The sequence below is a fragment of the Nicotiana tomentosiformis genome, chromosome 11, assembly GCF_000390325.3.
Source record: "Nicotiana tomentosiformis chromosome 11, ASM39032v3, whole genome shotgun sequence".
NCBI classification, from domain to species: Eukaryota; Viridiplantae; Streptophyta; class Magnoliopsida; order Solanales; family Solanaceae; genus Nicotiana; species Nicotiana tomentosiformis.
In genome coordinates, this window is record NC_090822.1 from 7,830,612 (window position 1) to 7,898,320 (window position 67,709).

Sequence of the window (67,709 nt, forward strand, 5' to 3'; positions counted from 1 at the left end):
GTTGCTGTTGGAAGTTGAAGAACGCTAGTCGCTGCTGTTGAAGAAGTCCAGAGCAGTGTTTAATCCAAAAAACTTGCTTTTAATAAAATAGGATTGGGTATTTTAATATAGAGAAGCGGACGCTTCATCTCTTCGCTTCGCTTTACCCGCTTCTCGCTTTTTTACAGAGAAGCGGTCGCTTTTACTGACCTGAGTCGCTTCACCTTGCTGAAGCGCTGCCTTTCACGCTTCGTCTCGCTTCTCGCTTAAAGCGATGAAGCAGGCGCTTTTTTAAACACTGCTTAAGCAACAAGACGAGTCTTAAGTCGATCAACCTGGTCATCTGGACCAACTTTGACTGCATACACCCAACGACAACCAACTGTAGATTTACCTTAAGAAGAGGAACAAGCTCTCAAGTACCACTCATATGTAAAGCAAACATCTCGTCAATCATAGCCTGTCGCCATCCTGGATGAGATTTACCTTAGGGATGGGAAATAGAGGACAAAGATGATACAAACGCATAATGGGGTGATGACAGACGGTAATAACTAAAACCGACATAATGGAGATTAGGATTAAGTGTGGATCGTATACCTTTCGAAGTGCAATTAGTGGACTAGGAGGAGATAAGTCCGCAGTAGCATCAAGGTCGTGTGTAGGACGTGAATCAGCTGCGCTTGATGCTGGGGGCGGACGACGATAATAAATCAAGAGTGGTGTTCCTGTGGGTGGAGATCTAGGAGGATCATCACTGGATTCCTCAATGGTTGGTATGGGTACGGCTTATGTGGTTGAGGATGAGGAGGAGCTATAGGTGGTGGAACTGGAGCTAAAGTTGGAGTTGTAGGTGATGGAGTCGTGGAGGAAGGTGAAGGGGAAATGGTGTCTGAATCTCCAAAAGATAGAACTGGTAGCACCTCAGAAATGTCTAAGTGATCACCTAGGCCTGTGAAGTATTGTTGAGTTTCAAAGAAGGTAACATCAACACACATAAGGCACCGCTGGAGGTCAGGTGAGTAGCATCGATACTCCTTTTGCATTCTTGAGTAACCTAAAAATACACACTTCAAGAGTACGCGAAGCTAACTTATCTTTTCCTGGAGTAAAGTTATGAACAAAACATGTGCTCCAAAAGACACGAGGTGGAAAAGAGCACAAGGGTGAGTGAGGAAACAACATAGAGAATGGAACTTGATTCTGGATAGCTAAGGATGTCATACCATTAATAAGAGAACAAGACGTGAGAACTGCATCCCCTAAAAAACGCAACGGAACATGAGATTGTATGAGTTGGGTATGAGCAGTCTCAATGAGGTGCATATTCTTCTTTTCCGTTACCCCATTTTGTTGAGATGTGTATGGACAAGATGTTTGATGAATGATCCTATGATTCGGAGATCTGTTTCTTTCTCAGTTTGTAACCATCCTCCACAATGATCTCCAATTTATTTGAAGACCTTCTGGGACCCAAATTGTAGAGGGATACTTACCAATCTGATCCAAAATGGTTGATTGCAGGTGACCACCATTGAAGGTGAAACTTGTGAAGTTTCCAGCTCCATTTCCCTCTTAGGACATGCTCTGCAATTATCTTCAATGAGAATCTAAGAGAAAACAGCCTTGACCCATCTCATAGATGTTGAGACTTGAGAGCATTTGCAAACAGTTGCTGCTGGCCCATCGACGAATCTCTGAGAGAGTAGGATTTTCAGAGATCCCGGCTGGAAAGTCACCCACCAGACTCCTAGAAAGAAGATCGTTTTAAATAGCATTGATTACTCCAGAAATGCGAATGATGCCTTCTTTCTCCTGCATAGTGGCTGCATTCATTTCTCTTGTTGTCCATTTATTTCTTCTGACTGATTCTGCATAAGGAAGTCCTGCCTCTGTAATCCTAGGAGCAGTTGTAACTGCCTTCTTGGCTTTGATATTGATGAAATTTGATATTTTGAATGCAATATCGAACCACCCAGTATTAGATGCTAGTTCAGGGGTAATAATGACTGATCTCGTCTTGCCTTGCGTGCTTATAATACTTATACAACGACCCTGTTTGTTGTAGTTTCTCGAGCAGAAGAACTGAGAAAAGTGGTCCTGGAACTTTCATCTTCTCACTGAGTTTCCCTTCACTTTCAAAGCCTCCTTGAGAGTGTAGCATAACCACACCATTGCCTTTTGACTGAAAAATTGTCCTTCTGATCATGTCACGACCTTGTTATGTCCATTTGTACCGTATCTCTGCTCTTGATTCACTTCTGGGTATGTCATAAGATTTGAAACCTACAGCAAAGTTGATTACATTGTCTTCCATCATCTCGGTTGGTTAATATCTTTTAAGAAAAGTATTATCAGCTGTATTTCCAGCTAGGACCGTCCGGAAAAACTCTCTGAAATTAGAAGAAAAGGCTAGGAGGTGTCAACCTCGGGAAAAGTGCATGGGGGCATTTTGAAAGAGTGAACTCTTGAATTTTAAAAGATAGTCCCTATTTGTTGGTGCTTGTTGTGTTTTTTCTTTGATTGTAAGTGTTTAATTCCGTTTCTCAAGATTCTTTACTATCCAATTTTCTGTCTCTTTATTATCCTTGTATACTTATTTATCTTTCAAACCCATTCATTTTTCCATTTCAAAAATTTATCTCTCTTTAACTTATATACTGCTGTTGGTACAAAATAGTTCTCTGCACAAATAGCAATTACCTTTTGTTAATGAATACTGATTGAGTTATTATTGATATTTCTTTTTATTTCATGCAGCTAAACCTCTCGTCTGCCATGCTGTGAAGAACAATTTTGTTTGCAGAAGGATGAAACAGCTGATGGTTACATCTTAGTCTTGGCTCTCCATGGGCTTCATCAGACAAGGAGATTCTTCATGGTATTTGTATCTATTTAATGATCTTTGCTTGCTTTTCTTGATCTTCTCATCTCAGAATGCTTATGCACATTGAAGAAATCATATACACTAGTTCTTGGTTTCTCGCTTCTTAATTATGCAGCTAAGCAAAACAAAAAATTATGAATCTAACCATCTGAAAGGCAAAAATCATATGCTTAGTTTTTAGTGCAACTTGACTTCCGCCAATTTGTTAGAGGCTGAAGACATAGTTGACTTTCTTAGTTTTCTACACGATCTGCAATGATACCAAATCTATTGTATGTGGTCTGTTACTTACATCAATAACATTACCGGTCAAAAAAGAAAGCCAAACTCTATATTCATCTCTTGAAATGCCTCAAGGATTTCCAAAGCAGAGGGACGTTCTTCTTTTGCTCTTATACTGACACACTTTGCCCCTATAGTAAGTAGTCTCCTTGCTATTTCTCCTTCGCATCCAGCAGCTCTCATGTGTTGCTTGACGAATATTGTGAGATCCTTACCTTGGTGGAGATATGCATCTATTCGTGTACCGAATCGGTAGCCATTCTCCGGTACCTCAACTGCGTTTGTGAGGAGCTGGAATAGGATGACCCCATAGGCAAAGACATCACGTCCAGGGCTTGCATCTAGAGAAAGTGAATGGACATGATAATTTAGTATTTCCATGACACAACCATGAACCAACACATTGCGAAAAAAATAAGCATTAATTGGATTATGATAATAATCTTTTTAGTGATTACAGTTGGATATCTGATAATCATCTTTCTACTGATTATACAAGTCTTGCTATAGTTTTGAATGTACAAGAATTCTTGGGTTGGTAATTATATATAGGTTTATCTAATAGTGAATGGTAGTGGGAAATTTTTCGATTCTGGCTAATTAGAGGCTTGGAGAGAACTTTTTAAACTGAAGATGTGACAAATCTTTCTCATTCAATCTATAAGATAAACGCATCTTGCAAAATGACTGGAAACTGTTCAGCGAAAAGATATTATGCATGAGGGGCATACAAATCATTGTCTAGAGATGAAGAAATCACAAATGTATTCATTGAATTGAAATTTGTGTTCTTAGAGATTATTTATTGTATAGGGTTTTATAATATATGGCAAAGTATGCCCTTAAACATATAATATCTCATTCATCCCACATTCTCTCTCTTCCACCTTCATAGAAATTAGACTATGAAAGTATGCCCTTAAACATATAATATCTCATTCATCCCACATTCTCTCTCTTCCACCTTAATAGAAATTAGACTATGGATCCCAACCGCAACCCCCAATTTCTATGAGATCCTATATAATGTTGTCCACCATATTAAATAGAAACAGCTCTATCCGTACAAGTGGACTCCGTTGCATCAAGACACACCACCTTTTTGGACAAAGTTATGTTGCAATATACCACTCATGACCATCTCTCATTCACTATTCAGAACCCTATGATAACATATAATTGTTGTGAACATTAAGCGTGTGGTTGTACCACAAATTTAAAGGCTATATGAAAAAATGTTGTTTAGCTCATACCATCACTGGAGTCATTATAAAGGGGTGTGCCGCACATGCCTCCTATGTTGTCTCCTGAATAGCTTAATAATCCGAAATCACATAAGATTGGATTATCACTCTGCGCAAGTATGAAAAAAATAGAAACAATCATTTTAATAACATTGAATATCTATCTATCTATATATATAACTTGCATAAGAATAATCTAGGAAATTCGTTACCCCGTCTAATAAAATGTTTGGGGGTTTAAGATCACACAAACAGCTGCCTCTGGTTTTGTGCACCAAATGTAGTATATAGGCAAGGCCTCGTAGAACTTTTCTAACCTGAGCCCAACTCAAATCTGAAGCAAAGAAAATAAAAATATGTAAGTTAAAATGCAATGAGAAGGTTTAGACAACATATGAACTACAGAAAGAGGTACCTTCTATTCTAGTACTTAAATCTCCACCAGGGATCCACTTTGTAACTAGGAAATAAACCTCTTTATTGGAATCGAGCAGTCCATAACCTTGACCTATGAGCTTAATCATATTATCGTATGGCATGAGTTGCAAAATACTTGCATCAGTCTGCACAAGCAAATTTTCAGTTGGATTGATAACTTCAGTCACTGAAAGATACAAAACAAACTACTGAAAGATTCAGAACAAACTATTGTATTACCTCAAGATGAATAAATTGACCTTTAGAAACTTTGAATGCATATTCACCGGGCCGTAGTCCCCAAACATTTCCAAGCAATAAAGGGACTCTGTAAACATCACCGTATGATCCAGAAGCTTGAGGTCCTTGAGGTCCTGATTCCCTCAAAACTGCGGCTAACAGGCTTGGATTCTCTAGGAGTTTTGTAGTATAGTTTTGGACTGTTCAAACTCTTAGAGCTGTCAGTATGACTATAAACGCATTGGGTGCACTTATTAACTTGATTAAAGGTTGGAACTTTTAGATGCATTCTAATTTTTTAACAAGGCAGTCAAGTTGATTGGAAAGGAACTTCAAGTGCCATGGCATTTAGCAGGACTAATAGAAGCACTAGACAGATGTGAAGGGGCAAAGTTTGCACTCCGTTTCTACGAAGCAAAGCAAGTCGAATATATCTGGTGGTCCTGTCCATCGGGGACAACAGAAACCCAAGCTATGACATTCTTTGACTTTAAGCTTTACCTTTCCTTTAGAAGATCCTTAGAAGATGGACAACAGTAGCTATGACATTCTCCTTTTTTGTATGTTTTATTCTTTTTGGTAGAGCTTATTACGTTATAGGAGTACTTTGCTACTCATAATGTAACAGGTTGTGAAAGGGAGCACCTAAAGAAAAAGGCAACCTGAAGCATTAAGCTCACGCTATGCGCAAGGTTCGAGGAAAGGACACCACAAGTCAGTTGTACGTTGTTTTACCTTGCATTTCTATAAGAGGTTGTTTCTTCGGATTAAACCAATGACCTCTTTGTCACGAGGTGGCAACTCTTACCATTGCATCAATGAGCATTCAATGGGCTATATCTTTTTCAAGAATATGTGGGTATGTTCTCCTTGCTTTACGCGAAACAATAACTAGGTGAAAGAACGTAATGTTTTTTCATGCTTTTCCGTACTTCCATTCCTTACGTTGTTACTACTTAAGCTTAATTGTCTAGTTTTCGACTAAATCTTAAACGCAGCATGGGTTCATCACTTTTTCACTGCATAAGTGATACTCAAAACCAGTGTTTTAAAAAGCGACGAAGCGATCGCTTTAAGCGAGAAGCGACGCGAAGCGATGGCTGCTCGCTTTTCCATGTCTGAGGCGACTCGACCACATGAAGCCCTCGCTTCAGTCGAAAAAGCGCGAAGCGACCTTGAAGCGAGAAGAGCAAAATCGCTCACTTCTATTCAGAGGGGTCAGTTTTTTTTTAAAAAAAAAGTTGGGTATGTTTTTTTATTATACAAAACAGACCCCTAAGATCAAAGTGAAGATCATTTCTATCTTCTTCCCAAATCAATTGTTGTTGAGTGCTGATAGGGTTCAAGTCGCCAGAGACCTCCAATCCTCCTGGTAATTTTTCTTCTTTTTTTCTTCTTTCTTCTTCTCCTTTTTTTCTTTCTTCTTCTTGTTCCCGTCAAGGCGTCTGCTCACAGCTAGGACATGCGCGATTTGTTTTTCCTTTTATTCTTCTTATTTAGTATTTTAGCCTTTATTTATTAATTTGTATGTGTATTTCAATTTATAAAGTTAATTATTTTATATATATATATATATATATATTATTTTATATATATATTATATTTTCAGTTTATTTGATTAGTATTTTAGCCTTTATTTATTAATTTTTATGTGTATTTCAATTTATAAAGTTAATTATGTGGTACCTACTTTAAAGTTTTTAAATTGAACTTTTTGATTATTTATATTGTGTCTTTGCAAGGTTTACCTTATGTTTAAATTGAACTTTTTGATTATTTATATTGTGTCTTTGCAAGGTTTATATTATGTTTTTTAAGAATTGTGCTTCACTTCAATAAAGCGTGCGCTTCGCTTTTGAAGCGAGGCGAGCCCCTGTCGCTTTTTTGCGCTTCTCGCTCTCAAAAACACTGCTCAAAACCACATACTCCCGCTGTCTCATTTTGTGTAACGCGTTTTCATTTTTAGTCTGTCCTAGAAAGTTTGATACCTTTCTCATTCCTAAATCTATTTTATATTAGCATCCCCTTTTTTACCTTTAGGGTCTGTTTGGAAAGCCACCAGGTAATTGGTGTAATTACTAGGGTAGTAATTACACAGGCTAGTAACTACTAGTAATTACATAGTATTGTAATTACGACGATCTGTTTGTTTGTTATAATGTAATTACAGTGTTACAAGTGTATTCTTTGGTTGCAGAAGTGTAATTACACAGTTAGATTAAATTATAAATATAAAGTTAATTATCAAAAATTAAAAGTTAAGATTTAACAAATATATGCCTTTATAAATGATATTAGATTTGATAATTACACAGGCTAGTAACTACTAGTAATTACATAGTATTGTAATTACGACGACCTGTTTGTTTGTTATAATGTAATTACAGTGTTACAAGTGTATTCTTTGGTTGCAGAAGTGTAATTACACAGTTAGATTAAATTATAAATATAAAGTTAATTATCAAAAATTAAAAGTTAAGATTTAACAAATGCAGAAGGGTAGTTACACAGTTAGATTAAATTATAAATATAAAGTTAATTATCAAAAATTAAAAGTTAAGATTTAACAAATATATGCCTTTATAAATGATATTAGATTTGGCATTTAAGATACATATTGTTTCTTGAAAATATATTAATTACTAGTCATATATTTGTAACTAATATTGTAATAATATATATATATTTCAAATTAATAATATTTTACTGTAATTAATTATAAAAACTAAAAGTACAAAAGATTAATATTTATAAATATAATGTCATAACATTACTCAAATGTTTTACGAAAAAATAATTTATCATTCTAACTGAAAAATGAACAATTTGAATTAATAAGTCAATACTACTAAAGCAAATAAAATGGAACCGAATATATAACATAAATTCAAAATCCAAAAAAAATAAATTAACATGATACTCTTATGTAACATTACAACATAACATAAAATAAATTTTAAGATAATTCAAGTAAATATAATCCAAAAGAAAAGGAGAACATAAGTCTATAACCTCATTCAACAATGAGATTCTACTTTAATAATATCACTCCTTATATGCCAAGTTTATTAATGACTCTTGTTTCTAATAATAGGAGGTGTAGTTTCAAAACTAGAATAATAGCACAATTATGCTAAAGGAAGAAAATAAAGGAAAATAAAAAATATGAGCAACTACATGGAATCACAAAAATATAAAGGTTGAAAAATGAGAATATTATTAAATATGAAAAAGTAATCTATCATTTTAACATAGTTAAGTTTGCATATGACCTCATCAAATAATAAAGTTCAATTTTAATGACATCACTCATTATAAGTCAAGTTTGTGGATGACTTATTCTTTCTAAGATTACGATGTATAATTTTTTAGAAAAATTAGAATATAATATAGCTAAGTGTAGCAAAAAAAATAAAGAAAAATAGTTAAGAAAGAAATAAAATTTGAGAAATTATGTAGAAACACGTGAAGTAAAGGTTGAGAAATGAGAAATAAGAAAATAAAAGATAAATAATGTAAAAAGAATAATATTTGAAAAAACGAATTTTAAAAAGTTAAATAAAAAATAATAAAAAGAAAAAAAAATAGAAATAAAAAGTAAATTAAAAAGAAAATAAAAGAAATTCAACAAATAACACCATGTAATTACAAGTAATTTTCGGTCCTTCCCCACACTTGAGAATTGGAGAGTTTAATTGCATCCTCTCAATTACACCTAATCACATGCTGACCAAGTAATTACTTGATCAGACAAACATTCCAAAACTGTGTAATTACATCCAACTATATTCAAATCCAATTACAAGGTGACTTTGCAAACAAGCCCTTAATGGCATGATTTGTTGGACCCACTTAATATCGAAGTTCATTATTCTATTAGGATGATGAATGAAAAGACATGTGATACTTTCACCACCATTCATTTAGAAGGATAATGTTGGTACTTTGTTTATATTTGGCTTCCATGTCAAAAGTCTTTTAATTTCTTAAACTTCGTGCCCTGTCAAGCGCCTTTACGTAAAATGGAATGGAGGGAGTAGTTGCTATTGGATCGCAGGAAGTTGAAATATGTTACTTACCCGAGGTTCGTTTCTTGATGAACCATGAATATATAATATCGGCATGAGCCCAAAGTGCGATGGATCTATTCAATATGCTACGGATTCTCGAGGTATAGAGCTGCAATGGATGTTCCTGTTGGTGCAAAGAATAAAATCGTGTTACTAGTTATGTGCAAGATAGGGAAGTATACAACAGAATTATATACACACCTAGAATTATATACACACCTGTCTACTCTCAAAGCATTTCATTATTAATATTGCAGTTGCAGCGTGTTGGACATCTAATATCGACAAAGAGGTCATGCTCAATGCCCTAGCAAAAAGGAGAAAAGAAAAGCAACAATAAACAAAAAAAAAGTTGCATTTAAACAAATCAAGTTATTTTTTATCTTTAACTTTGAACATAATAAGAATGTACTTACACAGTCTTGTCGTCTAACTGACCCCTCCTACCAAAGACCACCACAAGAAAAAAGAAGTCAAAATTAGTAATAGAAAAAAGGAGACTCTAAGCTAAATCAAAGTAACTGTTGGTTAGACTAACAAATTATCCAAGAAATAGGTGTTTTCTCCTAGCTCCTCGGACAAGGTCTGACAAGCATCCCTCATTGTTGCCTCCAACTGTATCATAAAGTAGTGAATATAGTTGATTCACTGTGTTTTTTTTAATGATGTTGATCTATAAAATATATTCAATTTAAGAAGTGACAATTGAAAGGACAAACTTACGTGTTTCTCTAGTATTTCATCATTGTCAATACGTACTGTTGCTTTAATGTCAGCTAGAGATTCTGAAATCCACTCCGTGTTTGGGTGGCATAAAGAACTATATCCATACATATACGCATTCTTCAAATTAGTTAGAGGTACCATCATCTTTTGCTTCTTTTCTTGCACCTGGTTAAGTATAAGTTGTTGGTGCGCCTCTGTTGCCTTGGGCTCCAATGAAAAAGGTGTATGGCTACTAAAGTCATCCAGATTATAGTAGACATCTTGTCCCATATGAAATCGTGGAATTGCGAAAGACATGTTATAAAAAAAATATCTTTAACATGATTGACTACTTATAGTTTTCTTTTTCGTATGTTTACGGAAATAGAATGACTGATTATCAATTATGTAAAAAGGAGAATTATCATGCAGTACTAAATTTACCTTCATTGTCATTGAAGTGTGTATTAAACTGAAAATCTGGAAAAACCATCTTCACAACATTAAGATACATTAACCAACCCATCGATGTAGGGCAAAGGGTGGGCATGTCTAATGCACCTATGCTGGCCCTGTTCAATGACGCGGCTCCTCTAATGTAAAGTGACCTGTGTTGCAACCAAGATGATGTTAGTGCTAAGTTTTGTGCTTGTCATCCTCTTAGATTACAGCCTACAGTCCTTTCATATCTCCTTGTAAAATGTTTTTTCAATCACAAGCACTTGTTTGCTAGCACGTTCTTGCAAAATGCATTGGTTTTTGGGGAATTTAGTCTAAATTTGTCAAGTTAAACTTAGTGCATTTGTAGATGTGCAGACAAGCATAGTGATGAAGAAATCGATATGTGATCTTCATATCCACTCGAGTTCTTTGTATTTTCTCAATATCTGCACTGTTGTCTTATTTGCATCCTGTACTGTTACTTATGATTTACACCACTAACTTATTCATTTTCTTGCAAACCTTAAAAGACATCATTTGTTTGGGACAAAATAGACAGTGCATAATTTTTGAAAAAAAAGGTGAAAGGGAAGGAAAAAGAAGAGTCGGAGGTGGGGTAAGAAGCATGAGAACTAGTTATGCATCGTCTCAGTAATTCACCAGATAATCCTGATAATCAGCTAGTATGAGACACTTGCAGCTATACTTGTCACGTAACTGAATACTTTTGTAGGTTTTTCTACTCTTTAGTTTGGTTTCTACTCCTAACACGTGATAAATATGTCAGATCAGAATCATACATGCGCGTTTGATTGATATGACTGAATATGATGATTTCTTTTGAAGCTAATGGAGAAATTGAATGATTTGTTAGATAGATCGGTTTTAATGTGGTATTTCTATAAACATTTTGGTCTGTGGTACATTAGTTGGTTCTAACTAATCTTATCTGCAGATTTCTCTGTGTGACTTTCCTCTTAGTGTGCTTTCCTTTTCTATAGCAGTTGATGAGCACACACTGAAAAATACAGAGCTAAAGGCAGGATAAAAGTTGTTTAAGAAGGGTACTAAAGGAGGATGTGTTTCTTCTCACCAGCTACAACTGCACAGAACTCTACCTAAGACCTTTCAGTGTCCTCATGGGACAAACATAAGTTTGTTATTTGTTATTTCTGACCATTTGCAAATGACGAATTCAATAATTATAGTATGATTTTGGCCTTTTTAGGGGAATTTTCACAATACAGTTTATGACTTGTTATCATTTTCTAAAGGAATCATAAACCCATGTACCTTTGGACTTGCTGAGGCTGAGGGGGAGGCTGAGGCGGAGGCTGCTGTCCAGCCGGAGGCCGCGGTGATGGTGGCGGTGGTGGCAGTGGGGGCGGTGGAGGCGGGAGCCGTGGTTGCAACTCATGTTCTTTTCCTTTCTTCTGCATGGAAAATGAGGTTAAAAGACTTTGAAATTACCGAGTTCTTTTTAAAGGATGAATACATGGATTTCAATGCAGGTATTTTAATGCATGGATTGATAATCAATATTTTTAAGCGGACGTTGGGTTCATTGCATTAAAAATGAAATAATCAGTGCATAATATAAAGTTTAAAATTTACTGTTCTTTTTAATGTAAAAAAAGAAAAAATATGGAAGATGGATCAAGGTTATATTGGTCTTTTAGGTGTTTTATTCTATGTTGAATTCAGCATAAAATGCTACATTCAAATTGGATTCCAGTAATCAGATAACCCTTAAATGTTCTTTAGGGATTACAATGTGGGGATATTTCTTATTGGATGGAGTATTATATTTCTTAATATATTCCGATTTGTTGTAGAGTGTTTTTCTGACTTAATTAAGCATTTTAATATCTGGGACGTATTAAAATTACAGAGAAGATTAACACAGACATGCATGAACGAAGAAATGATCAGAATTCCATTTATTAAGTCTTACAAATCACTGAAACTTATACAAAATAATCATATTGTAAATAGAATGGATCTGCTATGTTCAGAAGTAGTGCTACCATTGCTGTGAATTACTATTGCGCCCACTAACTTCAAATGGGAATGCCTTTTGTCAATTTTCGTGCAATCTTCAAAATTCCACTTGAACATGGAACCATAAATAGAGAAAAATAAGCATAAAGTAATTTCAGTTTAACGAACGAAAAAGGAAAAAGCTAAGACTGTATTACCGTCAACGTTGCTCCGGTAAGGGTTTAAGAATTCAGACAACTGTGGGTTTAGACTTTAGAGAAATTGCTTTTAGCAGCTACTTTGGGTTGAAGTGTAATGGGCTTTAGAGCCATAGAAAGGTCCAAACCCAATATAATACGGAACTTTTTAAAATAAAATAAGGGAAGTGCTTGAAATAATTAGGAAATGATTAAGGTTAACTTGATATATGTAGAAATAAAATTAAAAAAAACAATAATTTTTTCTGTTCGAGCCAGCTGGTACGTTCCTCGACTAATTTTATGAGATATCTGCTACCTTCTACTAGCAACAAGTATCAGTTAACTCTGTCTACGACTTTGACAAATGAAAAAAAATCACCTATTATTTTTGTCTCCAATAGAATTTGAACCTGAGACTTTTTGGTTCTCAAGTCTTAACCCGCTTCATTATCATTAGGCCACACCTTCTATGGAAAAGAAGAAGAAGAAGAAGAAGTTGAGAATTGTACATCCTAACATTAATCTATGAATTGTTTTCTCAAAACCTCTATTCCATCTCACCCCATCCCTTCTTCATTAATTATTTCTCTTCGTGTTTATCCCTCCAATAACTAAATTCACTCCATTTCTCACTGTTTGGTTTTTTGGATTAAATGGATAAATTAATCAACATTGTAAAATTTAAATTAAAGATTTAAAAAACCATTATACTGCAAGCATGAGTGGAATATTACAATGTATATATAAGATCAAAATATTATGTATGTATATACATTAGATATTTAATCCCCTTGCCTTTTTTTGTGTTTTTCTATTTTTATTTTTATTTTTTGAATTAGTTAGATGAAAAACTGACCCCACCACTCACTATAAACATGTGTAATGCAAAGACATAGAATGTCTTTGATATCTTCAAAGCCAGGGAGATTTTCAAGTAGGGCAGCCTGGTGCACTATGTTCACGTTATGTGCGAATCTCGGGGAAGGGCATGACCACATGAATTGAACCCTACATTTCTGTAAAAGAATATTTCCACGGTTCAAACCCGTAACATCTTGCTCACATGGCAATAACTTTAGAGAATTTTAGAAAGTGAGTTGGAAAAAACTTATATGCAACAACCTTATACAATATCCAGGAAGTCTATTTTAGAGCAAATCTATTCTCTAAACTGGCCATGTATGTTAGGAAACTTAATTTCTATCCTGTATAGCTGTGTTGTCCAATGGCGGTTCAACCTTATACCAAGAAGTGTTAATTGACACCCCTTTGTCGAAAAAATATTGTGTAGTTAGGTAATTTTTTTTTTGGCTCGTGACATAAATTATTTATATTTGGTAGTCTAAAAAGTATATAAAATTTGTATAATTTTTATATATAACATACATAATCTATATATATATATACAAAAAAAAAATATATTTTTCGGCTATTATTTTGAGAGTGGCTATACATAGTCATTTTCCCTTGTGTGTTTAATTTTTTATACTTTAACACCTTTTAGGGGTTGTTTGGTTTGAATACGACTTATGCCGGGATAAGTTATGCTGAGATAAGTTATGCTTGATTAGTTATCTTGGTATTGTTGTTTATCCATTGTTTGGTATGTTGTATTAAAAATGACAATTGCATAATTTCTAAGAAGAATGTATAAGTTATCCCGGCACTAATTATCCCACCCTCTATAAGGTATAAGTTAATTATCTCGGTACTAATTTTAATCCCGGAATAACTTATACCAGGTTTGCTAACCAAAAAAAATATTAGGGTGATATATATTAAATTTTTATACTAGCATTATACCTTCTTATACCTTATACCTCGATGTCGCTAGTGTTGTCTAAGATGGTGAGATGCTAGAAAGTGTTTTTAGGTGCAGAGGGGTTAGGGCATCATGCCCAGCCTAGTTCGTTCTTTCTCTTTCTTGTTCTCTTGAGCTATACATATTAAAAAATTTGGTAAATAAACTTTTTATTAACACACAAAAAAAAAAAAAAAAAAAAAAGGTAACTGGAAAAAAGATTGAAACTTCAAAGCGACATGATCTTTATGCGCTTGTATTTGAGGTACGAGAATCTATTTTCAATTAATTTGGATACAAGATCTATCTCCGCAAACAATTATGTATGGCTTAGTCCGTTAAATTTGAACAAGTAAACACCTTTTTCCCTTTCAACTTGTATTTTGTTCCACAATTTTATATAAACTAGTCTTTGATGCCTGCACTTTTATTTCGATTAGAGTATTATCTTATGTTTGTATTATTTCTCTTTAACACTTTTAATTCAAAAAAAACGTGAACTCAAATTCAGACGTTAGGAAAACTATTCATATTATCTATTTATAAGTAAGTCAAATGGTTACTTTATTTATTTATAAAAAAAAGTTTCTTTACTTTTATATGAAAAAGTCTACTTTTGTATTAGAAGTATTAAATATTATTATTTTAAAGTACCTATAAACCTATTATTTTTATAAAAATAGGGGTCCCAAATTTGGGAGCCTAAGGAACAAACCTTATTAGGTAAAACTTGCACGGGGCGCCCTATTTGGTCGCCCCCATTTAACTTATACCCATATTTTTAAAATTCTTTAACCTATACCCTAATTTTGACAATTTCAGACGCCCCCTCTTCTTCCCCGTGACCTATGCGCTCCTTTCTTCCTCCTCTTATTTTCATCTTCTTGTTTTCTCTCTCAAACACATAAGACTTTGTATAAGTATTATTGATTGGATCTATAAAGTTTTTATTAAATCTTATCAACTACTATATCTTCCCCTGATCCATCCTTCTTAAACATACAACAGCAACTGACCACTACATGTCCTCTCTTCCAAGTTACATGCCACAAGAATGACACATGCATGTGAACTTTATTATACACAATAGTGACTCTCGCGATCTCTTGGAATTCGCTTACCCTATGCTTTATGATATCATCTCCAGGAAAAACGACAGAAAAGGGCTACAGAACTGAAAAATAAAAGATAGGAAAAATAACTTCAGAACATTATAAAAAAAATCAGTTAAAACATCAGCACAATTTGGCTTAAGTTATATTTTAAAGCCATTTAACTTCAAAGAAAGGCAGAACACAACTTCAGCTCTAAGACTGCTTAAGTTTAGCAAATATAAAACAAAAATTTCAGCTCCTAGAATGTTGAAGTTCAGCAAATACAAAATAAAACTTCAGTCATAGAATGCTGAAGTTCAGCAATTACAAAACAAAACTTCAGCTCCTAGAATGCTGAAGTTCAGTAATTACAAAATAAAATTTCAGCTCCTAAAATGCTGAAGTTCAGCAATTACAAAACAAAAACTTCAGTTAAAACATGATGTAGTTTTATTGAACTGAAATTTTCCATTGCACTATGAACTGAAGTTTGCGTGATTGCCTTTGCAAGTGAGGCCAAACTTCAGGCAAAAATATCTGAAGTTTTGCTTTGATAAGGCTACACTTCAGGCAAAACATTCTGAAGTTCAAACTTTAGATATAAATTTTTGCTACTTCAAGCACGTATGTTTGAAGTTACCTGAAAAGTGGGTACGCTTGCAATTCTTTTTGCAAAGTGGGTATAAGTTATAATGTGACCCAAAAACTGGGTATAGATGCAAATTCCCCCTTCGTTTACTCCCTTATTAGGTAGAACATTAGAGTCGTCCTTGCATCCATCCTGCTCCAATACTTAGAGGCAGATTCGGTATTTAAACGCTATGGGTTCAATTTTTAAAAATTTTAGCATTGAACTCATTATATATTTAAAGTTATGGGTTCATATCTACTATTTTTCTAATTTTAATAAATTTTTAATCTGCGTCGAAAGTTATGAGATTAATTGAACCCGTCGGTGGAACACTACATCCACCTCTGCCAATACTATGTGTGAGATATATCCTCGCCAATCTCCCCATTTCCTTGGGTTACCGACCCAAGGTATTGAAACTTCCTCTCTTGGGGTTGAGTTGTGTATCAAGCCTCATATCCCTGTCCACTTCATGAACTGCATCACTGAACTTGCACTCCAATATTATCTCGTCTCATAAAACTTGCATGATATGTTAAGTAATTAAACACTTTTGGAATATTTTATTATATTTTAACTTATGTTTTGAAGGTCTTCTTTGGTTCTTTGTCATAAACTAGTATCTATGAACGTGTGTTGCACGTTAATAATGACACGTGATGATTTAAATATTTATTTATATGAAGGAATAAAAAAATTAATTAATGAGAGAAATTTTATGTATAATAATACAACAATCATTGAAATGCCAAAAAATATTATTACATTAGCATAATACATGAATTTAAAATAAAAGGGCATCATCAAAACTTATACGAATGATCAATTTTGTCATGTTAGTTAGATAATTATGTATTATAGTTTAAAAGTATTTAATATGATGGTATCCTAATGAACACTTCTTTGTGGATAATATTTTTTTGTGTATGTTTCCTCCTAATGCTTTGGTTGCTCCGCCCTAACCGAAACTCTTGTTGTCGATCTTGATATCCCTCTTGAAAGTGCAACATACACTTGTTCGTGCAAGAAAATATATTGCAGTAAAAATAGTTCAATATTTAGGATGTTTGTCCTTGTGCTTTATTTGTTATATTTGCAAAACATGAATATACTAAAAATTATTTTCACACAAATATAAAAGGATATTCCTTAGTTTTTGAAGACGAAAGTTGAATTCAATGATAAAAATATAAGCCAAACCAGAGCATTCTTCTCAAGAAAAGAAAGCGGACAGGGTGACTGAATTTCACTCTTTATCATTCCTTACTACTCCTCAATTCCCATCAAGTGTTATCTTATTTCCCAAGCCACTTCTCAATCCTCCTTTTTTGATTGATTGAAAGTAGCAAGGAAAGACAAGCAAAAACTTTGTTGGCTCAAGAAGCAACTGAGAAGAGAGAAAGAGTAGTAAAGGAAATACAAGTAGCAGTCTCAGGTCAAAGGAATCAAGGAAGATATCTGCTGCTCTGTAGCTGCCTTCCTCGCTTCGTCTTCGGCTTTCAGAGTTGTGAACTAACCTCTTCCTTTTACAGCCAGACAACTAGCAGATAAGCTGGGCATCTAAAGAACATAAGATCCGAGCTGCCGCCAGGCATAAAATACTTAGAAGCACATTGACCAATATCATAATTTTTGCATGTATGACATTATTGTCAAAACTTCTATATACCATAAGTCAAGGGCGAATCCACCTTTTGTTAAGGGTAGTCAGTTGACCACCCTTCGTCGAAATATTATAAAAAATTATACTGTGTATATAAGTAAAATATTGATTTTAAATATATAAAGCAGATATTGAACACCTTTTGTCAGGAATAATTTTTTACTTCTTTTAAATTTGAACACCCTTGAAAATATCTCTGGCTTCGCCACTACCATCTGTGTGCTATTACATAAGCTATTCGGCGTATTTAAGTTTTTCGGTAGCATGACGAGCATATTTGTTTCAAAATTAACCTATATGCAATGGAAGATCAATTTTAACTTAGTCTGTTATATATACAGTGACATTAACATATGTAAGAAATAATAAACTTGACAATAAACATGTATGGCAGAAGGCCATTTGGTATTAAAGTATTTAAGTATTCTTCTTCGTAGTAATTATTGGTATCATTTTGTAACGATCCGGCCGGTCGTTTTGAGTATTATAACCTCGTTTCGCCCTTTACTGCTCAAGTTATTCTTTACAGTTATTTTATGACTTACCGGGTTAGTTGGTTCGGGCCCGGGAGGATTTCGAAGTGAAATGAGACACTTAGTCTCATAATTGAAGAGATAAGAAGCTCTCTCTAGGCTACAGTTTAGTGAGATGTAAATTGAGATCTTGTAAATTAATTCATGGCTAATTATGGGAAGTACAATGACCACTTTCATTATATTGTCCATAATAGTTGCAATAAAGACTATAAAGAAGTGTATTACGACATGTCTAATAAATGAGAGTTGATTGGTCAAACTAGACCTTACATAGGTGACTAAAAAGTGTCCAAAATATTGGTTAATATAGTGGTAAGTGGACAACCACGTTTAAAACTCTTAAAGTGAGATTTTGAGCTTCAATTTGAGAGGTGCATAAGAGAAGTATATTTATAACAATTAGTGGGTAAAGTTCCACTTGTGTGAAGCCAGTCACAACTGCTATGGGAGTTCATATGGTTTCACCAAGGATATTAATTACTTGGTTCCTCCTTAAAAGACAAGGAATTAAGTGGTCTGTTGTCCATTCATCTAAATAGCTTCAAAAAGATTTGGTCAGCTGCTCAAAAACTCATTGTGCAGCAAGTAAGGGGAAAACAAATTGCATTTGGTGGAAGGCACGGCCACTACTATAGATGAACTACCAAGAAAATGCTAGAATCTTCAAGAACACTGTAAAGAGGAAAACTTGAGGTAAGTCACTTGTGATCATTTCAACTCCATAATATTGAATTATCACCGAATAATCTGACTAGATTATATGTTTTTGAGGTGTAAATCGGGGGTTTGAACTTAGGGATTTGAAAATAAGATTTAAGGTTTTGGGAGTCGAGTTGACATCGGATTTTGGTAAAATTAGTATGGTTAGACTCGTGGTTGAATGGATATCTAGATTTTATAACTTTTGTCGCGTTCCGAGATGTGGGCCCCACATGCGAATTTTGAGCTAAAATTCGGATTTTTATGGGAAAATTGTATTTTTATATGGAATTAATTTCAATAAATTTTATTGACTGAAAAACATTATTTGTGGCTAGATTCGAGGAGTTTGGAGGCCAATTCACGAGGCAAGGGCTTAGCGGAATAAAAATTTCACGGTTTGAGATAAGTAATAATTTTAAATCTGGTCCTGAGGGTATGAAACCCGAGAATTTGGTATCATGTGATTACTTTGGAGGTGACGCACATGCTAGGTGACGGGCGTGTGGGCGTGCACCGAGGATATTGTGACTTGATCCGCCCCGTGAGACTGTAAATTTGAATAACTTGTTGTTAGCTATGTGCTCTCTATGTGTTGTGGAAATATGACTAGAAATCATGTTTAGGCTATATGTTGGTACTGTTGGGACCCACAGAGGTCGTGTACATGTTGAACTATTTGCTTAATTGTTGTTTGTACTCAATCATAGTTTACTTGATTATTTTATCTCAGTCTCTATTGTTCATTATTGATGCATCATATCATTATTGTTTGGGCTGATTTTCACGATTTATGAGTGGCCGAGAGACTGGAGAGATTTATGACTGAGCAAGGTCCAGGGATTGATTGTGAGATATATTATTACAGCACGTGAGTTATCCGTGCGGATCCTTAAATTATACTATAGCACGTGAGTTGGCCGTGCACCACGTGAGTTGGCCGTGTGGATCTTTATATTATACTATAGCATGTGAGTTGGCCGTGCAGATCCAGATATTTATATTATGGCACGTGAGTTGTCCGTGCGGCACGTGAGTTGGCCGTGCAGATTATAGCGCTTGGGCTGTAGGAGCCCTTCCGGATTCTGTACATCCCCAGTGAGCGCGGGTACCCAGTGAGCGCGGGTATCCATTGAGTGTGAATGTTGAGGGCTGAGAGCCGAGTGGTTGAGCCGTTGTGATGAGTTGAGTGACTGTTGCCTGAGAGGATGTACTTGCTTTGCATTTATTAGTGCACTTGGTTGCTATCTGTCATTTTTGTGAAATATCTGAAAGATTTTATATCCGGATTACATGAACTTGAACTGTATAAAATTGATTTGACTTAAACTACCGGATTTGAAAGCATATCTATTCTTTTCTGGAATTACTGAAAGTGAACTATAACTGTGTAGCTCGTCATTATCTTCAGTTCCCTAGTTATTATTCTTACTTGCTGAGTTGGTTGTACTCATACTACACCCTGCACTTCATGTGCAGATCCAGGTGTTCCCGAACATAGCGGGTGTTGATGCTTTCGCGCAATTGATTTTTAGGAAATTTTGAGGTAGCTGCCGTGTTCCGCAGACCTTGTCTCTCCTTCCCTATCTCCTTATTACTGTATTTTGGTCTTAGACTATTATAGACCCTACTTTTCTAGACTTGTATTCATATTAGATGCTCATGTACTCAATGACACCAAGTTTTGGGGAGTGTTCGTATTAGTATTTGTGGGATTTTGTATTGTATTTAATTATGGTATTTTCAAACTTAAGAAAAATGGTGGTTTCTCGAGATTATCGGCTTGCCTAGTATCAAGATAGGCGCCATCCCGACAGGTTGGGATTTTGGGTCGTGACAAGTTGTTATCAGAGCCTAGGTTACATAGGTCTCACGAGTCATGAGCAGGTTTAGTAGAGTCTTGCGGATCGGTACAGAGACATCTGTATTTATCTTTGAGAGGTTGCATAACCCTTAGGAAAATTTCACTTTCTTGTATTCTGTCGTGCAAATTTGTTGATTCCAGAAACTAAATTTTTGTTATTCTATTCTCTCAAAGATGGTGAGAACATTTACTATCGGATCGGACGGTCAGCCACCAGTGACACCAGTTAGGGTCGTGAGAGGCCCGGGCCATGGTAGAGGCAGGGGTTGAGGTAGAGGTAGAGGTCGAGGTGTAGCTCGTACCCCAGTTGGTCCAGCACATGTAGTACCACTAGTTTCTCCAGCTTAGGCACCATCTGTGCCCATTGAGATTCCAGGCCTTCATGAGACTTTGGCCCAGATATTGGCAGCTTGCACTGGTCTTGCTAAGGTGGTTTTGGCTCAGGACGCACCTGCCACTTCTCAGGTCGGGGGATGTACTCATACCCCCGTTGCCCATACTACAGACCAGGTAGTACAGGGACTTCAGATACCGGGGAAACTACCAGCCCAGCCGGTTGCAGCTGCTGAGACCCCGGTAGTTCCTGTTATGGCAGATGATGAGCAGGGGAGACTTGAGAGATTTGAGAGGCTTCGACCTCCACCATTTAGCGGTACTGAGTCAGAGGATGTTCAGAGTTTTCTGGATAGGTGTCAATGGATGCTTCGAACAACGAGTATTCTAAAGACCAGTGGGGTCTCATTCACTACTTTTCAGTTTTCTGGGGCTGTACTCAGATGGTGGGAGACTTACAAGAGGCGTAGGCCTATTGGCGCAGCACCCCTTACTTGGCAGTAGTTCTCTGTGGTCTTTTTGGAGAAGTTCGTACCTCAATCCCGCAGAGAGGAGCGACGCAGATAGTTTGAGCAGCTTCGCCAATATGATATGTCCATGATGCAGTACGAGATGATATTTTCGGAGTTGGCTTGTCACGCAGTATGGTTGGTTCCCACTGATAGGGAGAGGATTAGGAGGTTCATTGATGGCCTCACATTTTAGCTGTGGTTACTTATGACTAGAGAGAGAGTGTCTGGTGCTACTTTCGACGAGGTTGTCGACGTTGCTCGTCAGATTGAGATGGTTCGCAACCAGGAGCGGGTTGAGAGGTAGGTTAAGAGGCCTCGTGGTTTCGGTGATTTCAATGGTGTTCCTTCAGGGGGTCAGTTTTACCGCGGTAGGGGTCGTTCTTACAGGCATGCTCAGGCGGGTCGTCCAGCTCATCGTGGTGCATCAGAAGCCACGGTTCTTACAATGCTCACTCAGGATAGTCTTCATTCAGTGCACTACCAACACAGAGTTCTCATCGTGCCTCGTCCGCACAGGCTTCTGTAGGTTATTCCTCGGGTTATCAGGAGAAACAATTCCGTCAGAGGAGGGGTTGTTTTGAGTGCGGAGAATTTGGTCATTTCAAGAGAGAGTGTCCTAGGCTGTTGAGTGGGGATCCACAGTAGAGTTCTATACTGATGGCACCAGCACCAGCAGTTACACCACCCGCCCAGCCATCTCGGGGTGGGGGTCAAGCAGCTAGGGGTCGCCCAAGAAGGGGAGGCCGATCAGGAGGCGGACATGCTCGATTTTATGCTTTTCCTACCAGACCAGATATTGCTGCCTCAGATGCAGTGATCACATGTATTGTTTTAGTATGCCATATGGAGGCTTCAATCCACTTATTCATATGTATCATTGTATTTTGCTCATTATCTGGATATGCCCTATGAGTCCTTAGTTTCACATGTTTGTGTATCTACACCGGTGGGCGATATTATTATTGTGGATCATGTGTATCGGTCGTGTATGGTAACTATTGGGGAACTGGAGACTAAAGTTGATCTCTTATTACTCGGTATGGTTGATTTCGATATAATACTGGGTATGGATTGGTTATCTCCATGTCATGCTATTTTGGACTATCACGCAAAAATCGTGACGTTGACGATGCCGGGGTTGCCAAATGTTGAATGAAGGGGTTCTCTTGATCTTGTTCCTAGCAGGATAATTTCTTATTTGAAGGCCCAACGCATGGTTGGAAAGGGATCCTTTTCATATTTGGCTTTTGTAAGAGATGTTGATACAGATACTCCTATTATTGATTTAGTACCGGTCGTGCGAGACTTTCCGGATGTATTTCCTGCAGACCTGTAGGGTATGCTACCCGACAAGGATATTGATTTCAGTATTGACTTGGTGCAGGGCACTCAACCCATTTCTATTCCTCCGTATCGTATGGCACCGGCTAAGTTAAAGAAATTGAAAGAGAAAATTTAGGAACTCCTTGAGAAGGGGTTTATTAGGCCTAGTCACCTTAAGGTGCACCGGTTCTGTTTGTGAAAAAGAAAGATAGTACTATGCGGATGTGCATCGATTATAGGCAGTTGAACAAAGTTGCAATCAAAACTAAATATCCCTTGCCGCGTATTGATGACTTATTTGACCAGTTTCAAGGAGCGAGGGTGTTCTCCAAAATTGATTTGAGGTCTGGGTATCACCAGTTGAAAATTCGGGATTCGGATATTCTCAAGACACTATTCAGAACTCGTTATGGCCACTATGAATTTCTTGTGATGTCTTTTGGGTTAACTAATGCCCCAACAGCATTTATGCATTTGATGAATAGTGTATGCTAGTCATATCTTGATTTATTTGTCGTAGTATTTATTGATGATATTCTAGTGTACTCACGTAGCCAGGAGGAGCATGCACAACACTTGGGGTATTGTATTACAGAGGCTGAGAGAGGAGAGACTTTATGTCAAATTCTCTAAGTGTGAGTTCTGGCTTAGTTCGGTGGCATTTTTGGGACATATAGTGTCCAGTAAAGGAATTAAGGTGGATCCGAAGAAAATAGAGGCAGTTCAGAATTGGCTCAGGCCATCTTCAGTTACTGAGATTCGAAGTTTTCTCAGCTTGGCCAGTTATTATCATCATTTTGTGGAGGGATTCTCGTCTATTGCATCGCCTATGACTAAATTGACCCAGAAAGGTGCTCCGTTCAGGTGGTCGGATGAATGTGAAGAGAGCTTTCAGAAGCTCAAGACAACTTTGACTAGAGCTCTAGTATTGGTGTTGCCTACAAGCTCAGAGTCGTATACTGTATATTATGACGCGTCGCGTATTGTTCTTGGCACAGTACTTATGCAAGACGGTAGGGTGATTGCCTATGCGTCCAGACAGTTAAAGGTACATGAGAAGAATTATCCAGTCCATGACCTTGAGTTAGCAACTATTGTTCATGCCTTAAAACTCTGGCGACAATACTTATACGGTATCCAGTGTGAGGTATATACAGATCATCGGAGTCTACAACATTTGTTTAAACAGAAGGATCTTAATTTGCGGCAGCGAAGGTGGTTAGAGTTGCTTAAGGATTATGACATTACTATTCTCTATCACCCCAGAAAGGACAATGTGGTGGCCGATGCCTTGAGTCATGGGGGGAGAGTTTGGGCAACTTAGCATACTTACCGGTAGCAGAGAGGCCTTTAGCATTGGATGTTCAGGCCTTGGCCAACCAGTTTGTTAGATTGGATGTTTCTGAACCGAATCGAGTTTTGGCTTGTGTGATTTCTCGGTCTTCTTTATATGATCGCATCAGAGAGCGCAAGTATGGTGATCCACACCTGCTTGTCCTTAAGGACACGGTTTAGCACGGTGATGCCAAGGAAGTCACTATTGGAGATGATGGTGTATTACGGATGCAGGGTAGGCTATGTGTGCCTAATGTAGATGGTTTGCGTGAGTTGATTCTCCAGGAAGCTCACAGTTCACGGTACTCTATTCATCTAGGTGCCGCAAAGATGTATCAGGATTTGAGGCAACACTATTGGTGAAGGCGAATGAAGAAAAATATAGTTGGATTTGTAGCTCGGTATTTAAATTATCAACAGGTAAAGTATGAACATCAGAGGCCGGGTGGATTGGTTCAGAGACTTGAGATTACGGAATGGAAATGAGAGCATATTACCATGGATTTCGTAGTTGGGCTCCCACGGACTTTGAGAAAATTTGATGTTGTTTGGGTGATAGTAGATCAGTTGACCAAATCTGTGCATTGTATTCCAATTGGTACTAATTATTCTTCAGAGCGGTTAGCTGGGATTTATATTCGTGAGGTTGTTCGCCTACACGGAGTACCAGTTTCCATCATATCAGATCGGGGCACGCAGTTTACATCGCATTTTTGGAGAGCAGTGCAACGAGAATTGGGCACAGAGGTTCAGTTGAGTACAACATTTCACCCTCAGACGGACGGACAGTCCGAGCACACTATTCAGATATTAGAGGATATGTTACGCGCTTGCATCATTGATTTTGGGGGTTCGTGAGATCAATTTTTTCCATTCATGGAGTTTGCTTACAATAACAACTATCAATCGAGTATTCAGATGGCTCCATATGAGGATTTGTATGAGAGACGGTACCGGTCTCCGGTGGGTTGGTTTGAGCCGGGTGAGGCTAGGCTATTGGGTACTGACTTGGTTCGGGATGCGTTAGAGAAGGTCAAAGTGATTCAAGAACGGCTTCACACGGCACAGTCTAGACAGAAAAGTTATGCTGACAAGAAGGTTCCTGATATTGTTTACATGATTGGGGAGAAGGTTCTGCTTAAGATCTCACCCATGAAGGGCGTGTTGAGGTTCGGGAAAAAAGGCAAGTTGTGCCCTCAGTATATTGGGTCCTTTGAGATACTTAAGAAAATTGGAGAGGTGGCTTACGAACTTGCTTTGCCACCTAGTATATCAGGTGTCCATCCATTGTTCCATGTATCCATGCTTCGAAAGTATGCCGGGGATCCATCTCATATTTTGGATTTTAGTACAGTGCAGCTGGACGGTAATTTGACTTATGATGTGGAGCTGGTGACTATTTTAGACCGGCAGGTTCAAAAGCTAAGGTCAAAGAACATAGCATCAGTGAAGGTACAATGGAGAGGCCAGCCAGTCAGAGAAGCTACTTGGGAAATTGAGCAGGAGATGCACAGCAAATATCCACACCTATTTGAAACTCCAGGTATGATTCTAAACTAGTTCGAGGACGAATATTTGTTTAAGAGGAGGAGAATGCAATGATCCGGCCGGTCGTTTTGAGTATTATAATCTCATTTTGCCATTTACTGCTCAAGTTATTCTTTACAGTTATTTTATCATTTACCGGGTTAGTTGGTTCGGGTCCAGAAAGATTACGGAGTGAAATGAGACACTTAGTCTCATAATTGAAGAGATAAGAAGCTCTCTCTAGGCTACAGTTTAGTGAGATGTAAATTGAGATCTTGTAAATTAATTCATGGCTAATTATGTGAAGTGCAATGAGCACTTTCATTATATTGTCCATAATAGTTGCAATAAAGACTATAAAGAAGTGTATTACGACATGTCTAATAAATGAGAGTTGATTGGTCAAACTAGACCTTGCATAGGTGACTAAAAAGTGTCCAAAATATTGGTTAATATAGTGGTAAGTGGACAACCACGTTTAAAACTCTTAAAGTGAGATTTTGAGCTTCAATTTGAGAGGTGCATAAGAGAAGTATATTTATAACAATTAGTGGGTAAAGTTCCACTTGTGTGAAGCCAGTCACAACTGCTATGGGAGTTCATATGGTTTCACCAAGGATATTAATTGCTTGGTTCCTCCTTAAAAGACAAGGAATTAAGTGGTCTGTTGTCCATTCATCTAAATAGCTTCAAAAAGATTTGGTCAGCTGCTCAAAAACTCATTGTGCAGCAAGTAAGGGGAAAACAAATTGCATTTGGTGGAAGGCACGGCCACTACTATAGATGAACGACCAAGAAAATGCTAGAATCTTCAAGAACACTGTAAAGAGGAAAACTTGAGGTAAGTCACTTGTGATCATTTCAACTCCATAATATTGAATTATCACCGAATAATCTGACTAGATTATATGTTTTTGAGGTGTAAATCGGGGGTTTGAACTTAGGGATTTGAAAATAAGATTTAAGGTTTTGGGAGTCGAGTTGACATCGGATTTTGGTAAAATTAGTATGGTTAGACTCGTGGTTGAATGGATATCTAGATTTTATAACTTTTGTCGCGTTCCGAGATGTGGGCCCCACATGCGAATTTTGAGCTAAAATTCGGATTTTTATGGGAAAATTGTATTTTTATATGGAATTAATTCCAATAAATTTTATTGACTGAACCGCATTATTTGTGGTTAGATTCGAGGCGTTTGGAGGCCAATTCATGAGGCAAGGGCTTAGCGGAATAAAGATTTCACGGTTTGAGGTAAGTAATAGTTTTAAATCTGGTCCTGAGGGTATGAAACCCAAGAATTTGGTATCATGTGATTACTTTGGAGGTGACGCACATGCTAGGTGACGGGCGTGTGGGCGTGCACCGAGGATATTGTGACTTGATCCGTCCCGTGAGACTGTAAAGTTGAATAACTTGTTGTTAGCTATGTGCTCTCTATGTGTTGTGGAAATATGACTAGAAATCATGTTTAGGCTATATGTTGGTACTGTTGGGACCCACAGAGGTCGTGTACATGTTGAACTATTTGCTTAATTGTTGTTTGTACTCAATCACAGTTTACTTGATTATTTTATCTCAGTCTCTATTGTTCATTATTGATGCATCATATCATTATTGTTTGGGGTGATTTTCACGATATATAAGTGCCCGAGAGATATATTATTACATCACGTGAGTTGTCCGTGCGAATCCTTATATTATACTATAGCGCGTGAGTTGGTCGTGCACCACCTGAGTTGTCTGTGTGGATCCTTATATTATACTATAGTATGTGAGTTGGTCGTGCAGATCCAGATATTTATATTATGGCACGTGAGTTGCCCGTGCAGATTATAGCGCTTGGGCTATAGGAGCCCCTCCGAAGTCTGTACACTCCCAGTGAGTGCGGGTAGTCGGGTACCCATTGAGTATGAGTGTTAAGAGTTAAGAGCCGAGTGGTTGAGCTATTGTGATGAGTTGAGTGATTGTTGCCTGAGAGGCTGTACTTGCATTGCATTTGTTGTTGCACTTGGTTTCTATCTGTCATTGTTGTGAAATCTCCGAAAGATTTTATATCTGAATTACATGAACTTGAACAGTATAAAATTGATTTGACTTAAGCTGCCAGATTTGAAAGCATGTCTATTCTTTTCTGGAATTACTGAAAGTGAACTATAACTGTGTAGCTCGTCATTATCTTCACTTCCCTAATTATTATTGTTACTTGCTGAGTTGGTTGTACTCATCCTACACCCTGCACTTCATGTGCAGATCCAGGTGTTCCCGAACATAGTTGGTGTTGATCCTTTCGCGCAATTGAGTTTCAAGAAATTTTGAGGTAGCTGTCGTGTTTCGCATACCTTGTCTCTCCTTCCCTATCTCCTTATTACTGTATTTTGGTCTTACACTATTATAGACCGTGCTTTTTCAGACGTGTATTCATATTAGATGCTCATGTACTCAATGACACCAAGTTTTGGGGAGTGTTCGTATCAGTATTTTTGGGATTTTGTATTGTATTTAATTATGGTATTTTCAAACTTAAGAAAAATTATGGTTTATCGAGATTATCGGCTTGCCTAGTATCAAGATAGGTGCCATCACGACAAGTTGGTATTTTGGGTCGTGACACATTTTCTGTTGAGTCAAAAACTGAAAAATATTTTATTTTTATTATAAAATTTTGCAATCAATCTTTTATTTAGTTGATGAACATATTCATTTTTGCTAGCTAAGATATCTTTTTAATTCTATCATGCGATTTGCACAAATTGCGTTTTAATATAATGATAGAAATATTTCTCTTATTAAATGCACTACTATTACCATTGGGATTGATAACCAAGTGTTCAGAAAAAATCAAATCATATTTTATTGGATACTTTTCTTCGTTTCCAACACGAAGCAAAAAGACACTGAATACTGGATCTGATCTTACTTTATATTTCTTGTCAGTTGAATCATTTTCATTTGAGGCCAGAAGTATAAATTTGACAAGCTAGCTTTTACAGTCTCTGCTTTTTTTGAATTTGGAACTACTGGTAGTACTTGACAGAAATCACCTCCCAAACCATTAATTTTCCACCAAACGATTCATTAATAAGAACTTCGGACAATCATTTCGATCATTTGACACTTTGCCATAAGTGCTTCATCCCATATTATCAATTTTGCTTTCCTTATAAATTTAGCACCATTACTCTGCTTTGAATATTTGTGATTGTTATTTAAGTTATCTGAAAAGGTATATCAAATCTAAAGTAGGTGGCCTCACAATAAAATCGTTGTTGGCACACCACTTGCTATTATTGCTAACAGTGGCATGCCTCTTGATATGATATTTGCAAGTAATGCATGACATAGAAATATAATTTTGATTCTGACGGAGGCATCTATAAAGAATAATCTCGTTATATCAGAGCCGACTCTTTATAATATAGTCTTGAAAGCTTGTTCTTGATTATGATTTAGTTTTGATTGCGCTTCCTCATTCACTTGTATAGCATTTTGATTCTTAATAATATACTAACTATTTTACTTTGCGTTCTAACGCTCTTTTATGGAATAAATTTATGTATCATAAGTTTTTTTTAACTTGAATAAGAATTTTACTCATATGATAAATTTAAAAAAATAATTGAATTGGATTCTCTTGCTAAATAATTAATTAAAAGATTTAATTATTTATTTTTAGTATAAAAAATAATTTATTCTATGTTGATTCAGATCTTAATATTAGTTTATCTCTTGTTTTGAATATTTAATCTTAATTATAATTTTATCCACTATAAATTTTATTTGTAAAGATGTAACGACCCGACCGATCGTTTTGAGTATTACAACCTTGTTCCCCCATTTACTATTCAATTTATGCTTTACAGTTGTTATGTGACTCGCTGGGGTGATTGGTTCAGGTCCGGTGATGTTTTGGAATGAATTCAAACACTTAGTTCCAAGGCTTAAAGTTTAAGTTAAAATAGTGATCGGATGTCGACTTATGTGCAAACGACCACAGAATAGAGTTTTGATGATTCCAATATCTTTGTATGGTGGTTTTGGACTTAGAAGCGTATCCGAACAATTATTTGGAAGCCCGTAGCTAAATAAGGCTTGAAATGGCGAAAATAGAATTTTAAGTTTGGAAGTTTCATCAGGGAGTTGACCTATTTTATATCAGGGCCAGAATCCGATTCTGAAAATTGGAATAGGTCTCTTATGTTATTTATAATTTATGTGCAGAATTTGAAGTCAATCGGACTTGATTTGATAGGTTTCGGCGTTGAATGTAGAAGTTGAAAGTTCTTAGTTTCATTAAGCTTGAATTGGGGTATGATTTATGGTTTTAGCGTTGTTTGATATGATTTGAGGATTCGACTAAGTTCGTATAATACTTTAGGACTTATTAGTATATTTGGTTGAGATCCTGGAGGCCTCGGGTGAGTTTCGGATGGTTAACGGATCGAAATTTGGACTTAGAACAAAGCTGGAACTTTTTTGTCATCTAATGCAGAAGCGAGCGTGAGAGCGCAGAAGCGAAAAAAGGAAAATGGAGTAGTGGCTGCAGGTGCGAAGGAAAATTTCGCATTTGTGCGACCGCAGATGCGGACGAAGGATCGCAGGTGCACTTGGGACCGCAGAAGCGGACGCTTCATCGCAGAAGCGAGTCCGTAGAAGTGAAGGCTATCGCAGAAGTGGGAGATTTGCCGCAAAAGCGGAACTGCATATGCGGTTAAAAATTTCACAGAAGCGGAACCTATGGGAAATATACAAAAATAGATGTTTCCGAGATTTTCCATTTGGTCATTTCCAACACGGGTTTGGGGCGATTTTCAAAGAGAATTCACGGGAAACTTGAGGTAAGTCACTCATGATCATTGTTAGTCAATAATATTTGGATTATCATTGAATATTTTGACTAGATTACGTATTTTGATGTGAAATTAGAAGATTTGGGATTAAGGATTACAATATAAGAATTTAAGATTTGAAGGTCGAGTTGATATCGGAATTTGGTAAAAATTGGTATGGTTGGACTCATGGTTGAATGGACGTTCATATTTTGTAACTTTTGACGGGTTCCGTGACGTGGCCCCCACGAGCGATATTTGAGTTAAATTTCAAAATTTTATTGAAAAATCTGTATTTGCATATGGAATTAATTCCTATAATTTGTATTGACTGAATCGAATTAATTATGACTAGATTCGAGCCGATCGGAGTCGAAAAATTGAGGGAAAGGCATTCTTATTGACTGATTGAGCTTGGCTTGAGGTAAGTGGCTTGTCTAACCCTATGTGGGAGAAATCCCCTTAGGATTTGATATTGTTGTAATATTTTGTGATATGTGAGCACGTGTACGCGAGGTAACGAGTACGTACACGGGCTAAATTTGGAAATATCGGTTCTTGCTGAGTAGTCTTCTTTTATTTTCTTTAACTGAGTTGCCTTAGCATATGTAGTGATCATGTTTAGCCTAGTATCAGATGCCTACGTGCCTTAACTCTTACGTGCAATATGTGCAACTTGCTTAGCTGAATTACCTTCTTTCCTTGATTTGATTTAAATCTTTAACTATAAGATTTCTTGCTGAAAATTTGTTGTTCCTCACTGCATATTTACTTTTGGGACTATGAGGCGGTTCCTCAGGAGACCCCCTGTACTGCATATTTACTTTTGGTACTACGAGGCGGTTTCTCGGGAGATCCCCTATACTGTTTATTTACTTTTGAGACTACGAGGCGGTACCTCGGGAGAGCCCATGTTGTTTACCTCTAATTGTTGTGTTGTTATCTTTCTGTATAATTCGTTTATTTCTCAATCACTTCATTACATTATTATAAATTTCTTCCTTATTTATTTTTATTTCTAGTGCGGTCTGACCTGACCCCGTCACTACTCTACCCAGGTGGCACTTACTGGGTACCGTTGTGGTGTACTCATACTACGCTTCTACACATCTTTTTGTGCTGATCCAGGTACTTCCTATCAGACCAGGTATCAGTGAACTAGTTGTACACGGACACTTCAAGGTACATCTGTCAGCGCCTGCAAACCTTGGAGTCCCTCTCTATCCTTATCATGTTGTTTTCCTTATTTTAGTAGACTCTGATGTATAGAGATATTAGTATTTTTCTTAGAAACTTGTGGCTTGTTTCTACCGAGTTGTGGGAGATTGTAGTTCTTTGACTTGCAGTTTTCATTTATTACAACTATTGATGTTTGAGTTTCAGACTCTTATTATGTTATTCCATAATTCTTTAGGCTTACCTAGTCTTACAGACTAGGTGCCATCACGACATCCTACGGAGGGTGAATTGGGGTCGTGTCAAAAGAGTAAAAGATTTATATGACATTTCACTTTTAGATCTTTATGTTTGTAGAATTATTAGTGGTATTGACTCTTACAAACTATTTTTTCTCTCTTTCTCACACATTTATATTCTTAAATATTTTCTTAGGTGTTGTTTAATAATTGGGTAATTTTCAATATTACACGAAAATTTGATATAAAAAAAATATTATTTGAGTAGGAAAATAGTTCAAATATAATATAAAAATATATTATCGTGGGGGTATTTTTTTTCAATTTTAACTCTTTATGCAGTCCATTTAATATTATTTTGTTTGGTATTGGACAATATGGAGTGGTAATGTATTGTCAATACAGAGGATTCTACTGAAATTAATTTTATTAAACCTTCCTACATATTTTTAATAAGAATGTAATAGACAAATTTTATTAATTTTAAAATCTTAAATATTAAAAATTTGCAAAGACGGTATTGTAGTCCAAAAAAATAGGTTATTGCAGTTATGTCATTTCCCTATGAGTTCTTCCGCTTAATATTTTAGGGCTATTTTGGTATATTAATATTGTATTTATACTTTTATAATAAAATAGACTCTCCTTTTTCTAAATGAATTTGGACAATATAATGCATTCTCAAATTAAATTAGTGATAGAACATTATAATACGTTTTCGAATTAAATTAGTAATAGAAATTTTTAAGAAGTATATTCTAAAAGTAATAGGATTACATGACTAAAGATATTTACTTGTTTAATTTTATATGAATTAGACCGCCCTAAAGTAATTATACTAATAGGATTCCTAACGTGTAGTATTATATCCTAAAACTAATAGGATAATAGGCTAATATCTAAAATTCGATTATGTCCTTTTATTATGAGTCATTATGCTTAACATTATAAGGTTATTTTTGTTGTAGATATAGATTTATGTCCACTTAAATATCGCTCCCTCTGTTCCACTTCATAGAATACTGATTTTAGAAGTCAAACGTCTTTTTGCTTTGATTGATACTTATTAATACACTGTTTAAACATTTTTAAAATTTTATAAAATCATAATGATTTCTAGTACTTTTTTATGTCATTTTGCTGAAAGGGATATCAAATTGCTGGAGAAATAAATTCTTGGCACCGCAGAGCCTATAATATATAAACCACATGGCATTTCTCTACAGTATAATCCTTTTTTGGCTATCATAAATCAATCGAGGATTGATGCGGCATAGATAATAAATTTCATTACTCAAAAATCAATCAACTATTCGAAATTACCATTCGAAATTACCTAGTAAAGTCACGTTTAACAAAAAAAAAAATTACTTAACTATTTCTATCACTCAACAAAATTGCTCAAGCTTTCGGTGGCTAAATACCCATTTTACCCTTTAAATTATCAACTTTTATCTTTAGGATACTTTGTATATCAGATAACTCTGAAAGAGAATAAGCAGGGGAAAAAAGAGGCAAACCATTACACGTCTACAATAGTTTGCTTAAAGCATTGGAATATCTCCAATTCATAGGGTATTCAGGCACTACATTCTTCCTCTACATAGCTCCATCACAATACTTCCCTTTTCTACAAAGAAGCTGCCACACAAGTTGCTAAATGTTAATCCCGTAGCGGTTCAATTCCAACGAGCCTTTCGAACTAGTACTATTAGTAATCGAGTCTATAGTTACTACCTTACGAAATTCAGTTTATACAAAAAGTAAAACCAGCTTAATCCAAGAGGATAGCTTATTCTATTCTGCCTCGTTTTCATTTCTTTTTCGTTTCTCCCCCCTCACTCCTGTACTCAGTGCTCTCAAAGCATCTAAAACATCCTTCATCATTGGCCTTTCTTCTGGTTCCAGATTCATGCAGAGGAATACCAGACGTGTGATATCAAATGCAGTTGGATGATCAACTTCTTTGAAGCATTCATTAACCAAATATTTTTCACTAAGTGAAGCCTCCTTTAAAACTGAATTTTTCACAATCACAGGATTCTCGCGAAAATTAAATTTCTTTTTGCTTATTAGCTCCAGAAGTAGAAGACCAAATATATAAACATCAGACTTCATCGTCCGCTCACCTGTATCGATCCAGAAAATATAAGAACAGAACTGCACTTAGTAATGAAAAGCAGATAAATAATGTAAACAATAGTATACACATAATATAAACATCAAATATGATGAAGATTCTCCACAGGGGGGAAGCTAAGAGTCATAATTCCTAATTCAGACTTCTTTTTACTAGCTCTTTTTCTGTTTCAGCAAAAAACATAAAAACATATGAGGGTCATGGCAGAGTCAGCTGCCGAGCTGAGGAGTTAATGCCAGGGGCGGAGCTAAAAGCCCGAGTATTGGTTCGCCGAACCCAGTATCTTTTGCTCAAAAAATGTATTTGTGTTAAAAAAAATCATTAAATATGTACAAATATGAAATTTAAACCCCAGTTATCAGTACTTAAAGTCGTCGTTCCAAAATCCAAACCCCATAAAATTGAATTCGGTTAATGCACACTAATGAACAATGCATAGAAACAAGGCATCACAAGACGTCTTCAGTATAGGATATCTAGATAACAAACAACAAACAACATCAACTTGTTTGGAATCTTTTCCTGCACACTTTTGGGATAAAAGTGGGTGATGTCAGCAACCACAAAAGAGCTACTAAGTAGCTGGATGTGCTGTAACGGGAACAAAGAGTTGAAGGAAATCTGGAGGACCATTCTAGCATGTGTTTTACGGCCTATTTGGAAGGAGAGGAATCACAGATGTTTCAAAGGAAAGGCATCATCAAATACATGTTTCAAAACAGAGAAGTTTATTTTAGTTTAGAATTCTGGTATAACTTGATTGATGCATACAGTGTGGAAAAGATGATAGAATCTACTAGTAGCTTACAGAAGATCGAGTCATTGTACTCTAAAGAATTTAAGTTACGTACACTGACACCATGAAGGATTTTTTACACGATCAGTGAATTTCAACCTGTGATAGCAGGTTAATTACCATTTTTACCAGATTACTAATTAGTGCTTATCAAGAGATTTTTCTGTAATTACCTAATAATTGATTTGATTGCGTAAATATATTTTACACTGCAGTGCATGGAACATACCATTTCTATCACAGTTTCATAACTAACCGTAGGCTCCAACACATATTCCAGTTAGAGTTTGTTTTGTCCAACAACTAAACCTAATTTGCTTATTACTTGGGTACTAAGGAGAATAGAACAAGAAAAAATGCAAAGAAAAAGAAAAAAGTGGCCGGGTTTAATTGATGAAACCGACCTCAAATAAAAAGCGTTGCATCATGAAAAAACATGGACAACTACAAGAAAATCTTTAATCTAAAGCATGAAAACATCAGAGATGATGAGGTCTGAGTAAACATGCCTGCTACAACCTCTGGAGCTTCCCTGCCAACACGAGCTTTAACAGGAATTTTACAATCTTCGCTCACATGATTTGAAAAGTGACCAAAGTCAAATACTTTTATATTTACTTCCTGCAAGCCAAAACAATTTCCAGGTTCCAACAAGCCAGTAAGGTAATGATGTGTTAACATCTTCAAGTATCTAAGAGAAATAAAAAGTCGAGAAGACGGCCAAGGGTTCAAACTCAACCTCATCTATCATAATGCATGAAGCAGTAACACTGCCAACTGCAACACTCTTTTCATGCAACCATGCCAAGAGATCTGCAAGTTGAGTTGCCACTTTTATCCGGTCATCCCACCCAAAGTCATCTGCGAACGAGGAAAAAAAAACATAAAGGATGTGCTAAAACCACACAAATTTCGCACTGAACAGTCATTCAACATAATAGTCAAGGTAATAAATACCAGCCAGAAGCACATCAGACAAGACTCTGGTGAATTTTTCATCATAGACAGCTGCAAGCCTCGTCTCATAACAGTACCTATACAACTTCGACAAATTTGGATGCGTATTTACTCTTTCATCTGTGAATAACTCGATCTCGTCCTACAAAAGAAACCTTGACATCATTTTACCCAAAATAATAGACAAGAAATCAAATTCAGACCAATCTTGCAAACATACACAAAATTTATGTAGACGTTGAGTATGCTCGTCTCCCAAAGGAAGGAGAAAATCCCATGTCTTTACAATCGCCGGTCGCTTTTCAGATCCTTCACCAATGGTGCCACAAAACAATCTTCCTGAAAGAGTCTTCTGAATCAAGCTCTCAGGCTTGAAATCAGTAATGTTTTGCAACTCGGAGTAGGTGCAAAGCTTCACCTCACCAACTATCATTGGCTCAATTGAGAACTTGAAGCTGCATATTGGCAAACATACAAGAACATTCGGAGAAGAAATAATAACATTGTGGATGTCAATCAAGTTCAAAAACCATTTTGAAAAACTGATTCAAATGCAAAGATGTTGTTATAAGTTCATACATCAACAATAGTGACTAGTTCTTTTTCCTTTTTTGATAACCAAGATATTCCCGAGAGCCGGTGGCGCACGGTTCAAAACTCAACGAATAATGGGTGTGCCCCTCTACCTTTCTACACTTATATACCAGTACGCTTCGCAACCTTGACGCTCGCCAAACCTGCACATCACCTGCTGCGCTATTACCACCAGAACCAAAGTCCTGGTGCTATCAGTGACTAGTTTTTTATACTAAACTATTTAATACTTATATTCATTGATAAAGGTTTTCCTTAGCAATTTAATATATCATTTTGCAAATGATAATTGCTTGCGAGTCAAAGCAAGAGGGCAATACAAAATTGGCAGATTCACTGCAGCTAATTTCGGGTGTTAATTAAGCTCACCTCAAACAAAACTATAACAACTATTTATTATATTGGCAGAACCTAACTCTCTCTGATGAAAAAAATAAAATAAAATAAACCCTAGACAAAAATTGACATAAGCACAACACAACCCTATACTATTCCTTTAGAAAGAGAGATAATGAAAAAACCTTTGGTAATAGTTGCATCTTTCATAGAAAAAGGCTAGCATTCCGTTAGCGATGCTGTCGATGAACATAGGGTGGCGCCAATTGGGAGATTCCTCCTTGTTAAAAATTTGAAAGTAATAAGGTGAAAAGTCCCATTCCTCCAACTTCTTTCGGATCATCTCAAACCCCCCACGCTTCTCCTCCTCGTCTCTAATCTGAACGTCTGTCATTTTTTTTCTAGGGCACACAACACAAAAGGGGAAAATGAGGGTTTTGGTGCTGAGCGCTTGAAATAGAAGGGAATTTTCTACCCGGCCCGAATCCGGATAATTGAGTACGGAAAACCGAAGGATTGTATACAAGGAAAAAAAGAAAGAAGAATTTTTCCTCTTTTCTCCCGTTCATTCCGTTCCAATTCATGTGAATATGTTTGATTTGACACGTAATTTATTAAAAAAAAAATTAAAATTTACAGTTCTAAACAATTAGAAAATGGGTCCAAAGTATTTATATGGTTATAAAAACTTTTCATTAATGGTAAAATTATAAGTTTAAGCAAAATTATTTCCAAATTTAAAAAGGGGGTCATTCTTTTTGGAACAGACCAAAAAAGAAATAGGTTCACATAAATTGGAACGGAGTTAGTATTACTTTTCTTTTGGATAATATAGCACTTTTGGTGCATTAATTATTAGTGTTATTTGTACATTATACCCCTTTACAATTTTAAAATTAAGAAAATAATCTTTTTAGATTTCTTATGTGTGAAAACACATCTCTTAGTAAAAGTAAATCTCATACGTATAAAAAAGAGAGGCAAGGTTATAAAATAAAAAATAAATTTGTAAAGAACCACAAAACTACCCATTTGTGCTATAATAATAGTAAATTCTGATTTTGGTTTTTATGATATATGACTAAATATATTTAATTAATTAAATTGTGTATTTGTTATCCTTTTATGTAAGAAATATTTAGCTTTTTTTAGAACTATATTATCCTAAAATAGAGAGTAACATTAAAAACTTAACATAACACATGCATAATTAAATCGAGTTATAATTAATTAATCGATAAACTAGCTTTCCTTAAAGGTCAAATGAATTGGATTGAGATTTATGAAAGAGTAGATAATTTATTCTCTTATGTCCAATAACTTATGCTAGTGGGAGGGAGCAGTACCCGTTTAATTAGTCGAATACGCACAGTGTGGAAACAAAATAATTTTGTAAATTCTTGAAAATTCAAAAGTCGAGGGATGAGAAGTAAAAATTCCATTGAATGTTGAATTTGCTTAGTTCAATATCATCGGGCGGAGCTAGAGTGCCCCGATCGGATCACACTAAATCCGGTAACTTTGGTTCGAACCATGTATATGCAGTGGTGGAACCAAAATTTACGTTAAGAGTTGTCAAAATATATAAAAGTAAACATATAATAAAATTAAGTGGAGTCAATACATAATATATATATATATATATATATATATATATACATATAATTTTTTTACCTACCTACACAATTTATTTTTCTCGCGCAAGGGGTGTGATTTGACATAACTTTTTATAAGGTGGCTCCGCCACTGCTTATATGTCTTAAACAATTATTTAAATATGTATTAATTATTAACGTAGGTCGGGATTGTGAATTACAAATGTCACAATTGTATGCCGTTAATATGAATTCAAATTCTCAAGGCTCAGCTATACCAAGCACCAAAACCTCTCTTTTTTCCCCCATTTGGTTCGTTCTCCTTTGTGTGTGTGTGCCCTAGAAAAAACTAATGACTGACGTTCAGATGAGAGACGAGGAGGAGAAGAGCGGAGGGTTTGAGATGATCCGAAAGAAGTTGGAGGAATGGGACATTTTGCCTTACCAGTACCAAATTTTCAACAAGGAAGAGTCTCCCAACTGGCGCCACCCTTTGTTCACCGATCGTACCGCTAACGGAATGCTAGCCTTTTTCTACGAGCAATGCAACTACTATCAAAGGTATTTTCATTATCTCTCTTGCTATTCCTCCTTCATTACACACACGCACATCCCCTATTTTTGTTAGCAAAGTGAGATATTATTAAATTGCTAAGCTATCGTTGTTGGCAAAATGGTAACTAGTAAAGTTGTCTCCATGTGACCAGGAGTGCACGAGTTCGAGCCATGTAAACAGCCTCTTGAGGTTGCGTACAATGTGGTCCAACTTTTCCGCGGAACCCGCGCATAACAGGAACTTAGTGCATCGGACTGCCCCGTTGTCCATGACTCATAGATCATGAGGTGTCTAAGTTCAAATCCCAGCGGAGGCAAAATACTAGTTGATTTCTCCCCATTTGTCCAAGTTTTGGTGGTCAAAGTTAGTTGGTACCCCGTAGAATTAGTCCCTAGCCCGAATACCACGGTTATAAAGAAAAGAAATGGTTATCAATGAATATGTTAATGATTAGGAATATAAAGATTAAAATAGTGTTAGTAGTATAAGAAAACTAGTCACTAATAGCCCCTAGGGCTTTGGTACTAGTGGTTAGAGCGACACCACGTGATGTTTTTGGTTAGGCCCATGTCATGGGGTTCGAACCCCGCCGTGGACAAAAGCATGGTACTTAAGTGGAGAATCCACCGAGTTTCGAACTGTGGGCCTCTGGCGTTGGGGGATTTCTAGGTTATCAAAATAAAATAAAAAAACTAATCACTAACATTGAATTAGGAAATTATAACAACATTTTTGCATCTGAATCAGATTTATTAAATGGTCTTTGAACTTGATTGACATGACTTTTATTTCATTAAGTTATACTTTTATTAATTCCTCTGCCAATATTATTATCGTTTGTATTTAGAGTTATTTTTCTTGCATCATATATTTTCTCACTATAGCATTAAAGTGCATTTGCTTCAAGCCCCTAAGACCTTGATACCTTTTTTATTAAAATTAAATTTTACCTGCTCTGAATTTGTCGATGTCCCATTTCACTTGACCAGTTAAGAAGCTAGACATCCACAATCTTATTCTTTCTGCTCTGAGTGATCTTCTCTGGTTGCCGAAATGCAGCTTCAAGTTCTCACTTGAGCCCATGATAGTTGATGAGGTGAAGCTTTGCAGCTACTCTGAGTTGCAAGACATTACTGATTTCAAGGCTGAGAGCTTGATTCAGAAGACTCTTTCAGGAAGATTGTTTCGTGGCACCATTGGTGAAGGATCTGAAAAACGACCGGCGATTGTAAAGACATGGGATTTTCTCCTTCCTTGGGGGGATGAGCATGCCCAACGCCTACATAAATTTTGTGTATGTTTGCCAGATACGTCTGAATTTGATTTCTTGTCTATTATTTTGAGTTAAATGATGTCAAGAGTTCTTTTTGTAGGACGAGATCGAGTTATTCACAGATGAAAGAGCAAATACACATCCAAATTTGTTGAAGTTGTATAGGTACTGTTATGAGATGAGGCTTGCAGCTGTCTATGATGAAAAATTCACGAGAGTCTTGTCTGATGTGCTTCTGGCTGGTATTTATTACCTCGACTATTATGTTGAATGACTGTTCAGTCCGAATTTTCTGTGTTTTTTTATGATTTCTTTTTCTCGTTCGCAGATGACTTTGGATGGGATGACCGGATAAAAGTGGCAACTCAACTTGCCGATCTCTTGGCATGGTTGCATGAAAAGATAGTTGCTGTTGGCAGTGTTATTGCTTCATGCATTATGATAGATGAGGTTGAGTTTGAACCCTTGGTCGTCTTCTCGCACTTTTTATTTCTCTTAGATATTTGAAGATTCTAACACGTCATTACCTTACTGGCTTGCTGGAACCTGGACATTGTTTTGGCTTGCAGGAAGTAAATATAAAAGTATTCGACTTTGGTCACTTTTCAAATCATGTGAGCGACGATTGTAAAATTCCTGTTAAATATCTTGTCGGCAGGGAAGCTCCAGAGGTTTGGGCAGGCATGTTCTCTCATACTTCATCATCTCTGATGTGTTCATGCCCTAGATTAAAGATTTTCTTTTGGTTGTCTATGTATTGCATGATGCAACACTTTTTATTTGAGGTTTAGGTTTGACAATCAAAACCCTCCACTTTTTCCCTTTCTTTGCATTTTTTCCCCTTTTTCTATTATCCTCATTACCCTTGTAATGAACAAGCTAGGTTTAGTTGTTAGACAAGACATTCTAGTTATGTGTCAGAGCCTATGGTTAGCTATGAAACTTTGATAGAAATGATAAGTTCTATGCATTGCAGTGTAAAAGATAGTTACACAGTCAGATCACTTATTAGGTAATTACAGGTAAATCTCTTGATAAGTACTACTTAGTAATCTGGTAAAAACGGTAACTAACATGTTACCACATGTTAAAATTCACCGGTCGTCTTTATGCTGTTAGTATATAGAATTTAAATTCTTTCATAGTTTCTATCACCTTTTCCCCATTGTATGCATCAATCAAATTATACTAGAATTCTAAATTAGATAAACTTCTATGTTTTGAAACATGTATTGATGATGTCTTCCCTTCGAAACTTCTGTGATTGCTCTCCTTCCATAAAGTCCATAAAACACATGCTAGAATGGTCCTCCAGATTTTCTTCAACTCTTTGTTCCCTTTGCAGCACAACCAGCTACTTAGTAGCTCTTTTGTGGTTGATGAGGTCGCCACTTTATCACAAAAATGTACAGGAAAATATTCCAAATCTTTCCAGTAACTGCAATGCAAAAATTGTACAAGAAAAAATTCCAAATCTCTCGTACAAGTTGGTATTGTTTGTAGTTTCTTATCTAGGTATCCTGGATCATATTAATTTCTGATAATCTTTGTTGCTCGGACTGGGGTGCGGGTATTCGATACGGGTGTTGATCTAGAGAACGGATTCTTCATCACATAACTTTAGGATTCGAGGGTATGGATCAGACTATGGATACGGGTGCCAGGATACGGACAATAAATGTATATTACGACGCATATAAGTATATATTCGAGTACCTAAAGTTATTGATACAATAACGACAAACCCAGTGGAATTCTACAAAGTTATTGATAAAACTAATAAAATTTAATTCTTTAAAAACACCTAATATTAATTCATAAGATATCTCATGTAATAGCAAAAAGCTCTTTTACTTTATATAACTATATATATGACATAAAACTGCAAAATCAAATCGACTATCCAATCATCAATACTTCTCGGTCATAGCACCCACGGTGAGTTGAGTGAGTTGACCAAATCCTGGGATATTCCACACCCTGCAGCAAGGATTTGAAGAGTCCAAGCAACATAGATAACTATTTCTACTGAAGAGGTCTTGTGCCTTGTTCCTATATATTGTTCATTAGCATGCATAAACTCCTCAGCTCAGCAGCTGACTCTGCCAATAACTCTCATATTTTTATGTTTTTGGTTGAAACAGAAAAGAGCTAGTGAAAAGAAGTCTGAATTTAGAATTATGACTTTTGAGCGTTCTCCCGTGGAGAATTTTCATTATATTTGATGTTTCTATTATATGCATAATATTTTTTACATAATTTATCTGCTTTTCTCTACTAAGTGAAGTTCTGTTCTTATATTTTCTGGATCGATACAGGTAAGCGGACGATGAAATCTGATGTTTATATATTTGGTCTTCTACTTCTGGAGCTGATAAGCAAAAAGAAGTTCAATTTTCGCAAGAATCCTGTGAGTGTGAAAAATTCAGTTGTAAAGGAGGCTAAACTTTGTGAAAAATATTTGGTTCATGAATGTTTCAAAGAAGTTGATCATCCAACTGCACTTGATATCACACATCTGGTATTCCTCTGCATGAATCTGGAACCAGAAGAAAGACCAATGATGAAGGATGTTTTAGATGTTTTGAGAGCACTGAGTATGGGAGTGAGGTGGGAGAAACGAAAAAGAAATGAAAACGAGGCAGAATAGAATAAGCTATCCTCTTAGATTAGCTGCTTTTACTTTTTGTATAAACTGAATTTCGTAAAGTAGCAGATATATAGCAGCAATTGGTAAAGTTAATGCCATATGATCGGAAGGCGAACCATGAAACAGCAATGTAGAGAAAAAATATAGTTGACTGAATACCTTATGAATTGGAGATATTCCCATCCTTTAAGCAAACTATTGTAGACATGTTATATTTATTTCTCTTTTTTTGGGGGGCTGCTTATTCTCTTTCGAGCTATCTATTATTGATATAAATAAGGACAATGATAATGATTAGTGTTATTGCTATTGTTATCCTTATTATTATCTTTACGTTTAATGCTGAGTTTTATTAGAATTATATTTGTTTTATCATTAGTATTTTAGATTGTCTATATCACACCCTTTAGGGTGCAGCCCTTTCCGAATCATGCGTGAACATGAGATGCCTGCCTTGTGCATCGTATTGCCCTTTATTACTGTCTTTTGGTAAGCTTTTACTGCCAAGTTTTTTGATGGATAAAAGTACTTTTGAGGAGAAGGAGAAAAAAATAGTTTCTCTCCAAAAACACTTTTTTGATAAGCACTTTTGAAAAAAATACACTTAGAAGCAGTTTTCAAAAGCTTGGCCAAACACTAACTACTGTTCAAAAGTACTTTTTAAATTAATTAGTCAAATACAAACAGTTTCTCGCTAAAAATATTTTTTTGAAAAGTATTTTTGAGAATAACACTTTTCAAAATAAGCTGATTTTAGAAACTTGGCCAAACAGCTATTAAACAGGCGGAGGCTGGACCGAATAGGCAAACCGTTAGGGCGACTGAGATGCTTAGTCAATAAAGGAACAAAACAAGTAGTAGTATATACATAGGAATTCTTTTCAGTCAGTCCTTTATTCTAGTCCAAATATATTTGAGTCCCAAAATTATTATTAAATCCAAACTTTCATCCATAACCATCCTAATCCTACACAACTCTAGTCCAGAATAGTTTAATCCCACATCGATAGCCTAATGAAAGAGAAGGTTAAGTCTAGCAACCTATAAATTCTCATTTAGGAATGACTTCTGCCTTGCTGCTTCAAATTTCAAAATGCAAAAGCTTCTTGAAATTTTTTAAAAATTTCCACAAACAAGACTTGCTCCCTTCAACCCAACATAAATTATTTTTAGCATAAAATAGGACTTAAATTATATACTCGGACAGTGTGGTAATTTTATTATGGCGAGTGTAATTTAATCTTGTACAAAGTTTACTTGCTTAAATAAAAATATTTTAGTTTGACAAAAAATATAAAATTTATTTATATATAATATGTATATGCCAGTATATAATCCATATATAAAAATGAAAATCTTATAGAAATGTCCCAAATAAATTCTAACTTGCCAACCTCTAGCCATCAATCATAGACTTACCAAAACTAGTCAAGCACATATAAAAATTAAAAAATCAAATAAATAAGATTTTTTCTCTCCAAAAATCACACGCAAAGATCTCCTTCCATATTATTAAAGCGTGATCAACAATATTAGAAGCAAGACGGAAAGAAAATTTTATGGATGAGGTAGCAAACAAGGTGATGAGAAAAAGAGAATATTTTTCAATTGGTATTGTTGAAATTTATTAAAAACATATAGACGAGTCAGTATACAAGTTTTGAGGAAGATTGGAGGTGATTTGGTATCAAAATTCGTAGTTTAAATCAAGTTCAAAAAATTATTTTGTGACATACGTATCACGCATGCAGATATACATGTGATTCAAATTTGATACAAATATGATACTTTTGTGATACACAAATGATACACAATGTGATACACAATGTGATACACATATTATTTTTTTCATGTTCATCTTTCACTTCGAATTTTTAATTCAAACAACCTAAATACTCCACCAAATCATCCCAAAACTGACTTCTTAAGATGTACCAAATTTATTTTAATAACACTCAATCAAAAGAAAGCACAAAATTGACTTTTTTGGGGCTACAAATAGCTAATTGGCTAATATTGATAAAATTTGGCTAAAATTAGTAATATTTTATGAATTGACTAATTTTTGTAATAAGCTTATTATAAATAGACATAGCTGATATTTTTCCTAAATTATATATAAGGACTAGAAAAAGTAATAATAAATCCGGTCAGCTATTTGGGCAAAGATCCCAATTATATCGTACCATTTAAGGCCCATTCGTGATTCAGACAAGAGATTTTTACATGGCTACTCTCTTTTTAAACATTATTCTCATAAATAATAGCAATCTTTGTTTATTCCAAAAATGGCACATTTGTTTTTTACCTTTTTAGCACTCTCACTTTGGTAAGTACATTAACTAAGGGATTCTCTTCTGCATCAATATACTTCTACTACATTTTCTTTTCCCTCTCTCTTCCATAATTTTTTTTTTTCTGTTCCATAACTAATACTTACCCAAATATATTAAAGATTCTGAAAGAAGAATATCTCAAAAATAGATCCCTCTTTAATGAGGTTGCACAATGAGAATTTTAGTATTTTATTTTCTTTAAGTTTTAAACTTCTTTGTTGTATAATTTTACTTTTACTCAAAATATACCTTTAATATATTTCAAGTATGCTATATGTGTGATAACTTACAATGTAAATATTCCATCAATATGCCATATATATTTTTTCTGTTCCATAAATAATACTTACACAAACATATCAAAGATTCTGAAAGAATAATATATCTCAAAAATAAGTCCCTCTTTAATGAGGTTGCACAATGGGAATTTTAGTATTTTATTTTCTTTAAGTTTTAAACTTTTTTCTTGTATAATTTTATTTTTACTCAAAATATATCTTTAATATATTTTAATAAATTTCAAGTATACTATATGTGTGATAATTTATAATGTAAATACTCCATCAATATGCCATATATATTTTTTATATGTATTTTATTCCACATATATAAATTATATATATACATCATAATACGTGTAAGCAAACAAAATATACCATACATAATCTTTAAAGTTATCTATTTTATACTTATATATATCACTATTATATAATTTATCACATATACCATTGTAATAGAGAATATATAAGAACCACCAGTCGAAGTTATAACATGTTAGAATAATATGTTATTATCCAAATTTAAACTCCAAAGAAGGAAACGAAAAGAAGAATTTTGCATATACAAAAAGAAAATAAGAAGGAAAGGCATTAGAAAAGGGAAGACAAAAAAGAATGTAAGGATTGCATCAGTTATAGAAGATAAAAAATCTGAGCGAAAAAATAGGAACAATTGCTATAGTTTTGCAATGGGGTTGATTCTTGTCCGGCTGAATTTTAGGAACATTTATTTGAAAGATATTATGATATGTTAATATTTAGGTGCCGTAAATGTAATTAACTAATGTTGCTATCGTTTTGCAAATTTTCTTTAAATTCCAAATTCCTTCAAACGGGCCGGATCCAACCCAAACCGTAAAACAGTTGACCCAAATTGGACAATCAGCCCTCAACTTCCCGCCGTTAACTTTGCTCAGTTTCCTTCTCTTTCTGCAGCAAGCTCCTCACTTCCTTTCTCTGTATTATTCACTATCTCACGCTCAAAACCCTTTAAAGGTATAAATTTTAGTATGTGTTTTTACTGTCCATAGGATATTTTCTGCAACAAAAAGTGACCTCAACTGCACTAATTGAGTAATTTTATCTGTTTCTGGTTGGCCGTTGTGTTTATAATTGGATTTTTATTAAATAGATTTAAAAATATTTTGGTGTTCCTTTTTAAAAAAAAATTCAGCTGAAAAAGAAGCTTGATATGGAGGAAGAAAAGGAATTGAAGAAAGAGAAGAAAAACATCCCTGTATTGCCATGGATGAGAAATCCAATTGATATTACTACCTTTGACCAATGCTCTCTCGATTTTGTGCCTTTTCTTGACCCCAGGTACACTTTAATCTTGAGAAACTGCTTATAGGTGCTGTCTTTTTAAATTATAGAATTTGAATTTTTTTAACTAATCATGTTTCACAATCTAGGCATTGTATTTATTTTGGGATTTCTCAAAATGTTTGGTTCCATTTTATTATTTGAAAAAAGGTAAGTATTACTGACGTCAAAAGCTAGCACTAAGAAAAGTGCTGAAGTTACATCCAAAAGAAGCAAAAGTAAAAGTAAACAATGTCAATTTATACCCCTTCCCCGAAAAATTACACAGGTTAGGTATGTCAATTTTATTAATGTATAGTATATACTATGTTTTGGAATCCCCTTAGCTTCTTTGTGTGTATACTTCATTATATTGATACCCCTTGGCTCTGCAACGGGCAGCGAGACAACTGCGGGGGCTGTTTTTCAGCATTTTTTTATAGAGGAAAGCAGAGTGTTTTGATTGAAAGAAGCTCAATTCAGATCCTGAATATAGGTGTTTAGGCGTACTTACAGTTTCATGTAATTTACAGGATATATATATGATGAAATAGGCAATAGGCATGACTGACTTTATTAGCTCACTACAGAAGTGACTTTGTATAGAGGGGCCTATCCTTTTTTGTTTTTGTGCAGGAGGCCTTTCAATTTGTAAAGTTCAGTACTAGCGTAGTACTTGACTATTTTTTGCTACCAATAAAATTTACTCACTGATCAAATAAAAAGTAAATCCTGTCTATCTATGCAAAAGATTCTATGAACGGTAACCGGGTGTCTGCATTTTCAGCTACATTCATGTTACACCAGCTTTTGGTTCCATGTTGTTAGTGCTGTAATTTCTATAGCTTTTACCAGTTCTTTTAAGCAGGTAAATTAGAGGTTAATATTAGTAATGCATCCAGTAGATGCCAAAATTTGAACAGTGAGCAAAAGATTGGTTAGCTCCTTTTCAGTGGATCTCCTATATGCATTCGAAGGAATTAACAGAGTAAAAAAAAAAAAACTCATTGAAACTATTTCCAGAGTGAAGATTAGTAGATTACTCCAAGAAAACAGGTTCAAGACGCATCTATGGTTCGTCTCATGGACCAAAAAAAGCATGCTGGTATCATCTGCCAAAGTTTCGGAATTTATTTATTTACTTTCCACTGTCCCAGGCACCTATATACATCTCTAACACTGTAAACTAGACACCGGGAATGCACAATCAAAACGAATTGCTTAGTTTCCGGTGGATGAAACTGTTTGGTCGCATACCTTAATGTACATCCTATTCAAGTTATAGGACTGGAGTAGATTATAACAAGTTTCAATCTACTGGCATGCATTACTTATTTCTTACAAAGTCGTGGAAAGAAATATTAGGGAATGCTACACAAGCATACATGCAAAGTATTCCTAAAATTTGATTTGACTGACCTGATCAATTTAGGTTACAAAATAGGAGTATACTTCCTCGCAGTCAATTTGATTATCATTTCATGCTTTCGTTGTTGGTGAAAATTGCTAGCTGACCTAAATAACGCTCCCTAATCCCTTCGCAAAAGAAAAAGGTGTTTCATTCCTCCGTGAAAAGGAAATGAGCAGAATGAAAATTATAGTTAACCTTTCATCTCACTTTTGAAGTTAAAATTCATTTTTCATCCCAGATATCGTCAGTTTATTACTTTCAAAGCGTTACTGTCTATAAATTTCTGCAGTTGAAACATAGTTGCAATACCTTTTGCCTTCGTGACACTGCATACTGGAGTTCTTACACTTCCACTTCAACTTGTTCTTACCCCTACATGTTTCTTCACTAGGTTAGTGGTGGCTTTGAAGAATATGAGCATCACTTCACTCTTTCCTGTGCAACTTGCTGTCTGGCAAGAGACAATTGGACCTGGCTCATTTGAACGAGACCTTTGTATAAATTCACCTACTGGGAGCGGAAAAACTCTTGCTTATGCGTTACCAATTGTTCAGATGTTGTCTACACGTGCTGTAAAATGTCTTCGTGCACTAGTGGTCTTGCCTACCAGAGACCTCGCTTTGCAGGTTATTCACCTTGATTTTTTAGTTTTAGTTTTGGAAAATGTGCAGTGCATAATTACTCAGATTCTCAATTACCTGTAAATCTTTGCTCCATTTCTAACTTTGCCTCCAGTTTTGGCTTTCTCTTTTTTGATAGGTACGTCGATGATCCTAGGTTTTCTTTGCCTTAGAACTATAACTTTATGCTACCGATCACCCAAAACCGAAAAACTAAAAGTTTATGCTTTTCCTGAAAGTCCTTTTACTAGCAATCTAATAATTTGTTGGAATTTTTTCTTGGTACCTCAGAGGCTTTAAAAATAGACGTCTACATTTTCACCTGCACATGCGAATATATATATATATATATATATATATATATATATATATATATATATATATACATACATACATATAATGACTCTATATTTGCACTTTAACATGCAAATATAGATAACTAACTTCTCGGAGGAAGGTTATGTTGTTATCATTTGTTGCTGTTTTCAGGTCAAAGAGGTTTTCTCTGCTCTTGCACCTGCAGTAGGTTTGTCCGTCGGCTTGGCAGTTGGTCAGTCATCAATTTCGGATGAAATTTCTGAGCTCATCAAGAAACCTAATGTTGAGTATGGCATATGTTATGATCCTGAAGAATTCTCATACGAGTTACAAAGTGCAGTAGACATATTAGTGGCAACACCTGGAAGACTGATGGACCACATCAGTAACACTGATGGTTTTACCCTTAAGCATCTATGCTATCTTGTAAGCTGCTTATTTAGTTGCTTAGAATTTCTTAGTATGTATATTTACACCAGTCCCCAAGTCTTATCTTTTTCTTGCCATTAATTGAATCCTACCATATTGGTATAAGTATGTCCGTATTATCATATCGTGGCATAAAGCATTTCTGTCTGTGAGTATCTTGCTCATCTTAAGAAGCTAAGTGTCCCAGCTAACTTTTGCTTTACCTTAGGGTCTGGTATCTCATTAGTCTATAAGGCCACTAGCAAAACCAGGCACTGGAAAGTGAGAAGTACCTTTTGATAATTTGGAATGAATTTTGCTAGAAATAGGGTGATGCCAACTTAAGTACAAACAGACCACAAAAGTGCATGCTTTAGCAGCACATGTGCTGGTTATTTGTCTTTACATTAGTAGCTTTCTAATGTCACCATAACCACCTGAACTTGATATTTTTCCACCATCTTCATTTATATCGATAAATTGATCAATCAGTAATAGCTGTACATGAAAGAAATAGGAGAGCTATTGAAGCAAAAGAGCTGGATTTGTACATCTGAGAAATAGTTTCCTGTTTTAATGTCTTTTTGGTGCACCTGTGAGGTGTCTTTTGCAGAGAATCATATCTTTCAGTAAACTCTCTACTTTTTGGTACACCTTTTGTATATGGGAGCTTTCTCATTAACAATTAAGTTATATTTACTCGATTTAAAAAAAAAATCAATGTATTTGTTATCTATTTGCTTCAATGCCTCCTTCCTATTTGAAAAGGAAAACATAGAATGCTAGCAACTCGAACAACTAAGATTTATTTCAACTTAATCATTAAACTTCAAGTGGTAGTAGTAGGTCTTGTGAGTGTGGGGCACACACTTTGATATTGCTCGTTTGTTCTTTTTTATGCTTTGTTGAAACCATTTGACTTACATTTTTTTGAAAAGAAAGTTGAAGAACAAATAAGGAAAAGATCCTAATGGTTGACTTACATGGTATCATGTAGGTTGTTGATGAAACAGATAGGTTATTAAGGGAAGCTTATCAGTCCTGGCTGCCTACTGTCATTCAGCTGACCAGCTTTTCTATTGATGGGAACTTCCCTTCTGCTGATGATCTTCTTCCTTGCAGTTATGGTTCATTGAAGACAATAAGGAGAGTGTATGTTCTATGCCTATTCTCCCTCTTATGAATTGGTTAAATGTGGAATTCCTCTTAGATGCACATCTTTCCTCAGTCCTGATATGACATTTTTGATTTTTCTAATCATACTAGAAGTAATTATCTGACTATTCAAGTCTGGTTTATTGCTTTATGACAATGCCACTATATCTTTGACTGTCAAACCCTTTCATTGTGGAGCTGCTAGTTCTTGTGATCATGAAAATGTATCCACTGTTTATCTGAAACTAAGGCTACGTAAGTATTTGCGTTAGTGGATGCAAGTTTGCTGGAAGGTTTGGACCTTTGATCAAGACATCAAGTGATGCTGGTTCATTGAGTTTGCTCCTTGGGGTCGAATAGGTTTTAGTGCACATAGGCATCTCACTGTCTTGTTTTCTTTTTGTCCATTTCACGTGTGGGATTATTTTAAGCATAGCTTTAAAACTAATGCAGGGGCACAGAAAGAGGGTTCAAGGGCAAAGCCTATCCAAGGCTTGCAAAGATGGTTTTATCAGCCACACTAACACAAGACCCAAGTAAACTTGCTCAGCTTGATTTACATCATCCTCTTCTTTTGACGACTGGAGAAAGACGTTACCAGCTGCCTGAAGAACTCAAATCATTTAAAGTGGTGGGACTATGCTACTTGAATGAAATAATCTCTATTTTTACATTATCAGCTCTTTCCTGATGTGCCTGAAATGTGTTTACTATTGCATATAATTTATCTTAACGATTATTAGAACTCACTGTTGCCTAACCTATCAAAAGAAAAACAAAAAGTTTGTTGTCTCCTAAGTCATAAGGGATTTACTAATTTAGCTATGTTATTTGGCGAGGAATTTTGTTTTGTGTTCTGAAGGTATGCTCACATAGCAGAAGTTACTGCTTCAGTGTAGTCTTTCTTTAAATCTCTGTTTGCAGCACCTTATTTTCTCTAAAAGCATTGGCTTAAACTGTCTTGAGTATTTACCTCATGGATTGTCTTTAGACACTCATACATGATTGTCTTCCCTACGTCTCCAAACCACTGTTATTAAAAACCATGACTTTGTTGCTTAAAGCGACAGCGTGATACAAAGTGAGAGTTTATCTAAAAGCCATCACTTCGTTGCTTCATGGGACGAAGTAATGCTGAGGGTTTATCTAAAAACATCACTTCATTGCTTAAAGCAACGGAGCAATGCGATGTGAGGGTTATCGCCTTATGAGGAAGCAATGTGCTTCAGAAAGTAATTTATCCAGCGAGAAGCAATTCGACTGACATTGAAAGATGAAAAAGAAAAAAGCCATTCTTTTCATCCTTTTCCCCCCAGTTTAAAAAAAGGGAGGAAAAGAAATAAAGAATAGGGCTTTTTTGCTATTTGAGTGTGAGGACTCCTCTCTAAATTACATTTTAATGATGTTTAATTTGAGCTGTTGGATAAATATTTTCATTGTCGGATACTGGATGCTGAATTTAGCAATTTCAATTGCAATTTAGTGTTACAAGTACTATATTCATGTATATCAGGTATGTGTTCAATTTGAAAAAGTCTGCACCTCACTTCTCACTTTTCGATCCCATTGGAATTGCTGTTATTTTTTCATCCTTTGCTTTTGAAGACACTGTTCTTCTCTAGAAGATGATTGATATTGGTGATTTTACCTTCCTTCCGTGTAGATATGTCAATCGAAGCTTAAGCCACTTTATCTAGTTTCCCTTCTTCAAAGTCTGCAAGGGGAGAAATCAATTGTTTTCACATCATCTGTGGAGTCCACTCATAGATTATGCACCTTGCTTAAGTTTTTCGACAATTTGCAAATTGAGTTCAAGGAGTATTCTCGTCTTCAACGTCAATCTGTAAGAAGGTACTGTAGATACATACCCTTAACAACTTTAATTTAGTTCTGAGCTTTTGCAGTCAGCTGTACTGAAGATGCTTTGCATGAGCACACATGTTACTGAAGCTAACTGAAGGTAGTCATGCAAGGAGCACCTACGTTGCTGGACAATTTTGATTTACTATTGTACTGTTATAAGTTTTATTCTGCTTAATCGGTTTCCAAGGTTCTATATTAGAAGTGTAAAAATCGTAGGTTTTTGTGACAAAAGGGATAGTTTTCCCTGCTCCCAAAATTATTCATCAGAGACAATCTTCATTATCAAAAAATGTATCACGAGACAGTCTTGTGTTACCATATGAGAATGTCTGCATCTCACAAGAAATCCTGTCTACCCTAATCCAAGTGGCTACTAAGAGCTGTTAATCTTTATATGTTTAGAAAAAGGGCATGTTTGGTGTTGTTCTATCTCGGTCACAACCTAAGTTTATTATGGCTTTGAACTCTGGAAATTAGATTAAGTGGAAAACTTTTCTAAAAAGAGAAAAGGAAGTAGAGAATAAAGAAACTATTTTGTCATCATACTTATACCTGTAGAAAGGTGGTGCTATGTTTATTAAGGACACATATTGTCGTGCAAGAATACCTGTGTGAATGTTGTGGTATTTCTTGTTGTTTACTCAAGTGTACTGTATTGCAATTTCATATCGCGAACTTTTTTCGTGCAGCAAGACGTTGAGCGCCTTCAGGGCAGGACAAGTGCAAGTGCTTATTTCCTCTGATGCTATGACTCGTGGAATGGATGTTGAAGGAGTTAGAAATGTCGTTAACTATGACATGCCTGCGTATATAAAAACATTTATTCATCGGGCGGGTCGAACTGCAAGAGCAGGCCAAAGTGGGTGTTGCTTTACTTTATTACGCAAAGACGAGGTATGTTTTTTAGTGATGATGAAGTGAAGGTTTTTAAGGTGATCTATTTTTGTAAAATGAATTTAAGTTCCGTCCCTGAAGGGAGCTGACATTTTGTAAATTACCTGATGTAGTAAATCTAACTTTTGCATGATATTAGGAGAGTTAAGTACCCTTTTTTGGGGGGGGGGGGGGGAGCAACAAATCATCCTGGATTAACTGAGTTATTCTCTAACAGTAGAGTTATGACTACTTGAGCTGGTCCCAACCATCAAATGGTCACAAAATTGAAAAAGAAGTCTGATCTTGAAGCTTATAAGCTACCATAAAAGCCAAGCCGCCGTCCACTGTCAGTTTGCTCCTTCAGTCCTCATATTGTGCTCCTAACTGTCACAGCAATTCAGTGCTCAATTTATTGGGATAATAAGTATGATATATGAACATACTTAAAAAATATGATGTAATCTCTGACTATTAACTACATATACCACCAGGTTTCACAACCATTTCCAAGATAATAACTTTTGGTGAAGGAGTTTGATTTGAGACATCAAATCACTAAACTTTCTTTTGCTTTTTGCAGCAAATGTTCCTATCTTTATTCGTTATTGTTTGAATATGGAATCTCTAATGCTAATTATTTCAGGTTAAGCGGTTCAAGAAGCTGTTACAAAAAGCTGACTGTGACTCTTGCCCCACCTATTCTGTTTCTTCTGAAGTTATAGAGTCATTCAACTCTGTGTATACCTCAGGTATTTTTCTTTTCCCATTTTCAACATATTGGAAGTACTCGGCAAGAGTAGTTGTTTGGTCAATGTGGTTGTAGTTGAGAATTATGAAGAGAACACAACTCGAGATCTCATATTGGCCTTTTTGGTGAAAATAAATATTTGCACAAGTTCTGCAATTACTCTTCCGATATTCTCTGTCTTTTTAATTTAACCTCTTTTTTCCTTATCCTCAAGCTTTGGAGAAACTTAGAGAGAATGTTGAATCGGAAAAGTTTCAGAAGAGCAAGATTAGATTGAAGTCTTCAAATGTCAGAAAGAAGTGAAAAGCTGCCGCGGGGATAACTTCCATTTTCTTAACCGGTGTAGTACTGAATTGCCAACCAAGGTATGATTACACCATAGGTGAGTATCTACATTTCGATGTTATTATGTGATTTTAATTTTTTATGAGATTGTGTTTCTCGATTCTTGCCTATGGATTATCACCACTGCTCTTGGTTCTTTTTTAGTGGATGCCGTGCAAAATGGTTAACAGAAGAAAGTGTTCCGATGTTTCTTTTTGACAGTGGTAATTTGTAAGGGGCTTTGTTGTACTTTTTTTTATCTCTTTTCTAATGCTGTTATCTTCATCCAGACAATGTAAATACATTCAGGCTTAGTGCTATTCTTGTAATTTCTTCCTTTATGTTTAAAAAGTCACACTCTTTTAGTAACAATTGATCAAAATGTGAAGAAAGACAAATAATTCTTGCAAAACTTTTAGTATTGGATAAGCTGAAGGAGAGGAAAATGAAAAATCAAATAATCTTATAGTACCTTTGAGTTCTCTGATTATTTTTAGTTCCATTGACCATAAGCCACCAGTCAACTTGTAGGAGAAGACGAAGTGCATGGAAGTTTGCGCCGCTAGCTCTCATGTGGGTGGATTGGAAGGAACGAAATAAGAGAGTTTTTGAGGGTGTAGAGATGAATTTTGTGCAGTTAAGGAGTAGTATTTTATCCCTTATTTCTTTTTGGTGCACCAATAAGATTCCTTTATGTGTAGAAGAATGGGTGTCGTTCTTGGAAAACCATCTCGTTTTGTAGGTTTTCTTCTTTTTGGTATACTTCTTGTATGTGACCATGTTTTGCTCAAACATTTATAAAATTATTAGTTTATCAAAAAAAAAAAAAAAGGGCCGAAGGAAAGCCTTGTATGAAGAACCTTTTATGATGGTATTTTAATTATATAGTTAAACTCGAGCCTCTCTGCCTTTACTTTGGCCACTTAACGCGTAAGTTGGTAATTTATGAAGCTACCAGATTTCATTAGATCCATGTTGTTTCAATGGAAGAAGAAGCTAAGAATGTCAGTCAATTACATCTGAACTATCCGTTATTTATTTGGAAATGCCGCTAGTATGCAGAACAACGGCTGTGAAGTGGCTGTAAAGATGAGAGGTGACTCCAGCCTGTCGAGAGGATGATACCAAAGGAACAAGGACAAGGGGGTTATGGTGCTGAAACCTCGTGAACCAGACAACAAGGAAAGATGAACCTGGTGGGGGAACTAAAATCAGGGAAAAGGAAGGAGGAGAAGAAGAATGATGAATTCCTGATAGCAAGGAAACAGAGGTGGGAAGAATGAGGGAACTTTTTATGGAAAGGAGAATAAACCACAAAATGGGTAGACTACTGAAGGGCGAGAGAAAAGGAAGCAGGGGAAACTGAAAACTGAAAATGCAAGGGAACTAGACTATCAAAGGAAGTCTAAGGGTAGGGAGAGGGGAGGGAGGAGGGGAGAGGGTCAGAAGATTGAAGTTGGAGGGTAAACTGACTCACACATTAAGAATGATGGTTTCTTGTTGTTTGGGAGCAAATCACTAGTTCAGAACAAAACGCTGGGCAGAAAGACCAGTTAGTATTATATAGCAGGAAAGGGGAGCAGTAGATTCTTTTGATGTAAAGTTACTAATTGATTGTATTAAGCATGGACGTTTCGACATTCTCGTATTCTGACCTAGTTAGGTGCAGCTGAGTTCACTGAGCTATAACTTGTTAATATATGCTTGTTACTCCTTCCTTAGTGCTTGTTTTATGGAATACAATGCTCTGTTTATTTATAAAAGAAACACAGAAAGTACTGTGCAAACAATTTCTTCAGCCGTATAGAAATAACTTTAGGAATATTTAAAGAAGTAGCAATAGAAGTTCACTGCTAGTTAGATGGAGGAATTTTCCTTACTCCCACAGGTTACATACAAACAATATTATCTAGTCTCCTCAAAGCTTGGACTCTATCCAAGCTTTGCAGACTTAGTAACTAAGTAAGAGAAAAAAATTGCAGAAGGAAAACATTTAGAAATCAGTAGACTGGTCCGGAAATTAAAAATTGAAAGAACTCTCAGCAAGTCTAAGTAGATACTTCAGCTGCCAAATACAGAAAAAGATCTCTGAACTTCTTTGAGGAAATATTTAGAATTTTTTGCATTTGAAGATGAAGCAGAATAAGCTGAAGATGCTGAAGGTGAAGGACTCTTCCAAGAAAGTGACTCGCTTGTGCCAACTTCCCTCTCCTCCTCATTGATGGTATCTAGCATCTTCGATGCTCGGTGTCTCATGACATTTACAAACTGTGGTGGTGCTACCTCTGTAACAAACCTAGCAATACGAGCATTTGCCATTTTCTTTAGTAGGTTTTGGGAGAGACTTTCGAGGGAAAGGTGCAAAATACTATGTAGAATTGTAGAAGTTGTGTTTGAGAAGGTGGGTTGTATGACTAAAAAAACACAAAACGGATGAAATTTATAGGGGTGCAGATTAGATTATCCATCTATGGTCTGGCTTAAATTGCCTAAGTCATCTTAATCGAAAGGCTTTTATCATTTTTAGCTGTTAGTGCCGCACTTACTTTTCATATTAATTGCAATATAAAGATGTTTCCCATTGCAGTCATCCTCTTGATGAGATATCCTCATATATGGGACCTCAGAATATAATGTGTCTATGCATGAGTAGAAAAAAACACATAACTTAAATATGCGGCATTTGTTGCCATTGAAAGCTTCCAATTTTGAACTTTTCCTCATCGAGCTGGAACCTGCTGATTGAATGACACATGTCCTTTCTGCATTTAGTGATTCACAGCATATGCACAATTATTGTGATTGATTGTGTGCATGTTAACAAAAGGCATCTCGCTGGAGATGCATTTGTACCTTTCTAGAATTGTAGTAACTTGATTAAGCATCTACTAATACCTCTATGTGGGTTATCTGCTAGAGACTTGTTTATTTCCTGCAGTATATTTATAAAAACTATATTTCATCAGATATTACTGATCAACATTGTAACACAATGTCAACACCCACGCCTTAACTTGTTTGTTTGAATAACCTTTAGTTAATGGCGTGAAGAATGAAGACCTTTAGTTAATGGCTTTTTAACCTTAATTATACAGTTCAACTCGAGCTGCTCTGGCTTTTACTATGGACACTTATAGCCTGTTTGGCCAAGCTGGAGAAATCAGCTTATTTTGAGAAGTGCTTTTGAAAAAAGTACTTTTGAAGAGAAGCAGTTTGTGTTTGGCTAATCACTCTGAAAAGCACTTTTGAGCAATAATTTGTGTTTGGCCAAGCTTTTCATAAAGTGCTTTTAAGTATCAAATTACGAATAAGGACATGAATATATTTACTTAATAGTTAATATTATAAGTAAATAAATAATCTCAAAAATTTGTTATTACAAGCAATAATTAAATCTTTTTATTTTATTTAAGTAAAATATGAAAATAAAATTAAAAAGTACTTAATTCTTTTAATATAAGTTAAATATATTAAAATTCATTCAACAAATATAAAAGCATTCACCCCTAAAGTCACTATATATTAGTTAACGCGTCAGCTGGTAATTTATGAAGCTAGCAGATTCCATTTGATCCATTTTTGTTCAATGGAAAAGGAAGCTAAGAATGTCGATCAATTACAAATGCACAGTCCCTTTTTTATGTGGAAATACCTCTACTGGGCAGAACAGCAGCTATGGAAGTGGCTGTAAAGATGAGAGGGTGACTCCAGTGAGTCAAGAGGATGATACCAGGAGGAGGAACAAGGACAAGGGGGTTATGGTGCTGATATCTCGTGAATCAGATAACGGTACAATGAAAGAGGAATCTGGTGGGGAGAGTTAAAACAGGGGAAAAGGAATGAGGAGCAGAAGGAGGATGAATTCCTGATAGCAAGTAAACAGAGGTTGGAGGAGAGCCTTAAATGTGGTAAGTAAGTAAACAATTTTCTGAGTACTCGCAAAGGAGAACAAGGGGGAGGGAGAAGAAAGGAGTATCTGAAGATTAAATTTGGAGGGCAAACTCACTCACACGTTAAGAATTAAGATTCATTAAACAATGGACGCTTTTCATTCTGTTTTTTTTTCTTCGTATTTTTACTTTTTGTTTTAAAAAAACACAAAGAATCGGATGTGAAAGAATTTTGGGAAGTGTATATTCAATGATGTACTAGTAAGTCTGTGTACAATAGACTCTTGTAGTCCGGCCCTTCCCCGGACCCAGCGCATAGCGGGAGCTTAGTGCGCCAGGCTGCCTTTTTTAGATGTAGAGTGGGTAGCGGGAACCGAACCCGCATCGTTAGCTTGGAAGGCTAGGGGTTATAGTCAACGTCGATTCATTATTTTTAATGTCTCTAATTCAAAACCGAACATGAAACTTTGGTCTTGGGGTTTGGAGGAAAGCACCAGTTTAGAACAAAAGGAAGAAGCGCCGGGCGCAAGATCAGTTAGTATTAAATTGTAGGGAAGGGGAGCAATAGGTTTTTTCGAGGTAAAGTTGCTCAGTTGCTTATAGTAAGTATGAATGTTTTTACATTCTCATATTCTTGTCTAAATAGGTGTAGCTGAGTTCACGGAGAGAGAGCATTTATTGTATGCTTGTTAGCCATTTCCGAGTGCTTGTTTTGTGGAACAAAAATACTTTATAAAAAAAACATACTGTGCATAACAATTTTTTAACTGTACAGAAAGTAACTTTTGGAAAATTAAAAGTAGCAGCAATAGAAATTTACTGATAGTTCGATGGAGGAATTTTCATTTGCTCACACAGATTACTTACAGATACAGTCAATATTTATCTAGTCTCAGCAAAGCTTGGACTCGACCAAGCTTTGTGGACTTTGTAACTAAGGAAGAGAGAAAATTTGCAGAAGGAGAACAGCTAGATATCAATAGACTGGTCAGGAAAACTTGAAAGCACTGTCAGCAAGCTTAAGTTGAGACTTTAGCTGCCAAATACAGAAAGCGACCTCTGAACTTCTTTGAGAAAATATTTAGAAGTTTTTGCATTTGAAGCTGAAGCAGAATAAGCTGAAGGCGATGAACTCTTCAGAGAAAGTGACTCGCTTGTGCCAGCTTCTCTCTCCTCTTCTTTGATGGTATCTAGCATCTTTGAGGCTCTGTGTCTCATGACATTTACAAACTGTGGTGGTGCTACCTCTGTAACAAACCTAGCAATACGAGCATTTGCCATCTTCTTTAGTAGGTTTTGGGAGTGACTACAGTTGAGGGAAAGGTGCAAGATGCTAGGTAGAATTGTAGTAGTGTTTGAGGATAAGATGGATTGTATGCCTTAAAAAACACAAATGGGATGAGATTTATAGGGGTCTTGATTAGATTATCCATCTGTGGTCTGGCTTAAATTGAGTCAGTCGTCTTAATCACAAGGCTTTAATCATTTTTAGCTTTTAGTGCCGCTACTTGCTTTTAGTATTAATTGCATAGATTAAGATGTTCGCTATCGCAGTCATCTTATTGAAACGTTATCCTCTTAAATGGGACTGCAGAATGCAATGTGTTGACGCATGAGTAGAAAAAACAACATAACTTAAATATGCGGTTTTTGTTGCTATCGAAAGCTTCCAATTTTGAACTTTTCTTCATTGAGCTGGAACCTACTGATTGAATGCCACTTGCTCTTTCTGCATTTAGTGTCTAAAAACTGGTTCTTTCATGTAGATCTGGATGTATCGTGCAGTCGGTGGCGGGTCAAGAAGACTAATTTGGGATTGTGAAAGCTGGACTTGTCATGAAGGATCATTCCCAAAATTCGGATATCTTACACTGTACTGTGAGAAAAATTCAAGTGTACAGCACCCAGGGTACGTCGGTGGAGACTTGTTTGATTTGATTGGTAATCGGTATGCATTTTGAGTGGCTGGAACTCTTCGTTGCTGGTGCAAACTGAAGATCCTTAGTTTGAACTATCATTATAATGGCAGCATTCTAAAAATGGAATACACCAGTTTTTGTTCTTCATTGGAGATCTTCATACTCTGACATTTTTCTTCATTTCTGCTGTATATGGGTAGCTGCTTCAGAGATTAATGTTTAGATACTTGTATTTTATCTATTATTATCATATTCTTGGGGTACATTTGAACTTGGTACAGTTTTGCATTGTCTTATAGAGTTTCTTGAGGATGAGATAATTGTGTTGATTTACAAGAAAGAATGTGGAACCTTGTGAAGGTTTGGCCAGTACTCTTATGAAAATTGATAGATATGGGCAGTCCGGTGCACGAAGCATCCCGCATTTATACAGGGTTCGGAAAAGGGTCACACCCCAAGGGTGTGATATAGGCACCCTACGATGATGCACATCGACGGCTGATTCCACGGCTCGAACCCGTGACCGCAGAGGTAACTTTAACCTTGATCTAAGGATCCCTTCAAAATTGATAGATATGATGCCACAGATAAGAGGCTATTGATTTTGGGCTCCACAAATCACGTGCATCACCAATTAAATCACGTGCATTAACATGCATCCAATTGAACGATGTTGACAACTCCCTATCAGAGAGCGTACCCTTCTTTTGTTAGGTCCACTGGATGGACTACTCTTTATAACAAGGTATTATCGCTTTTAGCGCGCGACAGAAATTATTTATATTTGGTAGTCAAAAAAATATATAAAATTTATATAATTTTTGTATATAATATACATATATACATATATATATATATATATCAAAAATATTTTTTTTTTATTAGAGCGATTATATAATGTCATTTTTTGGTTCGTAGGCAAAATTATGTTGGGATTAATAATGTATGAATTGTAATACTGAAATTAATACTTCTTGAATTATTAAGTGCAAGTACCTTTTTGGACGAATTTTGGTTCATTGCATTGAAAATGAAATATACAGTCAAATGAATAGCATTTGTTTAAGTATTCTATCCAAGGATTGCTAATTTCGGTATTAAAATCCTTTTTAAATGTTGTATAAAACAGTACTATAATTGTGGTTATAAGATAATTTCGGTATTGCAAAATAAATATTTAATCAAATGCGAGAAAAAATAATTTTAAATTTTATTTCAAGATATTTTTCTAATTCTTGTAACTAAGCAACCCAGTGCTTTGAAGAATTAAGGTGAGAGGTTAAAAGCATTGAGCTCTTGAGTAGTACTAATTTTTTTCTTTTTTCTTTTTGTGTGGAAATGAAACTGAAAAAAGTAGTAAATCCTGCCTTAAAGCTGAAACACATGATGTTTTTAGTTTTTTCAGGATAATCTTATCAAAAGTTGGATTTACCAAACTATCTTCACAATATGGACAAACCATAATCTCATAATGTTGACAATATATTTATTATCAAAATCTCCTGACCCCCCCCCCCCCCCCCCCCCCCCCCACACACACACACAATCCATCTTGTAATATTTTAAATTTTCATTAAATGAAAATTGAAAACATAATTAAAGTTTCGAATATACTAACAGAGGAAGTTTGTATATCCTGTTGTTATACAAATTCTTAATACACTTTCTTAGCGATGCTCAAAATAAATTATTATGGGTAAAGATTAATTAATTTCATCAAAGTTATAAGTATCAAATGCTATTTTAGAACTAAAAAGAACAGCTCAATTCTCAAGTGTAGTTGACACAAAAAAATATTTTTTTTTATCTTCATTTTACTCATTTCTCGAATATTTATGGAGATTCTTTCCATAAAATTTTTAAACGTTGTAAGAAAGGCCAAAGACATAAGTGACTCTCTAAACTTGTCCGAATTTTTACTTTAAAATTAGAACTTGGATTTGTTCCTATTAAATACTTATACGGTTATACCACTCAAAAATTATACCTATTAGACATTTTTTGGTAACCAGCCAAAAATAATTGTGTGTAGCACATTCGCAAATAACGTGGCTAGGTAGCGATTTAAATGAGGAGATATAGCATTTGGGCCCAAATAATCATTAAAAGATAAATTCTGAGAAAAAAAACTATTTAAAAACTTATTTAGCTAATTTAAAAAAATATTTCAACAAGAAAAAAAACTAGTAATGTTTTAACCCACCTCCCTCGCTTTTCGTTCGAAGTCTTTGTTGGAGATTTATCATTATTCTTTTTCCTGATGTTGTATATCAGTTCTTGGAGGTCTTTGGTTCATTTTTGGGGAAGGGGAGGGGAGGTTGGACTCACAGGTCATCCCTAAGAGAGGAAGTTTTAAATACCGTGATCTATTATTCAGGGGGGTGGGGAGACTGAAGAAGATGCCACACATCATAGTGGGGGTGGGATTGATGAAATAGAGACTCGCTTCCGATGTTTTGTGTGACAAGAAGGTGCCACCGAAACTTAAAGGTAAGTTCTACAGAATGGTGGTCAGGCCAACAATGTTGTATGGGGCTAAGTGTTGGCCAGCCAAGACTCAAGATCGATCATGTCCAGAAGATGAAGATAGCAGAGATGAGGATGTTGAGATGGATGTGCGGGCACACCAGGTTAGATAAAATCAGAAATAAGGCTATTAGCAACAAGGTGGGTGTGGCCCCTATTAAGGATAAGATGTGGAAAGCGCGGCTTAGGTGGTTTGGTCATGTGAGGGGGAGGAGCACAGACGCCCCCGGTGAGTAGGTGTGAGAGGTTGACATTGGAGGGCCTGCGGAGAGATAGAAGTAGGCCAAATAAGAGGTGGGGAGAGGTGATTAGACAAGACATGCCGCAGTTTCAGCTGACCGAGGATATGACACTTGATAGGAATGTATAAAGGTCGAGGATTAGGGTAGTAGAATAGGTAGTCTAGAGTGTTCATAGCGGTAGTATTGGCACGCAGTCTCGCTCATAACAGTAGTATTGGCACTCAGTCTCGCTTTCTGTTGGTAATAGGTTTTTATGACTAATCATTGTTTTCTTTCATTATTGATCACCTTACCATCTTGTTGTTTTTATTATGCTTTTATATGGTTTTTTGGTACTGTCCCTTCTTGTCTATATTTTCATTAATGTGGTGTTTGTACTTTCCTGAGCCGAGGGTCTATTGGAAACAACCTATCTATCCTCACAAGGTAGGGGCAAGGTGTGCGTACACAATATCCTCCTCAAACCCTACAGTATGGGATAATATTGGGTATGTTGTTGTTGTTGTTTGCTATACGAAGGTCCATCCCTCACTTCAATCTCTATTTTAATTATGTTATTTAGGGTATTTATTTAATTGAATTAGCTCTAATTTATTATTGTTCGATTACATTGATATTGTGGCAATATTTTAAAGCCTTTTGGACAAATGTCTTAGCCATTCTAGAAGGCTATGTTAAGTGGCAAAAGAAGTGTAAAAAGTGGCAAATCCTCTGCCACGTTTTTGCATGGCAAAAATAAAGTTCCATGCAATTACAACTATAAATAGCCACCATTGGTTACACAATTCTCAATCATCAGAAACAAAAAGCTCTTTCCACTTACCATTCTTCTCTTTCTCGCCTAGCTTCTCTTATTTCCAATTTTACTTATAAATTTTCTTTGTCCTTATTCTCTTTTCAATCTTGTTGGATTATTGTAATACAAATATTTTGTTGATTCTTGTATCCTTTAAATAAAATAGAGGTAAGCTTGTTTAATTTCGGAGAAATATTTCACACTGCTGAAATAGTTTCTTAGGACAGTACCCAGCACGACTCAAGCTAACTCGTGTATCTGCTCACAAATAATATTATCGAGTATTGTTGTTATTTTTTGGTGTCATTTACCTACAATCTAAGAAACTATGGCAAACAATACTGATGCTGAAAACACTACTGATACAATCAATATTGGCGCTACGTCCGTTGTTCCAGCCCCAGTTGCACTGCCATATGCCAGGCTATTTTCAGATGTGTCAAATATTAAAATTTTCGCCAATAAAAATTTCAAGCATTGGCAAGAACATATTTTCTCACTGCGTGATGTCCATGGTGTTGCACATGCACTATTGCATCCACAACCTAGTGCAGACGCTGATAATAAAATAGTGGAATCATGGCAACATGCCAATAAGGTATGTCGTCAACCATATTGCAAACTATTTCTAATGAACTGTTTGACGTGTATTGCAGTTATAAGGAAGCAAAAGCCATCTAGGAAGCCTTAATTAAAAAATTCACTGTTGAAGATGCTACAAAACAAAAATTTATAGTAGGAAAATTTTATCAGTGGCAGATGAGAGATGATAAAGAGATGAACGTGCAAATTAACGAATATCAAAAATTGCTAGAAGACTTGAAGGCCGAGAGGATGTCATTACCAGAAAAGTTTATTGCTGGAGTACTGATTGAGAAGCAGTCTGAATCATAGAGTGACTACAAAAATAATTTAAAGCACAAACAGAAATATTTTACCATTGAGAAAATTATGACCCACATCCTAATTGAAGATTCCAACAGAAAAGAATCTGCCAAAGGTAGGATGACAGCTCTTAAAGCAAATTTAGTGCAAAGTAGCAACAACAACCGCAAAAGGTACGAGAATAAGTCTCAAGGTTACAAGCCTAAAAATCTTAACCTTATAAGAAAAAAAGGCTCTTGTTTTGTTTGTGAAAAACCAGACCATCATGCCTCACAGTGCAGGTACAGAGCAGAAAATGACAAAGGAAAAACTAATACTCCTAAGGCTAACTTAGTTGAAGGAGGTGATATTATTGCAATTGTCATTTCTCAAGTAAACATTGTAGCACATGCAAAAGAATGGGTGGTAGACTCTGAGGCTACTCGGCACATTTGTGCAAATCGAGAAGTATTTTTCTCTTATACTCCTGTAGAGGATGATAGAGAAGAGGTCTACCTTGGAGACTCAAGTACTACCAAAGTCTTGGGTAAGGGTAAAGTTCTCCTGAAACTCACTTCGGGAAAAACTTTAGCCCTTGTTGATGTACTACATGTTCCTACTATGAGGACAAACTTGATCTCTGTATCTTTGTTGGGAAGAGCCGGAGTGAAAGTGTCATTTGAATATGATAAGATCATAATGACCAAAAATAATGTGTTTGTGGAAAAGGGCTATTGTAACCAAGGACTCTTTGTACTTAATGTTTCTGATGTTATCAATGGAAATGTATATGCTTCTGCTTATACGATTGAGTCTATTTTTTATGGCATGCTAGACTAGGACATATTAATATCACATATATAAGAAAAATACAGTCACTAGGCTTAATATCTGGTTTAGACTCAAATAATATAGACAAGTGTGAAATATATGTTGAAGCTAAAAGTACAAGAAAGACTTATTTTTCTGTAAATAGAGAAACTAAATTATTATCCTTGATTCATACTGATTTAGGAGATTTAAAGCAGACTATGACTAGAGGTGGTAAAAGATATTATGTGACTTTTATTGATTATTTTTCTGGATTTACTAAGTTGTATTTGCTTAGAAATAAAGATGATACCTTTAATGCTTTTATTTCTTATAAAGCTGAGGTTGAAAATCAACTTAGTTGAAGAATCGAGAGAATTAGATATGATAGAGGTGGAGAATATATTTTTTTTAAATATTTTTTGTGAAAAGAATATGATTATTCATGAAGTAACTCCGCCTTATTTACCCGAGTCAAATGGAGTAGCTGAAAGAAAAAATAAAACATTAAAAGAGATGATGAACTATATGCTAGTTAGTTTTAATGCACCTGATAATTTGTGGGGTGAAGTTATATTATCTGCATGTCACTTACAAAATAGAATACCACATAGAATAACTGGCAAAACCCTGTATGGATTGTGGAAGGGTTATAAACTTAACTTGAAATATTTAAAGGTGTGGGGGTGTCTTGCTAAAGTTCTTTTGCCTGAACCTAAAAAGAGAAAAATAGGTTCTAAAACTACTGATTGCATACTTATTGGATATGCTGAACATAGTGTTGCATATAGATTTCTTGTCTTAAAAAGTGATGTGCTTGATTGCAATACTATAATTGAGACAAAGAATATTTAGTTCTTTGAATATATTTATCTATTGTCTGGTAAAATTTCATATACACCTGTTGAAACAAATAATGAAATTACTTCTAATGAGGAACTGAAAAGGAGCAAAAGGCCCAGGAAAGAATATTTTTCTTATGAAAATGATTTTCAAACTTTTCTTGTCGATAATGAACCATCAAATTATTTTGAAGCTATATCTTCTTTCGATGCTAAATATTGAAAAGAGGCAATAAAAGTTGAAATCAATTATATTTTGAAAAATAACACATGGATTTTAACTGATTTACCTCCTAGTGCAAAGCCTATTGGTTGTAAATAGATTTTCAAAAAGAAATTTAATCTTGGTGGATCTTTAGATAAATATAAAGCTCAATTAGTAGCAAAAAGATTTTCTCAAAAATAAAAAATAGATTATTTTGATACATTTGCACCGGTAACTAGAATCTCTTCTATTCGAGTTTTAATTGCCTTAGCTTCAATTCGTAAACTTTTTATCCACCAAATGGATGTCAAAACTGCTTTTCTTAATGGTGATTTAGAAGAAGAATTTTATATAGTTCAACCTGAAGGCCGTGTCATTCCTGGACAAGAAAATAAAGTTTGTAAATTAATTAAATCTCTTTATGGCCTTAAACAAGCTCCTAAGCAGTGGTATGAGAAATATGAACAAGTCTTACTGAGAGACAATTTTTCTTCAGTGAAGGTGGATAAATGTGTTTATACTAAAGTGGTAGACAATGATTATGTGATAATATGTCTATATGTTGATGACATGCTTATATTTGGTACAAATTTAAATATTGTGCAAAGTACTAAATTATTTTTGTCTGCTAATTTTGATATGAAAGATATGGGTGAAGTAAATACAATATTGGGAGCTAAAGTTACAGAGAATGAAGATGGAATAATGACGCCACAAGAACATTATGTTCAGTGACTTCTTAAGAAGTTTGAATATTTTAATATCACATCTACGAGTACTCCTTTTGATGCTAATCCTCAGTTGAAAAAGAATAACGGTGACCCAGTTGCTCAGTCTAAATATGCGCAGATTATTGGGAGTCTGATGCATTTAATGAATTTTACAAGGCATGATATAGCATATGTTGTGTGTGGACTGAGTAGATATACTCATAATCCCAACATGGATCATTGGTCTGCATTAGATAGACTAATGAAATATTTGAGAGGAACCATGAATTATGGTATCCTATTGTCACGCTCCAAACTAAGGGAGGCACGACTGGCACTCGATACTGTATTCGATCGAGTTAGA

The 67,709-nt window shown here is 35.6% G+C and overlaps 3 protein-coding genes and 1 long non-coding RNA gene across 10 annotated transcripts in view; 3 read left to right on the forward strand and 1 right to left on the reverse strand.

Moving 5' to 3' along the window:
* The window catches only part of LOC104120043 (uncharacterized), an 18,947-nt gene extending 7,131 nt beyond the window's left edge, over positions 1-11,816 (forward strand). Inside the window, exons 2-3 of one of the 3 annotated variants that reach the window (XR_011411827.1) lie at positions 2,740-5,908; positions 11,270-11,816. This is a non-coding gene — a long non-coding RNA (uncharacterized lncRNA). Of the gene's footprint in view, positions 1-2,739; positions 5,909-11,220 lie in introns of all 3 variants that reach the window. The other 2 variants (XR_011411825.1, XR_011411826.1) reach the window with 2 other exon arrangements.
* Positions 11,817-33,527: 21,711 nt separating this feature from the next.
* On the reverse strand, positions 33,528-37,305 carry LOC104089378 (probable serine/threonine-protein kinase PBL18). The gene is made up of 6 exons (XM_009594246.4): positions 37,014-37,305; positions 36,119-36,353; positions 35,899-36,040; positions 35,681-35,802; positions 35,451-35,562; positions 33,528-34,134 (listed from the first exon to the last, which is right to left on the reverse strand). Exons 1-6 carry the CDS (start codon positions 37,220-37,222, stop codon positions 33,803-33,805), a joined length of 1,152 nt encoding a protein of 383 aa, XP_009592541.1. The 5' UTR covers positions 37,223-37,305; the 3' UTR covers positions 33,528-33,802.
* A 1,340-nt stretch (positions 37,306-38,645) lies between these two features.
* LOC104089376 (probable serine/threonine-protein kinase PBL16) lies at positions 38,646-43,141 on the forward strand. Its single transcript, XM_009594244.4, has 6 exons — positions 38,646-38,984; positions 40,039-40,273; positions 40,353-40,494; positions 40,581-40,702; positions 40,822-40,933; positions 42,571-43,141. Exons 1-6 carry the CDS (start codon positions 38,776-38,778, stop codon positions 42,900-42,902), a joined length of 1,152 nt encoding a protein of 383 aa, XP_009592539.1. The 5' UTR covers positions 38,646-38,775; the 3' UTR covers positions 42,903-43,141.
* A 3,229-nt stretch (positions 43,142-46,370) lies between these two features.
* On the forward strand, positions 46,371-60,615 carry LOC104089375 (DEAD-box ATP-dependent RNA helicase 1). 5 transcript variants are annotated; one of them, XM_033654329.2, is made up of 12 exons: positions 46,371-46,512; positions 46,691-46,836; positions 48,621-48,855; positions 49,339-49,593; positions 50,573-50,727; positions 51,184-51,361; positions 52,394-52,581; positions 53,283-53,487; positions 54,113-54,218; positions 54,432-54,599; positions 54,707-54,765; positions 60,198-60,615. In XM_033654329.2, the coding sequence occupies exons 2-10, from the start codon at positions 46,709-46,711 to the stop codon at positions 54,518-54,520; spliced, it is 1,539 nt and encodes a 512-aa protein (XP_033510220.1). In that variant the 5' UTR covers positions 46,371-46,512; positions 46,691-46,708; the 3' UTR covers positions 54,521-54,599; positions 54,707-54,765; positions 60,198-60,615. The 5 variants fall into 5 exon arrangements, with proteins under 5 accessions (XP_033510220.1, XP_033510221.1, XP_009592536.1 ...); XM_033654330.2 differs by having other exon boundaries at positions 54,432-54,582; XM_009594241.4 differs by lacking the exon at positions 54,707-54,765.
* Positions 60,616-67,709: the final 7,094 nt, after the last annotated feature.

Excerpts from the sequence above, each read along its gene's own strand:
- LOC104089378 (XM_009594246.4), bottom strand. The coding sequence starts at position 37,222 with ATGACAGACGTTCAGATTAGAGACGAGGAGGAGAAGCGTGGGGGGTTT. Across the intron at positions 36,041-36,118 it reads AACGTCTACATAAATTTTGT|GACGAGATCGAGTTATTCAC; the intron begins GTATGTTTGCAA and ends TTTCTTTTGTAG. Across the intron at positions 35,563-35,680 it reads CATGCATTATGATAGATGAG|GAAGTAAATATAAAAGTATT; the intron begins GTTGAGTTTGAA and ends TTTGGCTTGCAG.
- LOC104089376 (XM_009594244.4), top strand. The coding sequence starts at position 38,776 with ATGACTGACGTTCAGATGAGAGACGAGGAGGAGAAGAGCGGAGGGTTT. Across the intron at positions 38,985-40,038 it reads CAATGCAACTACTATCAAAG|CTTCAAGTTCTCACTTGAGC; the intron begins GTATTTTCATTA and ends GCCGAAATGCAG. Across the intron at positions 40,703-40,821 it reads CATGCATTATGATAGATGAG|GAAGTAAATATAAAAGTATT; the intron begins GTTGAGTTTGAA and ends TTTGGCTTGCAG.
- LOC104089375 (XM_033654329.2), top strand. The coding sequence starts at position 46,709 with ATGGAGGAAGAAAAGGAATTGAAGAAAGAGAAGAAAAACATCCCTGTA. Across the intron at positions 46,837-48,620 it reads GTGCCTTTTCTTGACCCCAG|GTTAGTGGTGGCTTTGAAGA; the intron begins GTACACTTTAAT and ends TTTCTTCACTAG. Across the intron at positions 50,728-51,183 it reads TTGAAGACAATAAGGAGAGT|GGGCACAGAAAGAGGGTTCA; the intron begins GTATGTTCTATG and ends AAACTAATGCAG.